At 37.1% G+C, this 72,089-nt stretch overlaps 3 protein-coding genes across 7 annotated transcripts; 1 reads left to right on the forward strand and 2 right to left on the reverse strand.

The window, feature by feature from the left end:
• The first annotated feature begins 344 nt into the window (after positions 1–344).
• On the forward strand, positions 345–5,491 carry LOC107832682 (protein PHOX1-like). Its single transcript, XM_016660543.2, has 3 exons — positions 345–3,507; positions 3,601–3,838; positions 5,093–5,491. Exons 1-2 carry the CDS (start codon positions 1,254–1,256, stop codon positions 3,747–3,749), a joined length of 2,403 nt encoding a protein of 800 aa, XP_016516029.1. The 5' UTR covers positions 345–1,253; the 3' UTR covers positions 3,750–3,838; positions 5,093–5,491.
• An 8,545-nt stretch (positions 5,492–14,036) lies between these two features.
• LOC107832683 (uncharacterized) lies at positions 14,037–24,734 on the reverse strand. 5 transcript variants are annotated; one of them, XM_016660546.2, is made up of 16 exons: positions 24,551–24,732; positions 22,801–23,113; positions 22,576–22,704; positions 22,264–22,471; positions 21,810–21,956; positions 20,796–20,870; positions 20,620–20,691; positions 19,758–19,829; positions 18,398–18,469; positions 18,237–18,308; positions 17,504–17,575; positions 17,283–17,354; positions 16,942–17,085; positions 15,950–16,024; positions 15,278–15,424; positions 14,037–14,500 (listed from the first exon to the last, which is right to left on the reverse strand). In XM_016660546.2, exons 2-16 carry the CDS (start codon positions 23,035–23,037, stop codon positions 14,316–14,318), a joined length of 1,779 nt encoding a protein of 592 aa, XP_016516032.1. In that variant the 5' UTR covers positions 23,038–23,113; positions 24,551–24,732; the 3' UTR covers positions 14,037–14,315. The 5 variants fall into 5 exon arrangements, 4 of the variants coding, with proteins under 4 accessions (XP_016516032.1, XP_016516030.1, XP_016516033.1 ...); XM_016660544.2 differs by having other exon boundaries at positions 22,801–23,331; XM_016660547.2 differs by having other exon boundaries at positions 15,950–16,021; positions 22,801–23,331; positions 24,551–24,731.
• A 2,325-nt stretch (positions 24,735–27,059) lies between these two features.
• LOC107832685 (protein S-acyltransferase 24) lies at positions 27,060–37,784 on the reverse strand. The gene is made up of 13 exons (XM_016660550.2): positions 37,187–37,784; positions 35,660–35,800; positions 31,171–31,283; positions 30,355–30,434; positions 30,107–30,270; positions 29,789–29,927; positions 29,594–29,693; positions 29,331–29,388; positions 29,038–29,115; positions 28,851–28,949; positions 28,522–28,600; positions 28,272–28,420; positions 27,060–27,649 (listed from the first exon to the last, which is right to left on the reverse strand). The coding sequence occupies exons 1-13, from the start codon at positions 37,460–37,462 to the stop codon at positions 27,230–27,232; spliced, it is 1,896 nt and encodes a 631-aa protein (XP_016516036.2). The 5' UTR covers positions 37,463–37,784; the 3' UTR covers positions 27,060–27,229.
• Positions 37,785–72,089: the final 34,305 nt, after the last annotated feature.

A 72,089-nucleotide genomic window follows, 5' to 3' on the forward strand; every position in this document is an offset into this window, starting at 1 on the left:
CAGTTGCCTTCAATTTTACTCTTTGCAAACGTCCCCCACAATCTAGGAATACACGGTTAGTGGGACCTACGTTGTAGTTGTCGGAATATAGAATATAATAATTGTAAATCTCTGTTTACAGAAAAGAAAAACAAATCAACATAATCTTTCTTTTTTCCTTTTATTTTTTGCAAAACACAAATCAACTCAAATCTAAATAACAAAATATTTAACTGTTGAATATTTTGACACACTTTTTTGTGGCGTTTGCGTAAAGGTACAAGACACCCTTTTTTACTTACTATTTTTGTTTTCTAAATTTAATTTTTTTTTCCAACTTAAATAACAGGTGGAGGCATTGGTGGTATTTTTTTTTTTCATTTCTGCATAAACATATATTCCTTGTGAAAAAACCAAAGAAAAACATTAGTCTCAACGCATTTTCCTCTTGAAATCTGCAAGAAAATTTTGAAGGGTGTTCAAAAGCAAGCTGAAAATATGCAGATAAGTTTTCTTTAATTATTTCCTCAATTCACAAAATTAAAGAAAAAAGAAAAAAATACAAAAAAAGAAGAAGCAAGAATCTTGGTTGAGGAGAAGAATTATTTGCAGCTGAATAAAGGGGTGTTTATCTTCATATTTTTCTTAAATTGGGGTTTGTTGTGAATAAATTCAGTATTCTGGATTTATACTGTTTTATTGTGTTTTTTTAATTCTGAAGAAGACCCTTTTGGATTTAGGGGCTAAAGCTCAGTTCTATAAGTTATTTCTTGGAATTTTGAGAAAAGTTTGGATTTTTTTGCTTTACTGGTGCTAAACACAAATTCTAAAGAAGACCCTTTTGGATTTAGGAGCTAAAGCTCAGTTCTTTAAGCTATTTCTTGGTATATTAAGAAAAAAGATTGGATATTTTTTTTTGATTTATTGGTGTTTGGGTTGTGGTGGATTGTTCTGGTTTTAACCTTTGTTTTGGTTGGTGAATTTCCTTATCTGGGGGTTTTCTTGATTGTTTTTTATTGTGTTGGATTCTGGTACAAAGACTCAACTTTTTTACCAGTTAAGTCCTGTTTCTACTATTTCTTTCCTTCATTCTTGAGCCGAGGGTGAATTTCCTTATCTGGGGGGTCTGTTGTTGTTGTTGTTAAGTCCTGTTACTTTTGTGTGTGTGTGTGTGTGTTTATTGATTGGATTGAGAGGGTTTAATTTTAGAAATTAGTTTAAGTTGTTGTTTTTGAGCTACATAGTTTGAAAGAGTTGGAATTGTTAAGCTCAGTATGGGAAAGGATTGGAAGAAGTCAAAAAAATTAGGAGGTAAATCTGGTGATACTAGTATGAAGCAAAACAAAGTTGGTGAAAATAATAGCCCGAGGCGATTTGATAAGGACACAGCAGTTTTCATTGCTATGTCTCATGAACTTAAGGATGAGGGGAATAAGCTATTTCAAAAGAGGGATTATGAAGGAGCTATGCTGAAGTATGACAAAGCTATAAAATTGCTTCCGCGGAACCACATAGACGTATCCTACCTTCGTAGTAATATAGCCGCTTGTTATATGCAGATGGGACTTAGTGAATATCCTAGGGCGATCCACGAGTGTAATTTGGCTCTTGAAGTTACACCGAAATATAGCAAGGCACTTATGAAAAGAACTAGGTGTTATGAGGCGCTAAATAGGTTGGATTTGGCACAGAGAGATGTTAATAGAGTGCTGGAGATGGAACCGAATAATCTCATGGCTATTGAGATTGCAGAGAGGGTGAAAACAACCATTGAGCAAAAAGGCATTGGAGCGAATGACGTTCCTATAGATTTGATTCCGGTACCTGAATATGTTGAACTACCTTTTGCTTCAAGTCAGTCGAAATCATCTAAAGAGAAGGCACAAAAAAAGAAAAGCAAGAAAGTAGAGGAGAAGATGGTTAATGGCAAGGCTGAAGAAAAGGGATTAGACAACCAAATCGATTTAAAGCAAGCCGATAACAGGAACGAGAAAGAGAATGCTGAGAATAAGGACGGGAAAGTCGAGGAGATGAAGCTTGAGATTAGGATTGAAGAAAATAAGGATAAAGATCAGACTCAGGAAGAAAAGATTGACGACAAGATGGAGGGGACGAAAGCTGAGAACAAGACCAACAGAAAGAAAGCTAAGGACAAGAGTAAGGAAAAGAAGAGTAAGGACGAGATCGAGGTAAATAAGGCCAAGGATAGGCAGGAGGATAATAAAGATGAGGACAATGAGGAGAGGAAAACTGAAGATAAATTGGTGGTGGAGGAAATTATCAGTCGTACCACAGAAGAAGAGCCAAAAAGAACAGTGAAATTAGTATTTGGGGAAGACATAAGGTGGGCTCAAGTTCCCCTGAACTGCAGCATCTTGACACTGAGGGAGGTCATAGGTGATCGTTTCCCAAACTTAAAAGCAGTCCTAATCAAGTATAGGGACCAAGAAGGTGACCTGGTTACAGTGACGACAAATGAGGAGTTAAGATGGGCCGAAGCTTCTGGTCAACATGGTTCAGTAAGACTCTATATCGTGGAAGTTAATCCGGAGCAGGATCCGTTCTATGAGAAGATCAAAAGGGAGGAAGACGAACATAAATACAGCGCACGACATAATCAGATTGTTGAAAATGGGTATGTTGAAAAAAGCAAGGAAAATGGACCAGTTTGTATTGATGATTGGATCTTCCAGTTCTCTAATTTGTTCAAGAACTATGTTGGATTTGAGTCCGATGCTTATCTGGATCTTCATGAAGTCGGAATGAAGCTATACTCTGAGGCTTTGGAAGAGGCAGTCACAAGTGAAGAAGCTCAATGCCTTTTCAGCACAGCCGGAGAAACATTTCAGGAGATGGCTGCTTTGGCATTGTTCAACTGGGGTAATGTTCATATGTCCAGGGCGCGAAAAAGGGTCTATTTGAAAGAAGATAGTTCCGGAGAATCTTTGCTTGCACAGGTAAAATTTGCTTATGATTGGGCTCAAAAGGAATATTCAAAAGCAGGAGAGAGATATGAAGAGGCACTGAAGATCAAACCAAATTTTTATGAAGGTATTCTTGCTCTGGGGCAGCAACAGTTTGAGCAAGCAAAACTTTCTTGGTATTATGCGATTAGCACTGGTGTCGATTTGGATTCTTGGCCTTCTACAGAAGTTCTGCATCTTTACAACAGTGCTGAGGAAAATATGGAAAGAGGTATGCAGATGTGGGAGGACGCAGAGGAGCAGCGTCTCAACGAATTATCAAGTCCCGACAAAATCCTTTCGCAGCAGATGAAGTCGGAGAATTTTCTCAAAGGAATATCTGCAGCTGAAGCTACTGAGCAAGCTGCAAACATGAGGTCTCAGATAAATTTACTATGGGGTACAATGCTATATGAACGATCACTTATGGAGTTCAAACTCGGGCTTCCGCTCTGGCATGAATCATTGGAAGTTGCTGTTGAAAAATTTGAATTCGCCGGAGCTTCTCCAACAGATATTGCTGTTATGATAAAGAATCATTGTTCCAACAGTACTGCAACAGAAGGTGAAACTGGAAAATATTACCTTAAACTTGTTTACTCTTCATTGGCTTTTTTCAAAATCATTTCAAATGTCTCTGACATTCGTTGTGTTGTAGGGCTGGGATTCAATATTGATGAAATTGTACAGGCATGGAATGAGATGTATGAAGCAAGAAGGTGGGAAAGAGGAGTACCTTCTTTCAGGTTGGAACCATTGCTTCGTCGACGAGTTTCCAAGCTGTATCATGCCCTTGAATTAGCATGAGGTCTTGTTATGGTGTCAGAGGAATCAAGAAAGAAACTCGCTATTACCGCTGCTGTTGCACCTAGTCTGTGCTTATACTCACTGGGAAGGTAAATATCCTTTCATTAACAGAGGCATTCATTTGTACCAATTCTGTTTAATCAGATTAGTTTCTTCTGTTTATTCCCTAGGTAGGTGGGGAAAGATTAGTTTTCCCCTAGCGGGTTTATTTTTTGATCTCAACATCTCCAAGTTCTAGACCCCTTTCAGACCCTTTTTCAGCTCATTTAGTTCTTCAGATTGTACTTTAAAGTCTATTACTCTAGTCTTGGAGTTGTCAGGCTGCAGTAATACTTGATTCTATGAATTAGCACTTTACACATCCGTGCAAAATATATGGTCCAATACCTGCAAAAGTTCCTTCATGTGGCAAAGAAATTGAATAACGATTTTCCGACATAGATTCCTATAGCCAGAAAGACGTTTTGTTACTTTTATGGTTTTCCTTTCCATTGAGTTCACATATTTGTGGAAGTAGCCTGGTGTTTACAAGTTCAGCTTTTTCCGTATTTTGTGACCTGTTAAACACTTCAATCTAGAGCTAAAAGATTTTCTCAGGAAATAACACTTCACTCTGCTAGTTTGTAAGGGAGAATTGGATGGCGTTCCTCGAGGATTAGATGACTACCTATTTATAGATGGATAAGAAGCATCATTAACCAATGACTGACGTTAGCTTATAATTGTTTTCTTCGTGTGTAAGTGTATGATTGTCCTACACAGTCACCAAAATACATCTCTCTGATTGCTAGACGTTTATCCCGCACTGCCGTGAATCTATTGAACAGGACTCCAAAACTATGAACCTACTACATCACCCTTGCTAGTGTTCATTGACAGGTACCCTCATAATAAGGGTCATGTACGTCATGAAAAGTCTTGCACCTTCCGTGAAATCTTCACTGAAAAAGCGTTTAACAGTTGTCTGTGCATAATTTCTTGGTAAAAAGCTGATTGTATTGAGAACTTCGCTGAGGTTTCACCGCATTAATACTGACACTTGTAAATGAAATATCAAGTAAGGTTAGCTCATTTATTAGCATGGAATGCTGTGCTGATTCCTTCTTTTTCCCCTTTTCTTGACATAGTAAACTCCAGCCCCTGCCTCCAAAACCACTCTACATAAACAACAGTGTGCGACTTTCCCACTTTGTTCCCTTGATGACTCGAACTTCCAACCTCTTTGTTGGAATTAGAGTGTTCTCGCCACTGGAGCAACCTCAACTGTCTTTAATATGATAACATTGTTACTTTCTTTGTCTTCTTGCTTTATCTGAGAGGTGCTGGATCTATTTTTTCTGCAGGGATTTACGTGCATCAGCTGTTAATACAGGTTTTGGAATTTGGACCTTTGCGACACTTGGATTGTGCATTACCTGTTTTTCATTCACAAAGAGATGAAGAGGCAGAAATCTCTTTTTCTTTATTTTTGCCTACTCCTCGTCGTCTTGCCCAGTGTAGCGGTTCCTCAAAGGCAGTGGTGAATCGCTTCAGTAGTTTTTAGTTATTCTCCTTTGGCTCATGGAAGGGTCCTAAGGCATTCTTTTCTTATGGTAATTCCTTTCTTGGCTTGTACTATTCTGTTTCAGTTGGCCTTTTGTACTTTTTTAGTAGTTGTCACTATTAGTGTCTTAGATTGAGTTACTTGCATCATGTTGATGTAACATATATGCGAGTTATTTAGTGTACTTTTATGATGTCCAGATTGTTGGCTGAAGGTCTTCCGGAAATAGCCTCTACCTTATTAAAGGTAGGGGTAAGGTTTGCATACACACTACCCTCCCCAGACCCCACTTGTGTATGATGTCCAGATTGTTGGTTAGGAGGTAATACCACTCTTGGCAAACACCTCATTTGTATTTAAACTGCACAGTTAATACCATCAAAATGAATATTGAAGGTATACTGTTGCAGTTTTGACTTCTTTACAATTGTCACCTATAGTTTTCTGTTTTCTGTCATCCTTAAGAAATCCCTGAAAGCATTGTTATCCATTAGGTATATGGAAGTGACGAAGTTGCTTTGACTACAAAAATCACGACGGCTTATATTTGAAGGAAGGTCTCAAGAGTAAATTGATCCGCATGAAATTCGTTCTCTCTTTTTCTGCTTCAGATCTATACTCTTCAATATTTTTCATGAGAAAGGAAAAGCTTCAAATTCACTTCTCATATGCATGCATATCTCAATACAAAATCCAGCATTCAATCGAAAAATAATTACGAGTCGAGTTATCAGAGGCAGTTCTCATTTGAAAGGAAAGGCCCGGATTGAATCCACATCCGTCTCTGAAGCTCTTCTATAAGAGGGGACCTTTTTTCCAGTCCCATTCTTTTCTCTCAAGCTCCTTTTGGAACGCCTCTTTTTCACATAAAGAAATAAAAATCCAAAAATCGGGGAATCCGTCGGTCGGATAACAATTTTTTTTAGTAGCACCCACAACAAAATGTCTGGAATATGCATCTTTTTTGGGACACATGCCACAACTTGTCTCAAACGAACTAGTAACTTTAATACCACCAATAATCTTAAGGCAAAACATGAAACATAATAGGATATAACTTCATCAAAGACCATGATGGTGAGACCAATGATGCTCTTTTTTTTAATATATGAGGCTCAAGAACTTTTTTTTTTTAAAAAAATAAAAAATAAAATCCCTTCCAATTTAGGAGAATTGGTAGTGTTTCCACACTTCCCCTTCAGAGTGACTCGAACCCAGGATCTAACGGTCGTGGGTAGAGGTGCTTTACCAACTGAGCAAGTCTCACTTGTCGGCTCAAGAACTTGCGATGACACCCTCTTGGGCTCATGTTTCGAGGCGGCATTGAGGTGGGGTGTTTAGTTTTAGAATATTTGGATGTTTAGTTTTGTTTTTGGATGTTTACCTCAACACTCTCTATTTTGTATTATTGATCCATTCTTGAACAGAAAAAATGAAACTCGACAAATGTTTGTTTTTTTACCAACCTTCATTTGTCTTTTTCTTTTTCCTTTTGCTATAAATGGGTGAATTTTTTTGAATGATGATGGAATTATCATTAATCACTCATCTACTAAAATTAACTTGTTTGTCCAAAGAAATAAACATGAGTAACTATAACATTAATACCACATATATCTGCCGGGGAAAGAAGCCGTTGAATATTTCAAAAAATGAAAACTTTACAGAATAAGCGTAACAAAATGAAACAATTAAGAGGGACTAATTGGGCTATCAATAAGAGCCAAGTACTTTATTGACCAATCTTTCCAAAAAGAACCTTTCAGTAATAAAAAAATGATTATAAAGTATAAAATAATAATATATATTAAAAAATTCAATCAATATAAAATAAAATTATCCCAGTTCCTTAGAAATTGATATTGCTACCGGAGCTATGGTGAAGTCGGAGATTTTTCAATATCATGCTAAGAATAACTAGGATTTTTAAAAATTGGGTTTGTGGTATTACTTATTATGTATATAATTTAAATATATCAAAATATACCAATAAAAAAAATACATCAGTATGAATCAAATATATACTCGCTATGTAAAAGAAGAAATCTATTAGAGAGACTTTTCCAAAGAGGAATAGAAGGAGTAGATTAAAACTACAATAAAAATAAAAAGAGAAGAAATGGATTGTAGAAACAAAAAAGAAAAGGGAAAAGTAAAATTGATGAGAGATACTTTGGGAAATATAAAATTAGAATAAGGATATTTTTATCTTAAAAAATTAATTTTCTACTTCTGTTTTTTTTGAAGAAGCTAGAATTTACTGAAAATTTTAAAAACTGCTTCTTGCTACCGTTCAAAAGTATCTCTCTATCTTGGCCACACAACTCAAATTACTAAAAGAAGTGCTTTTTTAATAAAAAAAGAAAGTTTTAATCTCATAGGTCAGAGAAGCTCTAAACCAATAGGGAAGATTTGAAAGGTTGTTGCTAGTCTCGAACAACAACACATTTTAACAATCGCCAAAGAGAAAAATCAATGACTTGAAATAAGAATACCTTTATTGTTATGAAAATAATTATATTATGAATGTTCACTTATTACTCCGCTATAGATAATTTTCCTGAAGAAAATTATCTGTTTGGTACTCTATTGAAGTTTATCTACAAGCAGCTGATGCAAGCAAGTTGCAAGCAACTCAATGAAATGATTTGCAACAGCTTCTTATTAAACAAGCAGGTTGCAAGCGGCTCATGCATACAACTTACAAACAACTCAAGAAAAGTCTCGCAGTTGCTTCCTGAAAAGTCTCGCGGTTACTTCCTTTCTTCTATAAATAGAGTAGTTTTCAATTCATTATGTACATGAGTTTGAAGTTGAATAATATGTCAATCTCTCTATATACTTGTCTTCGATTTATTTACTTTACAATTTTTATTTTATAACACGTTATCAGCACGAAACTCTGCCATTTGAGCACTTACTTCGAATTTAATTTCTATTTCAGTATTCATCTCCGATGTAAGGAGACACTCTTATGTCCGTGGTTAGATCTTGTTCATTCTAAGCATCATAAGGCAGATTATATCCTTGAGATGTGTTCATCTCCGATGTAAGGAGACACTCTTATGTCCGTGGTTAGATCTTGTTCATTCCGAGTATCATAAGGCAGATTATATCATTAAGGTGGTGAGTTTTTCTTCTTGGCAGTAGTGATGTAGATATCACTTACATCTGGAGTGGACAAATTTGCGTAAATTAATTTGAGCTTTTTGCATATATTTTAATATCTTTATTATCGCTTTCTTAGTTATATGTTACGCACACAGTACCTATTTTGGTATTTGTTTTCATCCTAATTATCTTAATAAAGGATTACAAAGTGGATAACATTGTTAGATCCACTTAAACTCCAGCAGAGTTTGCAAGAAATATACAACCACCAGAAGTGGTTATGTTTCGTATATCTCATTGTAACTAAATTTTGTTAACCACCAAAAGTGGTATATGCCTATGACCACCAGAAGTGATAATTTAGGCTTTCTATGGTTACAATTAAAGATAAGCTAGAGAAATATTCTATACATTGCATGCACGCCTCGATTTGTTCCTGAAGTAGTAAATATTTTAAAAGAGGTTGAAGCATCACAATTTGATGCGATTAATGCGCGTTCAGATAATTATGTTTGATTTCCTAAATGATGAGAATTTTTGATAAATATTAATCCATTCCCTGAAGTGAATGTGATAATATTAATAAAGTCGTAAATATGAACGCGCTCTTGATGTAAATATATTACAATTCACCTCCAAAAGAGTTAATATGATTGAGAGAATATATATTCAATTTTTCGTATTTTAAATTTGCTCCTGAAGAAGTAACACAATTGAAATTTCCTCCTGAAGTAGGAAAATATTACGAAGAGGTGTTTTCTTGTGCTTAAACAATTACTTTATATTGTTCATTTGATTATCATTTTCTCTCATGACACCAGAAGTGTCTGAGCAATATTTGGTAGTACAAAATTTATCAAAAGATCCTGAAGAGCTAACTGTTTGTCTAGAAGACACATGACACAAGTAGTGTCTGAATAATATTTGATTGTGGACAATAAATTGAAGGCTCTCGAAGAGCTTATTTGTCATTATTGTGGTCAAAACATGTGTTATGAAAAATCCGGAGTTTACTAATACAAATGACAATCATACGGAGACTACAAATGATTGAAAGATTGAAAATCTTCATATTTCCACAATCATAGAAGGTAAATATGTATGTGAGAAGTTACCCGGCTTATTCTTCAATTTGTACTACATCACGTAGCAATCATAGTAAGCCAGAAATTTTTACTGAGGCGTAGCTATAGTAAATCAAAAGTTTGTTGATATAAAAATTTATGCCATAGTAAATCAGAAGTTTACTAAAAGATAGCACATGCCATAATAAAGTGAAAGTTTTTATTTGCCATCTGGTTTAAATATGATGAGCTAATTGAGAATTTTGACAAGCATATATTGAAGAACTAGAAGATTCTTCAAGAATTCTCTTGTGTTGCTTGTTCTCATAATAATATGATTATACTAGCTAAAGTTGAGACTAAAATCCCTAATTCTGAAATATATAAAAGGTGGATAAAAGATAGCACATACCATGATAAAGTGAAAGTTTTTATTTGCCATCTGGTTTAAATATGATGAGCTAATTGAGAATTTTGACAAGCATATATTGAATAACTAAAAGATTCTTCAAGAATTCTCTTGTGTTGCATGTTCTCATAATAATATGATTATACTAGTTAAAGTTGGGATTGAAACCCCTTATTCTAAAATATATGAAAGGTGAATATGGGCTCATACACCTATCATGTGAACCACTTATAGATGCATATATGAGATGGTTACACGTGCGATTATCGTCAACCTGCAGTTTGGCATTTGAAATTGCCTTTCTCAATTAAGAGCATAATTTTCAGATTATGAAATCAAGAGAGTTCATCTTGATAATGCTGGTTTATATCCAAGCTGGTTTAGCATTGAATACCTCATATTAATGGCTAAACTATTGCTTATGAGAAATAAAGCTTCATGTGTTGGTCTAAGATTTTCTAAATTGCATACAGCAGCACTTGTATGCATCACACCAACAAAATATGATAAGTCCCCCCCTCACAATTGGTTTAAGATCAGAAACCAAATATTTTTACTATCTAATAACTTTTGATGTGTGGTATATGATTAATTTCTCTACCACAATACACAAAGATAGGTTTCCCAAAGAAAATTGGGGATATGTGTTAGTTTTTCTAACATTTGGGGGATGGAATAAACAACTGAAAAATATGCTATATGAATCGAATTATCATTAATATGACCCTCACTTAGAGGATAATTCAAGTCAAAATGCCAGAAGCATTTGGTGATCCAAAATTAAATATCATATTTCAGATACAAATGCTCCTATTAAAATTAAAGTCCCTGAAGGATAAAGTTTATTGCACGCATGAAGCGTAGTAAATCGATCGGTTCCAAAGGTAACAATCCTTGAAAAATGATAGGAGAAAATGATCAAAATGATCATAATGGGGAGGAAATGAGCTCTAGAAGAACCCACGACATAACATTTCATGAAACTCCAGAAGAAGTTCAGGTAACTGAAAATGAAGAAAGTGATGAGATCTCAACAAGTTATGTCGCTTAAGAACCGATACAAAATGATCGTCGACAATATATCAATATAATTCACAATATTGTATAAGATTGTGAGGATCAGATCTGTAGTCCAAACACCTGAAGATGTCATGCCATCTAAATGCAAGTCATAACCTATATGACTCATTTGATTAAGTCTATATGAAGATCCCTGAAGGATTTAAAATGCCTAAAGCATATATTTCAAAGTATCGTGAAATGTACTCAATCAGATTACAAAGATTTTTGTACGGTTTAAATCAATCTGGGTGCATGCGATATAATCACCTCAATGCATATTTGCTGAAAGAAGGTTACATAAATGATGTTATTTGTCCATATATTTTTATAAAGAAAATGGCATCATAATTTGTTATACTTGTTGTTTATGTTGATGACATAAATCTTGTTAGAACTCCATAAGAGCTCCAAAAGGCAATTGAATATCTTAAGAAAGAATTTGAGATGAAAGATCTTGGAATTTTTTTTTTGTCTTGGTCTGCAAATTGAATATTTAGTAGACGAGATCTTTATCCATCAATATGCTTATATAGAAAGGGTCTTTAAACGCTTTTACATGGACAAAGCGCACCCATTAAGTACACCAATGGGTGTTCGATCACTTGAAGTGAATAAGAATCCGTTCCGACCTCCAGAAGAGGATGATGAATTACTTGGTCCTGAAATACTCTATCTCAGTGCAATTGGCGCACTTATGTATCTTGCTAATACTAACAAAGCTGGTGCAGATCGTATTGGTTATGCAGATGCAAGTTATTTATCCGATCCCCATAAAGCTCGATCTCAAATCGGGTATGTATTTATATGTGGAGGTACTGTCATATCATGGCGATTCACAAAGCAATCTATTACTGCTACTTCTTCAATTCATGCTGAGATAATAGCTATTCATGAAGCAAGTATGGAATGCGTATGGTTGAGATCAGTGATTCATTTTATTCAAGAAAAATATGGTTTGGACAGTGATAAAAGATCCATAATTTTATACGAAGACAATGCTGCATGCATAACCCAATTAAAGGGAGATAAAACGAAGCACATTTCACCAAAATTATTGTACACACATGATTTTCAGAAGAATGGTGACATCGATGTGCAACAAATCCGTTCAAGTGACAATCCAACAGATTTGTTCACAAAATCTTTGCCAACTTCAACTCTTGAGAAGATGGTATATAAGATTGGAATGCGGAGACTCAAATATTTGAAACAAGGTTTTTATTAGGGGGAGTGAAATACACGCTGTACTCTTTTTTCCTTACTAAGATTTTTTCCATGGGGTTTTTCTTGTAAGGTTTTTAATAAGGTAGCTAGAAATGCGTATTATTAAATATGTGTACTCTTTTTCCTTCACTAGGATTTTTTCCGCTGGGTTTTTCCTAGTAAGGTTTTAACGAGACACAATATCTTTTAATGAATATCTAAGTGGGAGTGTTATGAAAATAATTATATTATGGATGTCCACTTATTACTCCGCTATAGATAATCTTCTTCAAGAAGATTATCCGTTTGGTACTCTATTGAAGTTTTTCTACAAGCAACTGATGCAGGCAGGTTGCAAGCAACTTAATGAAATAATTTGCAGCAGCTTCTTATTAAACAGGCAGGTCGCAAGCAACACATGCAGACAGCTTACAAGCAGTTCAAGAAAAGCCTCGCATCTGCTTCCTGAAAAGCCTCGCAATTGCTTTATTTCTTCTATAAATAAAGGAGTTTTCAGTTCATTATGTACATGAGTTTGAAATTGAATAATATATCAATCTCTCTCTATACTTGTTTTCGATTTATTTACTTTACAGTTTTTATTTTATAACAATTGGTGTATTCTATACTTCTTTTTGACACCAACACTTTTGTAACTAAACTTGAGTTGAACATCTCAATCAATTGCCTAAGTACATTAATCTATCTATTATTTTAAAAAAAAGTGAGATTTTGCCAAGTTTTGCGTGAATAAAATGCCATGTAACAGCTTTAGGACAAATTAGTTAGTTTAGGTCAAATTAGTTTCTCTTTTTAAATTTTATTGAAAACAATTAAATAGGTATACATTTTTAAGGAAACAGTAGTTTCTACTGCAATAGTTTTTCTAAAGAAACAGTAATTGGAAAGCTAATATAACGTCATTCCTTCGCTTTTGCCCTAAAAATATCAATCCTACAAATTCGACGCTTCAATCCCATGATTTTTTACCACGATTTCAACTCCTCACCCATAAATTCTTCTATGTTGGATTCTCAGTAACATGATTTCACAGTTTTGTCAAATTAGTTTTCTACTTGTACAGTATATAGTTCTATTCTTTCTCCCTTGTTATGTAAAGATGGAAGAAAAAAAAACTTAACCATTTTTTCTATAGTTACTCTTATCACTGTATTATTAACTTCTCTCTAGTTCCATGCTCCTTCCAATTGTATCTCATGCACTTTGTCCAAACTTTTTCCAATTGTTTCTCATGCACTTTGTCCAACAGGCAAATCAATATATACTGTCAGACCTCTTTGTAACAGTATTCCTATATAACAGTCATTCACTATAAAAGTCAAGTTTCACTCGGTAACGATTTTTATGTTATGTTATAATATATGTCTTCTATAACATCACTTCACTATAGCAACAAAGAAATATCGGAGAAGTTTGACAAAACGCATGATTTTCCCAAGTTTTATTTGAGAACTATAGAGTGTTTGCACATGCGTTTGCACATGAGAATCAAGCTTTTCTCCTTCGGACAAGTGGGACCTTTCTCATTTAAAAGTTAGAAAAATTTATTGTTTTCCTATACTAAAAGGTTAAGTGAAACTTACTCTTTATTTTACGATCCTGAGTTAATTTAAGCACTTTAGTTTCATCACAAAAATTTTGAGCAAGTGAAGTCATTATAAAACATATGTGATCCCATGTAAGCTTGATTAACGACACCTTAACATTAAACCGTAATAAAGGATGTGATCTTGCTCAGAAATGCAAAGACATTATTCATGCCTAGCAAATGTATCTTCAATCAAACTGCCATCGCCTATATTTTCATCTTCTTCTTCTTTTTTCTGAATATTTTCATCTTCTAAAATTTTGAAAAATAAAAGAGGACAAGCATAAACTAAATTAATATCGAGAATAATTAGCTTTTTTACTCTACGATTATGGAATTGTTTTTGCTTAGAAGAAGCTAGAATCTATAGCTTCTTCTGAAAAGAAGAAAATTATTTCCGCTCAAAAGCACTTCTCTCTGAGAGAATAAAAGTCATCGCCGACATAGCAAAAACAAGTATTTTTTCCCTACCAATATATAGCCTATAGGAATAATAACTACTACTACATGTTATTTTGTTTATTTACACACCAAAGCGGTTGTCCATCTATATACGTGATAACCATTACTGAGGGCGGTATCGCGCAAGATTCCGGAGGGCTTTGGCTTGAAGCTTCTTGATTTCACATACTGTAACCCCACAAAATTCCAGGTACAGGGAGCGTAAATTCTTAAGAGGCTTTAGGTACTGCAAGCCGTCGTTCGTGATACTAGAGTTTGAGACGTTTAACGAGACCAACGACGTCAATCCTGCATTTCCAAGCGAGATGTTAGCCAACGAAGTAGGAAGTAGGAAAAACGATGATAAACTACGTTAAATCCAGCAGAAAAGAAAAACATGTTGTCTCTTGCTCTCTAGCTCAGTGTTTGCTGATAAAGCTATCTAATACACGTATATACCAGTGGACTAGTCGAAATGCACAAAAACCAATCCAGACGCTACCAACAACAACAACAAGTGAGTGGGGTCTGAGGAGGATAGTGTGTACGCAGCCTTACCCCTGCCTTGTGCAGGCAGAGATGCCGTTTCCGATAGACCCTCGGCTCCAAGCAAGCATGCAAATCACAACAATATAGAGAAGAAATGTAGTAGTGTAAAAGTCAGTCTAAGAAGCAGTAACAACAAGAAGGAAATAGAGCAACCAAAACACAAGTAACATCAGGTTGCGTTTTAAGAAACCAACCACGCACTTCCATGTTTCCCCTCTAGCGTACCGTACACCCAGAGTACTCTATTCCTTTCTTACGCCCTCCAATAGAGAGGGCACGTGTGGAGGCACGGACCACCGCTACATTCACTATTAATCTAATTTTTTAGCACACATTCATCATCGTGGTAGCATGGTACAACAGTATGTCAAGAGAAAGTTCGCATATTAAGAATTCTATCTTCTTTATTAATTACATATGAAGTGTTCAATTGCCATTGTTAGCTCCGAATAAATAATCCATAGCAGCAATTTTGACGAACATTTGAACTGATGGAAGTGTTCATGGACCGAACGAAATAGATATTCAAAAAATTACCTGATAGATATTCCAAGGCTGTATTTGTTAGCTTCGGGTTTTGTGACAAGTTTAGGAACATCAGAGAAGAAAGATCTTTTATGTTCTTGACGCCGGCATCCGTCAATCGCCCGCCACAAAGGTCAAGAGATTGGAGATTTTTCAAATCTGATGAGACATGCACACACTTGAGAATTTGGAAACGAAAGAAAATTTGCTGCGCCCGAATACAAATGCAGTAGAGCTATCAAGATTGGTTTGCTTCACGCGTTAATAATATGAGTATGCTCATCTTATATAAACAGTACTCCCTCCGGTTCAATTAAGATGAGGTAGTTTGACTTGGAACAAAGTTTAAGAAATAAAAGAAGACTTTTGAAACATGTGGTCCTAAAAGCTTGCTATAAAAGCTTTTCATTAAAGGTAAAGTAGATAAAATGAAAAGTTTAAAATTAAATTATTCCCAAATATAGAAATGTGTCATTTTTTTTAGACAGACTAATAAAGAAAGTGTGTCATTTAAATTGAAACAGAGGGACTACGTTTTTTCATCATATCAACCAAAAGAAGAATTTAGCACCAATGAAGAAATTATATGAATATTCCTACTCTGTATTCAATACCTTTAACATACGCGTAAAAGAGAAGAATTTTTTTTACAGTACTTGGAATAAGTAGATGATTTTAACTTACATGACAGATATTTTGCCCCGGAATCCGTGATCTGGGCACCAAAAAGATCCAGGTGAGTCAATCCAGTTAAACCTACTTCCATATGTCAGAAAAAGCTATATGTTAAAGCTTATAGCACACACCTGAAAAGAATGAGGCAAATTGCTTCTACATAGTATAGAACGATCGATACTTCGATAGGGCGAGAGAAAACTCAAAAGCAAACTAATAAATGCACTAGAAGAAGAGACAAAATTAAACAATCAAACAAAAACAACATAATCAGTATTATCTCACACCGTATAAACAATCAAACAAAAGAAAATATAACAATGAATCGAAGGAATAACACAAAAACGAATATGAATGATAAATGTAAGGCTTTATATTTTTGTCATTACTACGAAGCGTCACCATAACTAATCACAGCACTAGATGTTGACTCTGTTTATGAGGAAGATGTTTACAATTGGTAAGCCTACAAAGGATAGTCTATTGTGATAATTCGTAAGGCAGCTGCATACTTGTCGGTCTGATGGCTTCTTAACATGCACATCTAAAAACGTCTCTTAAAACAACAGAACAAATAAAAACTGTTCTTTATGTCAAAGAAGTCGTTGTCGGAGCACATTCTGGTGCTTCAGTGCTCTACATACCAACGCCAATTATTATTCTCCTTCGCAGTTTCCAAAATATACATTAATCTTGGTATGACCTTCTATACTAGCAAATATATCTAATAAGTTCATCAAACACACACACACACGCACACACACGTCTCTAATAAGTAAGAACATAACGTCATAAATATTATAATATTAAAAAAGCAAGGAAGGACAAAGTAACACAAACAGATAGACATGCACAAAGTCTATGCCGAACAGGAAGAGGAAAAACCACCGGTTCAAAGATATATTAATGAAGATGGACCAAACACCTTACGATAATATCAGCGTGAGTAGATTTCTGGAAACTGCAGTTCAGATAAAGCAACTAGAAATTTTAAGGCTTACCGGTGAGAACTGCAAGGCCCGAGTCAGTAATCTGACGAGTATCAAGGTTAAGCGACCTAAGAGATGTCAATCCAGATAACGTTTTCAAACTGTTGTCAGTTACTGATGTGAATGAGAGATTGAGATCTTCCAACTTTGTCAACCCTAAAACATATGAATCAAAAAATCAGTGTATCATAATTTGTAGTAATATTAAATCAGTGGCATCAAATTAAAGGCTTCATTGTTTTTCCAAGTCAAAAAGGTGAAGTGGTGTATATCAAAGCCATTAGCTAATGTGGTTCCAAAAGCTCTATAATATAGTAGAAAAGTTGTTTCTAAGTAGAGATAAACAGTCCGACCAGAGAGTTGTAGAATTCCATCGCTTCCAACTTCAGTATCAGACAGCTCCAAAGCTTTCAAGTTTGCGAGTCCTGAAAAAGGCAGAGGCTTACACCTATAAGATAAAGAGAATTCTCTTCTCTCCGGGTCGAGGAACGTAACAGAAAAGGAAATGGGCGACACTACAGCATAATGCTGCAAAGACAAGACGGGAGGGGAAATAAACTATGGTTACATATACCAGCTAAATGAGCAAGACCGTCATTGCTAATCCTACAAGAATCCAAGTAGAGGCCTTCCAATTTTGTCAGCCCTGCAATGTAGGTAAACACTAAATAAAATAAATAACCAGAAATTATTCAAGAAAGATTAAACGGATAGAAGTAACCGAACCGCCTGAACCAAAAACTCAAAATTTTCACTCTGAGGGGTCAGGTAAAAAAACATCAATTCTCCCTATTCTGAAAGCATCTCAAAACTCCAAACAATGCAAGCATTCCATGAGGCAAATATACACTCTAAATATACCAGCAGTTCGTTTAAGCCGAAAACAATAAAATTCCAGCATGAGAACATTAAGTAGAGAGGATGGTCATATTATTCCCACGTAAATTAAGCTTTGATGCTATACGGAAGAGTCAACACTCAACATGATCAGGTTGATAACAGCAAAACTTTCCGCGACATAGATATTCACTAAATGGTAGGCATATAACTGTTGCATGCTTACATCTAGCCGAAGCAGATTAGGGACTATCTTTTCCATTTTGCTGACTGTCAAGAAGGTGATGCTTTATATTTCAAAGGAAAAAAAGACTTTTGGTGAGAAAACTTATTCAGTAAACTGAAAGCTTTCAGAGTTTAATGTACACTAGAGCATGAAAGCAAAGAGGGAGAGACTAAAACAATTAGAAAGCAAAAGCTGAAATGCCATGTACCGTCAAAAGAAGGGAACCAAAGAAGAGATTACTGACCTTTTAAATGTTCCAAACATGTATCTGTGATATTGTTAAATCCCAGATTCAACTCTTTCAAATTGCTGAGCGCTGCAGATGTAAAACAATTGGCTAAAGGATGTGGAATGGTTTTGCTTTCGTTAGTTCTATATGGCAAATAACAAATTTCTTCCACTCACCGGAAAACTTCTCGCATCCAACATCTGTTAGATGGCATCTATTGAGATTTAGCGATTGCAGTGAAGTGAGAGCTGCATTATGATAGAAGGAACTATCAGAAACTAAAATAACATGAAGGAAAAGATTCCAAAAATGAAAACTATAATTATCACCCTGACAAAGTATTTATAGACCATACTTAATGATATAGCAGAAACTTCTATGAATGCAATCAATGACCAATCTACACACAGGAAAATTCTCTTGAATTAAACAATCTTACAACCAAATATCACCGTCGTTCATCACAGGGAATTGGTATTTACCAAAAAAATTGGACCAAGGGATTTGACCAAAACCTAAAATAAAAGGTCTAAATGGAGAGATAAAGAATGTTATCTTATAAAATCATTGGCTGGGGAATTCTTTGACTTGAAGTTCGATTAGGCGTTAAATATACAAAGTTAATCCATCGTTTCTGATAAAGTTGCTGCCATGTGACAAGGAGGTCACGGGTTCGAGCTGGGGAACAACCTCTTGCAAAAATACAGGGTAAGGCTGCATACAATAAACCCTTATGGTCCAGCCCTTCCCCGGACCCTGCGCATAGCGGGAGCTTAGTACACCGGGTTGCCCTTTTTTTTAGTCCATCTTTTCTGAGATTTTCCACCTTTGGCAGAAAATTGCTGTTCCGTGCCTATATGTCTACAGGTACCTAGGGTCATCAAATTACTGTGTGTAAGGTAATAGACTAAGCTCTCCACTTTTTTATTGGATAAGCAACAAATTTCTCTATTTGTTCTGCCGATGATATCCAAGAGCTTAGTTTCAGCTGAGTGTGGTACTGAGTGACCAATAACTGTAGCAATCCCTTGGACGAAGTAAAACAACTACCTGTTTAGGAGTCAATTCCAGGCACACATTAAGTATTCTGGTCAGGTTCTGTTTTGTCCTAACCAAAGACTTTCACAATGTTCTCCTATAAGAAGGAATACAGCTGCAGATCCGGATCATACATTTTAATAAACGGCTTTTAAATAATATATAAGCACTAGGAAAAACCCCTTCTTTTTTCTCTTCCATCTCAATTAAGTATCTTAATGCAATTATGACTCTTCTATATAGGCAACTTTGTATCTGTCTTAATAGAAGATGAACACTAGTATATGTTTTGCTCATTAAACAAGTACAAAAAAATAAGTTTATTTGAGAAATCACTTGAATTTAAGCTTGTTTTTCCACTATCCGACTTGTTAACTTTATCTTCAATAAGTTTTCTGAGAAAATCTCCAATTCGCTCAATTCACTATCCTGCCTATTTATTCACCACTAAACTAGGCCTAATAAGTGAACACGGGAACAAGGACAATGAAAACAGACCTGTGAGGTAATCCAAACATAGAGCAGTAACATCAGACCCTTCCAAATTTAGCACGACGAGTTTGTTCAAATCTGTAAAACCAGTAGGAATGTAATAATATCAAAACCAGATTAGATCTTAATCACAGAAAAAAAAAAGACTACGAAAAGCAGCCAAAGAACTAGGTGGAAAATCCATGAAAGGGATTGCAAAGCCAGATTCCTTTCACAGTTCCAGTATTCATTACCTAAAAGAAGACCACAAAAATGGTACAACCAGATCTATTATTTATCCAAACCAATTATGATTATGTGGTGATGAGGAATAAACGCCCTATATCGAGGTGCCTAGATCTCCTTTAGGTTGCCGTTTATGCTTATAACACTCAACCATCCCTTCTTTACTAACCTTAAAAAAAAAAAGACAGATTTACTTCTATAAACATGCAAAGGGATCCGGTCAAATTAGAATAAAATTAGTACATCAATTTTAAAGAATCAAATTGTGATCGAATGTCTATGGTTGTGCCAATACTGCTACAGATCTCTAACTGCAACTGCTAATATAACATAGATAGCCACAAAATAAGGTGCAGTACTAGTTGGTCTTTACATACTTAGGCATTTGCAGTTTATCAGAGTCCAAAAGGCTAAAACTGCGCAATAAAAGAATTGATAAATAAAGATATCATCTAACAAATGAAAACACATCTTCACATGTTTTAACACAAATATCCGGTGTAGTAAAACCGGCGCAACTAGAAATGTGGAATAAGCTTGAGACTGTGGTTTTCATTGAAAACACAAGACAAGCATCATATGACCAACAAATACTATCATAGGACATTGCGAAAGCTTATAACAATACAAATGCAAGTGATACCTCTCAAATAAGACACTCCAACATTTGTTATGTTGTCACATGAAATCTGAAGTTCCTTCAAACTCCCAAGTCCTGAAGTACATTTGTGCGACAATAGGCAAAGAGTTAACTAGCAACTTTACGAAACAAACTCGGTAACATTTATGAAGATTCAAAAGCACATTCATCAAGAATACCTGCAAGAGACTTCAAGTCTGAATCTGTGATACACTTGCATCCTCTTATAGTGAGAGATTCAAGAATTGTTAAACCTGAAAGTTAAAGAAGACAACTGTTTTTGACATGATAAATACCAATATAAAAGCATAATAATTCAAAGAAGATGAGTACAGACACAAGTCATAAATTTTGGGGAAAATAAATATCTTGACGTGGTGAAGACAATTTAAAAGCTTAAATGGTACCAAAAAAAAAGTAGGAACTTATAAATAATATGTCCTTTAAATAGGTTCACTAACCCTCTTACATGACCAATGACAGACTCTGTGTTCCACCAACTCCTCCTTTTAACAAGAAAAATCTACTACCTCCAGTTTTAAACAATTTACTCCAACTCACAATTATTCTCGCTACATTAATTTGAATTAATTGTTACCTCTCAGCATGTTTGAACTACATTTTAAGGACATAGTAAATTTTGTGATATATCCAAGTTTCTGATGGTACGTTCGAAACGATAATTGCATCAATACATTCATTGCCCATATCTTCGAGGTGCGAAATTAAAGCTGATTCAAGAAGAAAAGAGGACATAAGAGTAGATGATGCAACAAACAATTAACTACTCAAAGAGAGAGGACAATAAATGTGTTACAAAGCTTGATAAAGAAAAGGTAACTTTGCCCGCATTCTTGCTCAACTTGCAATTCCAATAAGCAGGAGATCAATGTTCTCCTATGCAATTCTTTCACACTTACCCCACCCATCTTTTTGTCTTTTCTTTTACGTTGCTAATTCTAATTCTTTAGAAGAGCACGGAATAATTGGTGGTATTCTCCTGATAAACGCCTCTCCTTCCACTCCAGAATTTCTGCATTGTAGACTCGGACCTTCGCATCGCAGGTACAATTCAATAATTGCGTCAACAAGTTGGAGTTAGATGCAGAAGGGGCAGCACACAACCAAGACGACGTGAACATTAAAGACGACATAATGTTTCCTCTACACAGAAATTATGGCAAACAACAAACCTTCAAGATGAATAAAACCTCCGTGAATAAGAGGACATCGCTCAAAATCCAACTTGACCAGTTTCGCTAAGCCGGATAAACTTTTCATTGCTTCAGCAGTAAGCCCAAAGCATTTTCTAAAACCCAAATATTTCAAATTTGAAAAACCTGAAAGCAAAAACATAATGGATCGTGATCACCAAAAATTCTAGCACACAGAATGGCGGAGGACAGAGATATAGACCCACTTAGGCAGACAAATAACACTTGAAAGAAAATACAGAATTCCATTATAAATCTTTCCACATTCATGCTGACTTCGGCAAGCTATAACAGACACAAACACAACAATACTAGATACAGAAGGAACAAAATCATTTTTATTCCCTTCATAAGAGACAATACTTCTATGTCAAATTAGCTGCAATATATAGATTAATATGTGATATATCATCAGAGATCAAGCAATAAATACCAGTGATGTGCTTTATGTCACCGTCGGAAATTTTGTCACAGCAATCCAAACCTAAAGCTTGGAGGTTTGAGCAATTCCTTAGGAGGCTTAAACCAATATCTGTAACCTCAGTACCAGCGATATATGCGGACAGTAACGATGATCCTTGTGAAGATATGACATCCATCCAATTATCTTTTACTTGTGTACATTCTCCCATGCACATATCCTGTCAACAAAAAGAAAACCATCGAACGAAAATAAGCATTAAACGATCCTAGACTAAAACAACAATTTAACATTTCAAGCTTTCAGTACAAGCCAGGACTTTACATGCAGAGCGCAATCTCTGAAAGCCTCAATACAGTTGTCGGAAAGACTACATGAGTCCACCAGATGATTAAAAATCAACTGGCTTACGTCACTCGGGAGCATTGAAAATGAATGGTATTTGTCAATGTCCTGTTAGTACAAACAACATAAGATTTCCTCAACAAACACAAGTACTCAACCATAAAATCCCTCAAAGGGAGAAGTAACAGAGAACGAATAAATCACCTCACATATTTTATGAATACACAATTCCATGAGGGACGGACAACTGCGTCGTCGAAATTGACAACATCCTGAAGGAAGAAAAGGGGAGGACTCTAGCCATTTTGAGCTCCCAAATTTGAAGTATCTACTAGAGAAACCTCTTCTAGTTGTGTTCTCATCAGCGTAATGGTCACTTTTACATGAACAAACACTCCCCATAATCAAGGAATTCCCTTGAGAAGTGACACTCACTATCATTAAGTTTTTCCTAAAGATGGTACTATGACCAGAGGCGGATGCAGCCTCACAGCACTGACACCGGGTTCATCTGAATCTGGTATTTTCAATGCAGTGTATAAATTTATGCGTAAAATTCACTACAAATAGTAAGTATGAACCCACAATTATAAAAATATAATAGGTTCAATGTTAAAAATCTTAAAGTTTAAATCGGTAAAGTTTTAAATTTTGGATCCGCCTGTGTGACTCAGTTAAGCAAAGAGTAATCCCATATGTCTAGTAGCAATTTTGCATAAGCATTCAAGAGCAGTCCTGGAAAACATATGGACATAAAACATCAAAATTCCACATATTGATACTTTAATATAGGGATAAAATTAACATTGTGTGGAATGCTATTGAAAAAACAAAACTATTAATATAAATTGGCATGCCAATAAGGCAGAAAGAGTTCTATCATTTCAAGACAATGAAAAATGAAACAGGTGCAACAGAAAATCTAGGGAGAAAACCAAAGAGAAAATGAATAATAACTCAAGAGAAGAGTGCGTGTACATCAATATTTATAGGTAACTAAAGGCAATAAAATAAGTAAAATATATCATTAATATAGATCCTAAACTTAGAAAGAAAGTAAATATCTTATAAATATTCCTAGACTAAAATGAAAATAGATATTCCTACCATTAATATTGATTCCAAAATTCTAAATTAGAAGGAATATGCAATTATTATGAAATATCTCTATTTTAACAGTTATCAACTTAAAAGAGAACTTCAAAAACACAACCAAAACTAATGCACTAACCATATATAAAAAGAAGAGGTACAAATTAATCATTCCCTTTAGATTAATTAATAGTACTATGCAACAAGAACATGTAAAAAATATTCTTCCCTTTCTTCTCCTCAATTATTTGCACAAGTTTTCAAGATTTTATGGACTTTCTCCGTGACACTTTTCCTAAAAAATACACTATGTAGATACTAACAAGAAAACAACCTTAAAACTCCACAAAATATGTTTTTCCTTTGTTTTTAATACTAAAAGGGCAGCATGATGCACAAAAGCATCTTGCACGCGCAGGGTCCGGGAAGAATTGCACCTCTAGCTAGGGTGTGATCCGAGGCGGAAGCAAAATTTGAAAAGTCGGGTGCACTTTTGGATTCAACCAAAATCAGTTTTGTATATATATAGGGTGCCCACTATTAATATATCACTATTTTCTAAAGACATATACACGTATACATGAAATTTTTTATCGAACTTAACAGGTGCATGTAACCCTCTCTGTCTTTTGCTTCCAAATCAGTGATTTGTTTGTTTCTACTACTCAAGAACACAAAATACATGTAAAGTTTGAATCATGAGCACAATAAATGAAGGGGAGGAAAAAGAAACTTAAAGAAACATCATAATATCAAAAATGAAAGACAAAAACATAAATGCATGCAAAGAGAAACAAAATACACACTAAAAACAGTTACATTAGCAAATTTTCAGTGTGTATTTTCAACTAAATTTTCATACCTCAGAACAAAATTTAAGTACTCCAAAAATAAGATAGAGCAAATTTCATATGATTCTGAGAGAGGATAAATACAAAGATGAGAATTTTATGGGAACAATGAGAGTAAAAAAGAGGCAGAAAGGAGCAAAAGAAGGTGGCAAGAATAGGGGAACTGTGTGAGTATGTGCCACTTGTCCATATTTTTGTTTGGAAGTGTGGCATTTTGATGAGTCATTTATATGACTTTGATTGATTTTTTAATACTAAAAAGATAAGAAACAACCTTTTTTTATTTTGTGTGATCAAAGAGTGATGTCATGTCGTTATTCCTAGTACTGTGTTGTTTTTGCCTTTTTCATTTTCATATAAAATTGTTATCGTGGTATCGTATGATTTGTCATCCTATCATTGTACATATCGTTCTTTTTTATATATAAACACTTTAAAGTACTTTTATACATTGGTAATATTTAAGATATTGTATCTGGTAAGCAGGTTTATTTTGTAGTTTACTAACTTCGGTTTCCTACCTAGAAATCGATTGTTTTTACCAATAGCTTTTTCGATAAGAGTTTGTCCCATCGAATTTGTTTAGTGGTTTATATCTTATGTGTGGTTGTCAGTTATTACAAGTAACCAGGTTATTTAGTACGTACCAAAGCGTAACGGCTTCAGAATTTTCTGAATTTTTTTTCCAAAAAAAGTACTAATATATCGTAAGTAAGTTAAATTAAAATAAGAATATGTATTAATTAAATTATGATTTAATGGCAAGAGCACGCATACGATGCATAAATGTAAACATCAAATGTGAATAAGGTTTTAGTTACATGTAATATTGTGTGAATAAAGTTAAACTTCTATGTTCAAAGAAATTGTTTTTAAAAGGGGAAAAGAGTAGATAATACATTTTAAATTAAATTTTACAGAAAAGATTACAACTCTACTTGACATCACTTAGATGCAAGAATTAAATTTAATCAAAAGTTATCATCTTTGTTGGAGTATATCTTTTTGGCTTATAGCTTTGTGGACCCACCTTATCTCAAAGAATTTTTGAAAAAGATTGAAACTATTTTATTATTCAGTAGAAAAAGGAGGGCGCCATAGGATTTGTAACAGGGCTAAATAAAAGTTGATGATTGAGATCAGTAACAGAATAAAGATTATTATCATTAAGTAACTTAATTAGTAATGGATTTGGATTCTACTTCATCATCTCTTTTGAATAAGGTTCTTGACTTTGGATATAAGTAATTGTACAACGTAAGAATTTAAGCGCACCGGATATTTATATAAATGATAATTATTTATTATGATTAAGTAATAAATTGAGATAAGAATGTGCATTAATAATTCTTTATGTTTTAGTAATGATAATGTATGTGAATTATATATCATGTATTTATTGAATTGGTGTAAACATTCGGTACGAATAAAAAGAGATTTTTTATTTTCCATATCTAAATATTGACTACTGTGAATAACGAATTATGCTTATGCATCTTTTTGGCATATATGATGCTTATAAAAAAAATGATGCTTATAAAAAAAAGTCATTAATTGACAATTAAGATTAAGTTCACACTCAGATACGGTTATTTGGGTGGTGTTTAAATGGATTCACCCCTAACTAAAGTTTTATTCTTCTTTTATTATTTTTCCAATTTGGTATAGTATAAAAAATAGAGAGTAAGAATAGCTTGATCCCGTTTTAGCATTTAATATCGCTTTGAAAATAATTTCTATTGGTTGTTGTATGGATTATGAACTAAGCATTAGTTGTGGAACTTATTCTTCGAATAATCCATGTCTTGTCCTCCTTTTTGGTATAGAAATTTCCTTGTTATTTCATATTTGTATATAGTAATATAATATAATATAATATGCTGTATCAAACCTGTGGGCAAATTCTCCTTTTTTATTACTGGGGGAACAAATTCCTCGTGGAATATCCATTTTACTTTGTGTTAACAAATGTCATGATCAAAACATCTTATATTCAGAAAATAATGACATTATTACCATTTGAAAGTCAAAATATTTTTCTTAAGACAATGATTATTGCAACGGTACAGTGGCAATATTATAAATTTTTCCACAATGTTTAGATTGAAGTACAAGGAGAAGCATTGGTCAATCACGACGTGGTGAATTAGATGAATCCCTTCATCCTTAACAAGAGGTTTAGGCTTCAAGCCGCGGAAATAGACAAAACCCATGGTAGGTCGCGCTTCCCTTTCAATTAGTCCTAAGCAACGGAAATCTAAATTAGTCAGCCTATGATTTCCAAATACCGAACGATTAAAGCAAACCAAAAAAAGGAAGCACTCATCAGATATTGCACATTAAGAGGAAAAAGAAAAAGAAAAAGAAAAACAAGAAAGATGAAGTGGGTTTTTATTTTAGGCAAGGATTTTTTTTCGCAAACCAATTTCTCAAAATCAATTACTAACAGCTGCAAATTCAGTAGCATTTGTAAAAAGAATTACAACTTTGTACAAAGTACTATGAACTGAAGAGGTTGCATAGCATAATGGATGATTTTTTTTACTAGAGAGAAGTGAATTACCTGCACCAAGATGAAAGAGGAGAAAATAGTAAACCAAATGAATAACTCAAGCTCTAAATCACTGCTTATAAACAACAGAAAAAAGGTAAAAAAGGAGGGATTCTAAACCCATGAGCTGTGGCACTAGTTATGAAGATAGTGCAGTGCGCGCAGCATTTCTTCCTAAGCCAACACCCAAACCAACCGGTACAGAATCAGTTTTGCTCTTCACATTATGAGAACAATGAGCAGAATGAACATGACCCTGGTGTGAGTTCTGGTTATTGTTCATATTGATAACATGATGGCCATTTCCATTGATCTGATTAGAATGGCTGGCACCATTTTGAAGACTTGAACTGCGAGGAATTTGCATCATTCCAATCCCCTCGGACTCAACCGATTCCTCAATGTACTCGACATCTTCGTTGTAACCATTTATCAAGAAATCTGAACAGTTCTTCTTACAACCATGATCATATGGATTCCGGAATCGACCACCTGGTCCTCTAAGGTAACTGTAACGCATCATATTGGCCATTTCATTTGTTGTAATGTTGTGTGAAATCTGTTGCATAAGGAAAAAAGAAAGGTCAAGATACATTTAACATGTTTTTACCTTAGCAGGAGAGCAAGAAAAAGTCGTCAACGGACAAACAGGTTTAACAGTATACATTCGTGCTGTCACGTGTTGCTGACACTCAAATGAGCAGACAGACAAACTTATCATGATTTCCGGAGACATGACTCTAAATGACATGATGGAAACATCAACAGTCAGATTGAGGAAATAAGAATCAGAAAGGTTGAAAATAAGATGCCAATGGGCATCCCTGGTGAAACTATAAGCATGTTCACGACGTCCGCAGTAAGATATTCAAATGAACTTTTTGATCATGCAATGATCATTCATATACATAAATTCCGTCTCTTCCAGAAAACATATCTGGAAAGACATCAAATTGAAGATAACAGTATGTGTGATAGTGGCCCTATTATCCAGAACAGCTGACAGTGTGTAAATCTGTGGCAGCACCCAGGAAATGAATGTGTGTTTCGTGTTGTATGTTCCCACAATAATGATTATATCTTTGCCGGCATATGATACATGTTTGAAACATATAATTTCACGAAGTAGGGTAGTAGGCTGAGGAGCTTATGATAACTAACAGGAAAACAAAGAAGCATACCTGAGAAGCTTGTACCCCAGTTAAGACTGCCACACCAACGAAGAGGAAAAAGTCCGCGAACAAGAATGCTAAAGCACCAATATGGTGAGTACCAGCATGATTTAACCAAGCCCCAAAAGAAGACGGAGCTGCTGGATCAGTCAAGACTCCTGATATCTCAAAAGGCATTTATTTAGCGGACTACAAACTGAAGAAAGGAACAAATATTTCCTGATGAACAAATATTGTAAGGTACAGGAAAGAGTCTTACTTGTAAGAGTAACAGCACCAGTCAATACCATTGCCAATACTTCGAGAACAAGAAAGGTGAAAAAGTCCCACTTGTTTTTCTGGAAAAAAATGTGGAAAGTAATTCTTCAGAAGACAAAAATAAGAGCAAGTGGGCAAACATAAAAGTCAAAGACATACTGAAGTATCAGAGAAACTGTGAATCAAGGCATATATCATACTATAACCATCACCCAATGAGGTAACCGCTATATTATACATATACCCTAAGCATCACAATTCAGTTGTGATTTATCTCAAATGTGCAAGTTGACCAGAGAAAAGGACACAAAAAAATCCGGAATCTATTACCTTGCCTATGCAATTAGACACCCAAGGACAATGATGGTCAAACTGCTCCACACAGCGATCACAGGTTGAACAGTGCTTTGCACGAAGAGGACGAACAATCTAGCAAAAGGAAAACAATAATGTACATAAACCCCCAAATAGATGAGTCTCTAAAAATAAAAGTATGAACAATAAGATACAGACATACCTTGCACGTGGAACAAAGCTGAGACCAATTCCCAGCAAGCAAAGCAGGATGATTTATCTCCATTTTCAGCAGAGGTTCCTGAGATGTGAGAAGGAAATGATACACATCTTGTGAATTATAGTGTCTGAAAAAGAGGGAAATTGCAATAAAAAGAATAATAGGTAGGCCTTGGAACAAGATTATGTAAACCTCCAAACAAAAACAATGAGTATTATTTTGGAAGGCCTCTTTTCCCTATTAATCTGATTTTCTTCCAATTTTTTGGGGGGTAGGACCGCAGGGTTGGAACTTACATCATCTTTGATATTTTGTGAATCATGTTGACTCCTGCTGATGTAACCTGGATCTTTTCTGTGACCAAAAAATCAAGACGGATTCAAATTTAACAAGTACAAGTTAAACACATTGCAAATTTTGACAACAGCAATGATAGCAAGGGCTAAGGTAAGTGATTCTAAGAAATTCACCTAAAGAAGGCAAAACGAAAGAAAAGCATATTTTGAAAACCTCGTGTACATTCTTATCTTCATATATAACGAAAGAGCATGAATATTACCTGCTGCACCGATAAAACATAACTAGTCCAATTGTAGCAAGGAGGACTCCCGACCATGCAAATAGTGCGCCAGCAGCAGTTAATCTTGGCAGCGTTGAAGCTGAATCAAAGAGAGAATTACAGGACATTCAATATTTACCATAGTAAAACCAATGAGACAAAGTTGATTGCAAACAAGAGGATCAGATGAAGTACCCGTGATTACTGCATGAATGTAAGTGGTAAGTAGAAGAAATATTGTACAACAAAGAACAGGAGCAAGTCCAAGCTTAGAAAGTTTGCCAAGTCGGGTACTTCCATCACAGCGTTTGTCATACAACCGCCTCGCGTTTCCCTGCAAAAACCATTTATTATTCTATAAGAATGGAATAATACACAAAATGCTGCATTTCAGAGAAGATAAAGACAAACTGTGATGTAACAAACGCTGATTTCACTGGACTTTGAAGTTGGATACCAACTCATAAACAACCTACTATCAAGTTAAAGACACCGAAATTAAGCAGCACCTACAAGGAAAAAAGCAACTTGTCTATGATTCTTATCAGAAGCAAGCTGAGCAGGTGTAAGGCCTGTGTTATCTATCACTGTCAGATCTTCCTTCTTCCCAGCCTGCACCAACACTGTACATGCTTCTAGGTTACCCCTAATAGCAGCCCAATGAAGTGGCGTACAACCTATAGTAGAATGAAATGTAAGAAAACCTCTGAGCTCAAGCAATAGATAAAAACAAAAGAGTAGGAGGAAAAGATTTGGTTTACCCTCTTTATCCTGCCGTCCGCGATATGCATCAAGAAAGAGTAAAAGACGTATACAGTCGGCAAAACCCTTGTATGCAGCCCTAAATTTTCCCGGAAAAGAATTCACAAGTAGATAAGTAAATTATCAAATAAGCCAAAATAAAATAAAAGAGTGCAAGGATAAATCCACTACTCAGTTCACGAATAAAGTAACCAAAAAGATGTCCAGCTAAGTAACAGACAATATTTACCAACAGGAACAGAGGAGGCTGGTGGGAAAGAAGCATCAAAAGAAAGTATCATAAAAAATATTTCCATCTCTCGATGAATAAGTGACTAAACCCAAAAAAACTTTTAAAATCTAATGGTAATGTGTATATCATCAATATACAGCAAAAACAGACAGGAAAGTGAACTTCCAATCCATGTATACCATAAAAAACATGTAGCATGAAAGGATATAGATTGTTAAAGAAAGCAATAAGAGCGAATCTCTGTCCAAATTCAATTGCTAACTATTTTATGCTCGTATGTTTAGCTACTCTCCGCTCTGTATTCAGCTTCTCACAAAAAAAAAATTGATTATGAAATCCATAAATATTCCTTCGTATATTCCAATGCCAGATCAAGGGTTGAGATTTCTTACTTTTTCTACATTAGAGTTTCTCCTTATTCTTTAACTAAGCATCACATTGTCAGATTTTATACGAATTTCTCCTGAAAGTTATCTCTAAAAACAAAATGACATCAAGAACCAAAGAAAGGCCATTGCATGCTTCTAACACCTCAAGATTGTTATTCAGGAAAAAAGTATACAAATGTTGTTCGCAGAACTACCAGTGTAAAGGGCTTCTTCCATCACTATCAGGTACATCAGGATCAGCATTCCACTTTGTAACAATGTAATATAAAAAAGCTGTCTGGCCATATTGTGCGGCAACATGCGTCGCCTGCAGTCGAATTCATTGCATGAGTAATAGGCAAGTCTTCACAAATTTGGATACTAAGATCTTAATCAATTTGTATCAAAAAAGTGCAAGAGCTGTGTGAGGACAACGAGGAAGTACAGTGGAAAAAGAATATCAAGAAAAACAGGATGCACTTTTAAACACTTCGACAGTCAGATTATTTACTGATGAAATGCTTATCAGGAAAAAAGAGAAAGAAAAAAAGGCAACATTTATTGCTGAGGTAAAATGGTGTAAAAATGTTTCAGCTGATATAACTTGTAAGATGGTAGTCCATTTATTCATCTTTGAAGTCTGCACCTGTCCATGTAAGAAGTGATAGAAGTCCTTAATGAGATTACAAAAAGATCATTAATATTTCCTATGTTCCAGAACTTTGTCCTACTTTCTTTTAGGCTGTTCCTAATCGTTGTTAACTCTCCATAAACGGAAAGCTCAAATACATTACTCCCAGGACTTTGGTTCAGCAGTGACAATGCAGCACATGATGTGATGGTTAGGCACACTTCACGGGTTCGAACCCTGTCGTGGACAAAACCTGTTATTTAAGTTGGAAAATGGTGGAAGACGGGGCAATCTCCCTGAAGTTTCGAACCTGTGCACCAACTGGAGTCTTGCCAGAAGCCCAATGGGAATTTCTTCGAGAAAAAATCCCACAAGAAGTCTCAAGGCCCCAATTCTGCTCGTCTCTGTTCAGCTTTTATCATTTTTTACTCTTTCCCGAGACGACTCCATATATGTCCCAGTATGTTCCAAAACAATATTAAACAACTCACAATTGTAACTCCTCTTAATAATCATGTCAAATCAAAGTGGACCGGCATTTTGTGCATATGTAGTAGAAAAGTTAAGGTTCACATGTATGTCTTACAAAGCCATTGAACTAATATATCCATTGATAGAAATTTTCCATAAGGACCTTTTGGCCACTGTCTCATTTTTATAACCATACAACTTCTATTACAAAGATCTAAAAATTGCAAAAGTTACGGGCTAAGTGTTTGCAATGTACTTTGAGCTACAGCTCGTAATGGCGGCTCAAGGACATGGAACAAAAATCTAAAGCAAAGTATTGCAGTAGGGATAATATTGTTAAAGGCGCGCTTGAGGCACACTTAATCCTTGAAGTAGGTAAAACAGAAGGGTGTTTCCCCTAACTTGGGAATGCTTTACCAAGGTACTAAGTTGAATGTCTCAATAAAAACAACCATCGAAGCTTTCTTGACTAACCAAAAACAACAACCTAAACCTTTTTTGTAAAAAAAAAAAAAGATGAATCTCAAGGTCCATGAGCTCAATAAGGTGGCACTAAACAGCAAAGCAATAAATTAATTGTTAAGAAACCTTGGGGACAAATATGTTGGCGATTAAAAACGTAAATAAAATCTTAATGTAAGAAAACTAGCTTTTTCTAATAAGTAATACAAGAAAGTAGATCTCAATAGAAACTAGTTACTTATATCTTTACAACTAAATTTGAAATTTAGAATGCCTTCTTATCTTGATTAAAAAAGATTTTGCTTCATTATCTTTCACTTAATTGCAGGTTTTTCAATATTTTTGCGCATATAAATGTTGATTTTGTTGTAACCAGTGTTATCAAAGGCACGCTTAAGCCCTGAAGCGAGGCTCAAAACATGATGAGCGCTTCGCCTCGCTTAATGGGCGCTTCAGTGTTGTCATCAAGGCTCTAAGGCATACTTTTCCTTCTAACGAGCGTAATCCGGAAGAGGCAACATTAAACAATTGATATTTTCACTTTATTGTAAACTTTCTTCAATTTCTTTGTCCATATATTTGGTATTCATGGTTATGGATATTAGTCTTGGACTACACATACATATTTGTAGTTTTTCTCCATTTGCGCCTTTCTTCATTAAAGCCCATGCTTTATTTGCGCTTAAAGCCCCAACAGACCTTAGAGCTTTTTTGCGCTTTTCGCCTTTGATAACACTGGTTGTAACGTTTCTTATATTAGATTCTATGTAATCTCTCGTCAACTGTATTTTTCTTCAATAAAAAGCACTTCAATTGTGCTTTCCGATTAACTCACTGACCATTATGCTTTTCAGCTTCCTTTGGGCCTATCTGTCTTGGATAGTAAGATCCTTCTCTTACATGAGAGGCAGCCTTCACAGGAAGAGAGCTCAAGTTATCAGCTGCCTTACTTTGGTGTCAGAGCCTCAAACAATGTGGAATAGCCTCTGGACAGTTTAGTGACAATAGTCCAGTTTTATGCAAAACTTTGCCATGGTTCAAAAACTTGAGCTTGCAAGCACTCTAGTTCTAATATCTATAACTTGCCTATCATGGGAGATTGAGTACCCTTAATGAGATTCAGAATGAGAGATAGTATAAAGATGTTAGAGTAAAAATGCAGTGTAGTATTTACGAAAACTTGATCTTTGGGTATTTTTTAATTCCATCTGGAGAATGATTAGTGCTCAAATCACAGAAGGCATAGCTCCTGGGAAGCTAATGTGTTTGCTGGATAATTAATAAGCTTGCTGCAGTAGCCACGGTCTACTTATTTTGAATGACGGCAACAACACAAAAATTAGCCAACAGCTTCAATATATATATATATATATATATGTGCCCAAAAAATCATTCTATCACGCCACTGGATCTACAAATAGAAAGAACTGGGAGTACTATACTTCTTGCAGCAGGACTTTTCCTGACTTATCAGGACTCTGTTTCTGCTGCAGAATAACCTTTATGTTTGATAGTGGTTTGTGTGGCTATTATCTGATTCTTTCTACTGTGAAACTTGTAAGATATCTTTGATGAATAGAACTTCCTCTATTCGTCAAGATTCCAGCAAAATTAATGCGACTCTGACCTTTTTTTTGACAAGTAAACGTGTTCTGATGTTATCAAACCATGTTTCTTCAAGCTTGCACAATCCCTAAATATTGCAAACTGTTTACGTTGGAGCTTCCGAGCAGTGATGTCAAAGGCGCGCTTTAAGCCCTAAAGCGAGGCTCAAAACATGTTGAGCGCTTCGCCTCGCTTTGTGGGCGCTTCAGTGTCACATCAAGGCTCTAAGGCATATTTTTCCTTGCCAATGAGTGTAATCCTGAAAAAGCGACACTAAACAATTGATATTTTATTTTTATCGTAATTCTTTTCAATTTCTCTGTCCATATATTTGTTATTCATGCTTATAATTATTGGTTTTGGATTACAAATACATAGTTTTACTTTTTCTCCAGTTGCGCCTTTTTCCATTAAAGCCCACACTTTAATTGCGCTTTGCACTTAAAGCCACAATGGACCTTAGAGCTTTTTTGCGCTTTTCGCCTTCGATAACACTGCTTCCACGATACCCATTCTTTACTCTGCTTATCTTCTTCCAACTACCTTGCCAGCTTCCTATTCTTGTTTCCATTGTTATATTTGTCACGTTCTCAACCTTTGATGACTACCCTCATTGCCATGTCAACTTTTTTTGCACTCTGATTTGATACACGAATTGCGCATAGGTCTAAGTCGCCATAACTTATATGTTTAACCTAGTTAACGATCCACATTAAATGCCACTTTATAAGAGCTCGTAAAACACCTTCCCCAATAAAATGCAGGAGAAAAGGGGATCATAGTCAACCCTGTTCACTTAGAGAGACGGTCGTTACACCAAAACCACTGCCAGGAAAGCTCTAGTACATATCATGGATTGGGTGGTCTCACTGTGTCCAAGGCTTGATCCAACGCCATAATATCAGGTGCACAGGTCTAAACGGCTTTATAAGTAGTTAGCCGGTTAGACTGTACACCTGATATTATGCCATTGGATCAAGCATTGGTCTAACCGGCTAACTACTAAAGTCTCAAGTCCAGGGAGAACAATATAGTTGATCCAAAGTTCACACACTGCCCTCTTTTTCTAAGAGATAAAACACCTCCTTCAAAACCAATGTGCAAAAGTAGGGTGTCCGTATATCCTGTCTTCCAGCAGGTACATTTAGATTTACCGGAAAGAATTATGCAACTGGCCCTAGCAATTTTACGCAGAGTGGAGTCCACTTTGGAGTTTAGGGACAATTTCTATATGTATTCTCCGTGATCCATATAGGGCATGGGCCCAAATAGTTATCATTTTTTATTCAGGCAAGATTCCACTTTCCTTGCATCCTTGTCACCACGTCTAAATCCTAAATTTATGCTGTCTAGCAAACCCCAGATTACATACGCAGCAACATGAGGATGAGCTCTGCTCATGAGGCCCTAGATGGAGTATCAAGAATTAAATGGAGATTTGATGGATTCGACCTCAGAGATTTCAGCAGCAAAAGAAACATAAAACTGGTACAAGTAAAGCAATGATTACTGAGAACATACAAGCAAAAGCATACCTGATAGCCATACATATCAGCTGCATTTACACGAGCACCCTCTTGGAGTAAGAGCTCGGCAACCTGCACAGCACCTCGAACAGAACTCCAGTGCAATGCTGTTTGCCCCGTATGATCTGCCGCATTTACATCTCCTCCATGCTGCCAATTGCACCACCACCACTAGCCATCAGTTCCCAACCAACCAAAACACACACACAATACAGCATAGCAATCATCATAAAGTCGACAGTTCCTTATTATAGCACAACAAATAGACACTAACTAGTCAATACTCCTGCTCACCACCTCTTTCAAGAAAATTGGAGGAAAATTAAAATCCACGAAATTGCTAGACAACATAACATGGTCGGACAAGTGCATGCAAAGACCCCCTATGGATTATGAATTTTTTTTCAAACTACTTAGGAAAAGTTACTAATATTACCAAATTCCTGTGTTAGAATTACATAGACCTGATAGAGCGAAATAGATTCATATAGCTGATCCAAATAGTTTGGAATTGAGGGCAGTTGAATGATTGATTAATACTTGATCAAAATAACAAGTTCTACTGTGTAATAGCTTAATAGGGTAGTTAGTTATCAATGCTAAATTTCTTTCTTTTCTTTTTTTGTCCTTTTGTTTTCTTGTTTAAATTCAACTCTTTGCTTACCCACAACACTCAACTTTCATAAACTAAAGACGCAATCTTTTTTCTTAAACGTGATGTTCAGGCAAGCTTGCGCTTCTAAACTAATCTATCAAATACCTAAAACTTCCCTACCAGCAAACGAATTGGGTAACTTTGCCAATCAAGACTTGGATAGATGGAACAGTTCACCTAGTAACGTTGACTCGCGGTCGTCATTCCATCTATCGACCACTAAGCCAGCCCCTCAGTGGCAACTAAAGACACAATATTTATGGCATACTTTTTAAATAAATCTCAAATTTCAAGAATCAAAATAATAAGTTTTATAGTGTAATAGAGTACTCCTCTGTTCCAATTTATGCAATACTCTTTCCTTTTTTGTTTGTTCCAAAAAGAACTATACTTTTCTAAATTTAGAAATAATTTTAACTTTAAAGTTCTCATTCTCTCCCCTTAATGAGATGATCTATAGCCAAACAAGTATCTTTGTCTTGTTTTAGATCAAAATTTCAAAAATATTTCTTTCTTTCTAAACTCTATGCTCATTAAAACAAATTGGGACGGAAGGAGCAGTGGCGGAGTCACCTTATAGGAAGGGACGTGGGAAAAATACACTGCGTAGCTAGGTAAAAAAATAAATTATAGGTAAATATACTATGTATTGACTCCCCTTAATTTCCTGGTATGTTTACTTTTATATATTTTGACACTGCTTAACGAAAATTCTGGCTCGGAAGGAGTATTAACTAATAAGTGCTAATTTTTTTCTTTTTAAACCAATTCAACTTTTTGGTTACCCACAAACTAAAGACACAATCTTTATATCTTAATTTAAACAAAACCTCTGATTCAATCTAACACTTCAAGAATTACAAATGGGCCAAATTTCAAACCTCAATGATATATTGAGCAGCTGCAGTCCGATTATTAAGAGCGGCCCATTGAAGGGCATAGTAACCTAGCCCATCTGGCTCAGATACAGAACAACCCTCACTTTCCACCAATCTCTGAAGCTTCTCCATATCCCCATACGCCGCCGCCGTATACACATCGTTCCTCAAACTCTCATCCTCAACGCCTCCACCTCCGCCGCCGTTAACCGCCGCCGTGGATGTTGATTCAACGTTAATTGATTCCGCCTCCTCCACTACCTCGATCTCCGATGCCATTTTTCAATATTACCCAGAAAATGAGAAATTCTTTAAATTGTTTAATTTTTTTTGAATCTAGGAAAGATTCAAATTCAAAAAGGAATGAATCAATGAAGAGTTGTATGAATTTGACTATGAAAATTGAATATTATATGGATATATCGTTGTACGTGGGAATGAATGGGGTGGAATTCTAGGGTTTTTCTGGGAAGGAGAGAGGGTTGGGTTGACTCGGTATTGAGGAAACAGCGAATCACCAGAAGCCAAAAACTCTACACACACTGGCGATGGAAAATGGATATCTAATTTTCTTTAACTTTTCACTCTTTTATTTGTACTCCAGTTTTAAGGTATTTATATCTATTTGACTTTTTCTTCTAAATTTCTAGGATTTTCAGTAAAAAGTAAAAGAACTGATCGTTTCATGAGATCAAAATATATTTCCACTTATTTCTATTTGACTTATTTCAAATTATATGTAGAATCAGTTTTATTTTCATCGTCGTTTAATTGAAATATTTAAGGTGATTGATACTTTGATTACTTTTTATTGCAAAAAATATATTTATATTTTTCTATAGTTTGATTATTAAAGCACAAAAGTTTTTGAATATGAACCTACTTCTATTATTTTGATTTCTTCTTACGAATATAAACTCAAGAAGATGTTTTGATTAAAATAGATATGTATTCAATTATTCCATGCTAAAATTAACATTGGGTAGCCCGGTGCACAAAGTATATCGTATTTACGCATGGTTCAGAAAATGACCGCATCCTTAGCGGTGTGATATAGACAATCTACTTTAATACTAGTATTAGTGACTACTTTCACGGCTCGAACCTGCAACTTATATGTCACACAGAAACAATTTTATAGGAATAGAGTGAAAGAAAACTATTCCATTTAATTATATAAATTATGGCGTTTAAAATTAAAGTATAGCAAAGAGTCTTTGGTGAATATATTTTGAGACCTACGAGATAATTTTTCTCATTATTTCTCTTTATTCATTCTATTTTCTTGCTGTCACTTAATGCGATAGAGCTTGCCAAGTTGCTTATCCTTAAATTCAGGATTATTCAATAATATGTTAGTTGAATACTTGGATATCTATAGTTACCAAAGCTAATCAAACTTAAAAACGTCCTGTATTTTTTAATAAATAAATTAGGTCAATTAGCTTCCCTTTTTTATCTCATTAAGTCATTTACTTATTTTTCTCTTTCTCATTCTCACATTATTAAGACAAGCAACATTTGATTACCTAATAATTTTAAAAGTTGGGCACATTGACGTCTACTTGTCTAAAAATGCTAACACCTTGTTTGGATGGTTGTTATGTATTGTTTCATAATGTACCGTATAATATATGTATTATACTGTATCGTTTTGATATATACAATGCTTGGATAGATAATATTATTTTTTATCGTTTCATGTTGTCATGCACCAAATTTTCTGTCTTTTCATGATGTTATGCATCAAATTTTCTGTCGTTTCATGATGTCATGCACCAACAAAATGAAAAAAATTTACAATATTATAAAAAAAAAAAGTAAGGTACAAGGTAAAATTATTATATAAAAAAGGTAGGGTAGATAGGAGGGGACGACACGACCATACCAAATGGATCGTTCCATAAAGCGGCACTTTTAATTGTTACGTAACGACAGATTTAACAATATGATACAATAAAATTTAGATAACAATCAAAACAAACATTATATTTAAAGCAACAATACAATGCACGTGTAACAACCATTCAAACAAGTTGATTGAACAATGAATTTTCTCTAGATTTTCTGCCTTTTAACTTATAAAAATAACTTTTGCTTTTATTTATGTCACTAATAATCTGCCACAGTATTTATAACATATAGAGATGAAGCAAAAGCTAATTTCCTTTTTATAAAACCTTCTAAGTAATAGTTATCGGCCAAACAAACTCTCTAATTGGTTTAACAAGTTTGTCTTTTCTTTTTCAATTGTTTGACTGAAAATGAAGCAATTGCTTGATCAATTTGCAAAAATTATAAAAAAATGTTTGACGAAGACAATCCTATATTTGTTTGTAACAAGGATTAGGCCGTCACAAAATAAGACAACTTGCGTGAAATCATTAATTGCTTAAATAAACTACTACTTGCATGAAATCATTAATTCACATTATTTCCATCCCTGGGAGGCATCCAAATAAATAGTTACTGCCAAACAGCTCTGCTGACCGATCTCTCCAAAAATATGTGCTTTGGAATAAGTAGTTTTGAGATTAAATTTGAGATGAGTATATTTTATGTTTGATTAAGATAAAATCACGATATAATTAATCTCGTAATTAGTTATCCCGAGATTGTAATGTTATTTTTATCTCTATGGAATAGTGGGATAACAATTTCGGGATAACTTATTTCCCAACCAAACGACTCCTAATGTGGATCTTCGGCCGGTTATTTTATAAAATTTGTACTATATTAATTTTTCGGTTATTCTATTTTGTAAAATCAAAATTCGACTTTTCGAAACTGTCTCAGTCATCTCAATTTCTCTTCGTTATCGGTGCGGCTCTGTTAATTTTTGGTATCTTAAAATGTCATGTAAGAGTCACTAATAGAAGTTAGTAGGTGAGAAAATACGAACTTACTTAGGATTTCGGCAAAACTCTCTAGATATTTTTATAATTTAAAAGACGATGAATCAAAAAAATATGATAGATAGCTAAAATAGAGATTTATCCCACTGTTCAACTACAATGTAAGAAAATTGAGCACATACAAAAGAAAATATGAATCATACGAGTTGGAATATAATCAAGATTGTACTCAAGAATATAGTTTATTAGAAGATTAAGTATATAATAAGAAAAATCTAAATCATACGAGAGGAAATATATTCAATACCTTATGGTTTGCTACTCAAGATCGCCGGAATACTTGTGGCTTGCTACTCAAGATGATAACTAGAACTAATTTAGCTCCCATAAGAGTAGCATAATATGTTGGAGAGTTGACACTTTGGGCTTTAATTATTTGTTGATTAATATTTTATTATTTTTAAACTTAATATGTAAAATATACTTTTCTTATATAAAATTATTCGGGACGGTTCTGTATTTTTTCGATTTATTTTTATAAAATTAAAACCATACCCTAATTATCGGCACAATTATAATTTTATATAAAAACATACGATTTTATTAAAAGAATGCTCATAATCGAATCGCTTAGGTCCGGTTAGTTTATTCGGTTTTTAAAGATCCTTCGTCACCCCTATCTTTTATTATTCATAATAATAGTATAGCGCATATTAGATAGAAGATTACAGATAATGTGGATCCACGGCTCATTAAAACCCATGCATCACAAAAATTTCTATTTTATTCATATCCAACTTTATAACCATATTGGGCCCCTTTATTATTGTCTCTTAATATCGATCAATAATTTTCTGGGCCAGAAGGACATTTTCTCGGATATATCTATCATTCATAAAAATTTTAAATGTCACTTAAAATTAAATTTTGGAATTTTTTGAAAATTTGAAAAACGCCAAAAAGCTATTTTCAAAATTTTCACTTCAAATCACTCAGAAAAATTCAAAAACAGCTCCAAATTGTATTCATGTCTAAACACAACTCTAATTTTCAAATACCATTTTCACTTGGATTTTATTTTTTTACTGTTTTCCGAAATTTCAGAATTCTTACTTTCAAACGCCCACTTAGTCATTTGTGCACTATTAAATAGTATTTCTGACCATCTCTATAATATCCTCTTTAATTATGTCCTAGGCTATGTGAAAAGAAAAATCCATTAAACCATCCCGGGCCAAAGGTACTATTAGGATCAATACTAAAGACTGCAACTTTAATCTCTTCTTGAGTAGGCCTTGCCAGAAGTGCTTTATTATCCTCCTCCAAAAATCATTTTAGGTGTATACTGTGATTATTTTGTAGGTAGTAAAATGTAAAGAAAACATGGTTGGGCTAAATCAAATCACATTAAAGTTCAGACAAAGTGCTAAGACTTTCCCTTTTTTTAAATTTATTTTATACAGTCAGACCTCTTTATAACAATATCCTTATATAACAGTCATTCACTATATAACGGCCATATATAATCTTTAAGATTACTATTAATAATTCTAAAAATATGCATACAATCATTTTCATTAAATAAAGTTTCGATCTTGCATAAGATATAAGATTTGAAGATTTGCAAATGATATCTTTTCAATTGAACAAATTTCACAAAATATTTAGATAGAAAATTTAACTGTTAAGCTCTTAGATTGTCTTCAAGGAAAAATTATTGGATGCCTTTTTGCTGAAAATTTGGACACAAATTTTTACCAATTCAAGCATTATATCGTTAATAAGTGAATGAAATCTACAAAACAAGCTACAATTACAAAATTCTTCCATCATTCTTGAAAGAATTTATTTTTCTAGGTAGCTTAAAATATCAGTCTTAGAGTTTAAATCTTTATACGTTTAGTTATGAATTTATTACTATTTTATTAGTTTTCTTCAATATTTAACTAGTGGAATATACATATCTTTTGAGATTTTAAATTTGAATAATTTTCTTATCTTTTATATGTAACCAAAAAAAAAGAAAAAATAATCGATTTTTGGATAATTTTTATCTAACAGCCAAAAAATATTTAAACAACAAATGTTGTTATAGGTATATAACATCCATTCATTATAAAAGTTAAAAAATCTCGGAACAAACGAGTCTGTTATAGAAAGGGTTGACTTACATGAAGCTAGTTATACTCTCTCTTTGTCCGAGCAGTCACTAGTCACTACACTTGAATCGGGGCATATATACCGTAGATATTTTGGCTACAAAAACGTAGCCTTAAATTGAATTTATCAGTTAGTTAGTATTATTCACAATCTAGTAGAACCGAACTGCTCGTCAAAAAGTAAGTGTATTATACAATATTTCCAACGCATATTATATTATACTATATTATAAATGAGAACAATTTAAGTTAAAGTTAATTTACTAATTTACCCCTTAAAAAATGAATAATGATTTTACCCTCTAAATATACACTCTCTCTTCAAATTTAATGTATATAAATATAAAAACACTAAATTATAATATGTATTGCATTTGGAACTCTTTAGCATGGGGTACGTTTAGTTTTAGGGCAACTACGTAATCCCACCCAATGCTACGAAAATGTTAGGTGAGTTTACATTTTTTCTTTTTATTAATACATAACCTTGCATGTTTTTAATCTGCTAAGTATTTTGAATCACTTTAATTATTATTTATCTATCTTACTTAAGTAATTATTCTGTTGTAATATTAAATTATTAATAACGATGCTCTTTGCTTTAATTTATGAAGTTGATATGATCTTTCTCTTATAAATTACGGAACACAAAATCTTTTTTTATATATATATATAATTAGGTACTTTTGATCTTTGTATATCTATTAGTTTCTGGACACGTGTGTTGTACGTGTATCCCATGTCAAGTAGTATAAATTTTTTTAAATGACATAAATATTACTATTAAAATTAGTGTGTGAAGTACATATCACACAAAATTTGAAGAAAAAAATGCAAATTGTAAATGATGAATGATGTAACCGATATCACTTGAATTCCAAATGATTGGATAGAATCTAACATGTGAAGGTAAACAATTCTATTTAGTTGGGCAGGTATGCTTTATAATTACACTAATTTTGATATTGTGAGGTACCAAATAGGATATGATCGTATATCTCAGCTAATATTTTTAAGGGACGATGTTCTTGGAGTATGCTTTATGCCGAGGCAAATTGCCCCCTCATAACCAAACTCTTTTTGTGTGTTGTCCTGATATGAATATTCTTGTTTTAAGTATAATATACAATTGTCAATGCATCAAATACAAATAAAAATTAAAACTCCTTCGTATGTACTCTATTTTTTTTGAAAGATTATAAGAATCAGACGTTAATAAAAAAAACTTATACATTAAGTACGGAAAAACTAACAAGGATAAAAATAGAACAAAAAGAACATAAAAGAATTTTCAACAAATGTTCAAGAATTACTTAAAATTTGGGTTGTAACTTGGGCAACCATACTTCAACCCCAAAATATCGAAAAGAAAAACCAACATGGTTAGTAAAATCAATGAACTTTTGTCATGGAGCAGCATATCTGTTCTATTTCTAATAAGAATGAGAATTAAGTGAAATAGAGTGCTAAAAAGTAGATGAATTGACTTGATCTGATTGTTACTTATTGGCTCTTCTGTTCGAGCTTCTCTATCCTTCTTCGTTTCAACACTGGTGTGCTTCTCCTTTGCTGGCTTCTTATCGATTGACTTCTTTGCCTTTGTAATCATGAATACTCTTATAACGATCTGGCCGGTCGCTTTAAGTATTACATCCCTGTTCTCCTATTTACTGTTCAATTTATGCTTTACAGTTGTTACGTGACTTGTCAGGGTAATTGGTTCGGGTATGATGAGGTTTTGGAATGAATTGGAACACTTAGTTCTAAAGTTTAAAGCTTAAGTTTGAAATAGTTGACCGAATGTTGACTTATGTGCAAACGACCCCGGAATAGAGTTTTGATGATTCCAATAACTCCGTATGGTGATTTTGGATTTAGGAGCGTATCCGAAAAGTTATTCGAAAGCCCGTAGCTAAATTAGACTTGAAATGGAGAAAATAGGAAGTTTAAGTTTGGAAGCTTGACCGGAGAGCTGACTTTTTGATATCGGGGTCAGAATCTAGTTCTAAAATATTTTCTAGGTCTGTTATGTCATTTATGACTTGTGTGCAAAATTTGAGGTCAATCAAACTTGATTTGATAAGTTTCGGCATCAAATGTACAAGTTAAAAATTCTTAGTTTCATTAAGCTTGAATTGGTGTATGATTTGTGGTTTTAGCGTTGTTTGATGTGATTTGAGATTTCGATTAAGTTCGTATGATATTTTAGGACTTGTTGGTATGTTTGGTTGAAGTCCTGGGGGCCTTAGGTGAGTTCCGGGATGGTTTAGGATCATTACTTCATGTTTTGCTACTGTTGTTGGTGGTTCTGGTGTTGTTCTTCGCAAACGCGAAGGGACTCACGCGTTCGCGAAGAAGGAATTTTGGACTGGGCCATTTTGTGCTTCGCTCTCGCGACTGAGGGCACGTGTTCGCAAGCAGAGCCTCGCGTTCGCGAAAGGGAAAGCCGGCCTGGGGAGTTTGGTCTTCACGTTCATAGTAGAGAGGACTCATTCGCGATTTAGCAGCCTGGTGAAGCATCGCATTCGCGAAGAAGAGTTTGGGTCCCGAGTTTGTTAAGCTTCGCGAGCGCGAGGGAAGAGTCGCGTTCGCTAAGAAGAAAATCCTGGGTAGAGAGTTTAAGTTCTAAAAATGGGACTTCCTCCCATTTTCTATTTTTACCGATTTGGAGCTCGTGGAGAGGCGAGTTTTGGGAGATTTTCAAGAAAAACAGCGGGGTAGGTGTTCTTGTAACGATCCGGCCGGTAGTTTTGACTATTACAACCCCGTTTCCCCATTTACTGCTCAATTTATGCTTTACAGTTGTTATGTGACTTGCCGGGTGATTAGTTCGGGTCCGGTGAGGTTTTGGAATGAATTGTACACTTAGTTCCAAGGTTTAAAGTTTAAGTTGAAATAGTGATCGGATGACGACTTATGTGTAAACGACCCCGAAATAGAGTTTTGATGATTCCAATAGCTCCGTATGGTGATTGTGGACTTAGGAGCATATTCGAAAAATTATTTGGAAGTACGTAGTTAAATTAGGCTTGAAATGGCTAAAAATAGAAATTTAAGTTTGGAAGTTTGACCGGGGAGTTGTCTTTTTGATATCAGGATCGGAATCCGATTTTGGAAATTAGAATAGCTCCGTTATATCATTTATGACTTGTGTGCCAAATTTGAAGTCATTCCGGATTCATTTAGTGTGTTTCGGCACGAGTTTTGTAAATTAAAAAGTTTGAAACTCATAAGTCTGAATCGAGGTGTGAATTGTACTTTCGATGTTGCTTGACGTGATTTGAAACCCCGAGTAAGCCCGTATTATATTACAGGGCTTGTTGGTATATTTGAACGGGATCCCGAGTGGCTCGAATGAGTTCCAGGGTAAGTTTTGAGCGGGTCCGGGCATTTCGGTACTCTGATGATGTTATGGAAAAGTTGAAGTGCGGAGGGCACATTTTAGAGTGTAGAAGTGCGGCCGCAAACTCCCAAAAATGCTGGGGCAGTCGGAATTGTGTGGACCGCACTTGAAGATGTGCAGACCGCAGTTGAAATTGTGCGATCCGCAAAATTCTTCTCGCGGCCGCAGAAAGGTGATTTCTCAGGTTCGCTAGTCTGACTTCGGAAGGTTATATCTTTTAATCTACAAGGAATTTGAAAATGATTCAAACACAAAGATTGTAGTCCTTTAAATCTAGTTTCCATAAAGGTATAGCATTAAACATTTGGATATTTGTACAGAAAGGTATGGGCATGTTACTGAAGCCTGGTAGTGTAGTCACTATGAAGTGCGGCCGCACAATTTGGATTGCGGCCGCAGAACTTGGAAATGTACGGACCGCACATTGGGAGATCAGACGTGGTACTATATAACCGAGGGTTAAGGTATTATTTCACATTTGGACGTTGGGAGCTCGGTTTGTAACGATTATTCGTGGGTTTTTCAAGAAATTTATCGCGGTAAGTGATTCTAACTCGGATTTGGTTAATATACATGAATATATCATTGTTTTCATCATTCAATTACTCCTTCCGTTCCAATTTATGTGAACCTGTTTGACTTGGCACGGAGTTTAAGAAAAAATGAAGACTTTTAGAATTTGTGGTCCTAAACAATTCCAAAAGGGGCCCAGAGTATTTGAGTGGTTATAAAATCTTCTCATTAAGGGTAGAATTGAAAGTTTAAACAAAAATGTTTCCAAATTTAGAAAGAGGACATTTTTTTTGGAACAGACCAAAAAGAAAATAGGTTCACATAAACTCGAACGGAGGTAGTAGTATTTTGAGATGGAAATTTGGGGAAAATTGTAGAAATTTCATAAAATGAATTTTGCGGGTCAGATTTGAGTAAAAGTAGTATGATTGGACTCATAATTGAATGGGTTATGAGATTTTATGAGTTTCGTCGGATTACGAGATGTGGACCCCACGTGCGATTTTTGAGTTAAATTTCGGATTTTTGTGGAAAATTTTGTATTTTCATTTGGAATTGATTCCTATAATTTATATTGACAGAGACGAATTAATTGTGGCTAGATACGAGACTTTCAGAGACCAATTCTCGAGGCAAGGGCATAGCGGAGTAAGAAATTACACGGTTTGAGGTAAGTAACACTTATAAACTTGGTTCTAAGGGTATGAATCCCCGAATTGATGTTATATAAATTATTTGGAGGTGACGCATACGATAGTTGACGAGCGTGTGGACGTGCACCATTGAAATTGTGACTTGAATAAATTCTGTGAAGTTGTAAAAATTAAAGAATCATGTTATTATCTGAACATTTCCCACATGTTAGAGAAATTTAGTTGAGGCTCTTATTAAAGATCATGTTTAGGCTACATGCTGATATTTTGGGACCCAAGGGGTCATGTTGCTGTTAAATTAATTGTTTTTAAAAACGTACATTTCACACTCAGTCATATTCATCCATTGTGAGGATATTTATGGGATCGAGCTGCACGCCGCAGCAGACCATATTGGTTTTATATATATTATTATTATATGGATCGGGGCTGCCCGCCTGCAACAAGACTTATGGGCTTTATTATTATTATTATTATGGGATCGTACTGCACACCGCAGTATGCCATATCGGCTTTATATAGCGCTTGGGTTGAAGGAGTCCCTTCGGAGTTTGTACACACATCCAGTGAGCGTAGATGATTATATATTCGGGATGAACTTCCCAGGGCATGGACTTGCCTTACTTATTTGTATTGTGATGAATTTTTCCCTGGACATGGATCTTGTCCGTATCATTTACATTTGGGGAATAAATTACCCTAGGGCTGGATTGGCCTTATACGGTACTGAGTGACTGACTGTCAGTCGATGTGTATATATATACGAGATGGAATATCCCTGGGCTGGATTGGCCATAAACAGTACCGAGTGACCGAATGATTTGTGACCAGTATTACATGAGGTCTTTCCACTGAGATGACATATTCCTCATATCATGCAGTATTGATCCATTTCACTTGTACTGAGTTTAACTGTTGAACTTGAAAGCATACCTACATTTCTGTACCATTATTTATACTGGACTGTACCTGCGGAGCTCGTCACTACTTTCAGCCCATAGGTTAGTCTTGTTACTTATTGAGTTGGTTGTACTCATACTACACTCTGCACCTCATGTGCAGATCCAGGTGCTTACGGACACGGCGACTGTTAGATATCAGAGTGCTATCAGTTGGAGACTATCAAGGTAGATGCTTGGAGTCCGCTGACCTTGACTTTCTATCCTTCAGTTATTGTACTGTTCTATACTTTCACACAATGTTTGATCAGTCAGACTTTGTATTCATATTAGATGCTTACGTACTCAGTGACACCGAGTTTTGGGAGTGATTATATCTGTATTTGTGAGTTTTCTTCCGTTAAATTTAAATATTATGTTTTCAAACTTAAAAGATATGGTGGTTTATTCAGATTGTCGGCTTGCCTAGTATTGAGATATGCGTCATCACGACATGTGAGATTTTGGGTCGTGACAAGTTGGTATCGGAGCCTAGGTTACATGGGTCTCACGAGTCATGAGCAGATTTAGTAGAGTCTTGCGGATTGGTACGGAGACGTCTGTACTTATCTTCGGGAGGCTGCCGAACCCTTAGAAAAATTTCACTTTCTTGTATTCTGTCATGCGAATTTGTTGATTCTGGGAACTAAATTTCTGTTATTCTATTCTCTCACATATGGTGAGGACACGTACTACCGGATCGAACAGTCAACTACCAGTTAGGGCCGCAAGAGACTGGTGCCGTGGTAGAGGCTGGGACCGAGGTAGAGGTCTAGGTGTAGCTCGTACAGCAGTTTGAGCAGCACCTGTAGCACCACCAATTGCTCCAGCTCAGGAGAAGATTCCAAATATAGCTGAGCCGACAGGACCAACTCATGCACCAGTTGCACCTATTGTGATTTCAGGTCTTCAGGAGACACTAGCACATATATTGACAGTTTGCATTGGTCTTGTTCAGGTGGTTTCGGCTCAGGCCGCACCTGCCACTTCTCAGGCTGGGGGAGGTACTCATACCCCTGTTGCCCGTACTTCAGATCAGGTAGTGCAAGGATTTCAGATACCGGGGGCACTACCAGCCCAGCCATTTGTAGCTGCTCAGGCCCGGTAGTCCCCGTTATGGAAGATAATGAGCAGAGGAGACTTGAGAGAATTGGGAGGCTTCAACCTCCATCATTTAGTGGTGTTGAGTCAGAGGATGCTCACGGTTTTCTGGATAAGTGCCAGCGGATGCTTCGGACAACGGGTATTATGGAGACCAGTGGGGTCTCGTTCACTACTTTTCAGTTTTCTGGAGCTGCCTTCAGTTTGTGGGAGGCTTATGAGAGGCGCAGGCCGGTCGGTGCAGTACCACTTACACGGCAGGAGTTCTATGTTCTCTTTTTGGAGAAGTTTGTGCCACAGTCTCGCAGAGAGGAGCTGCACAGGCAGTTTGAGTAGTTACGTCACGATGGAATGTCTGTGATGCAGTACGAGATGAGATTTTCTAAGTTGGCTCTTCACGTAGTTTGGTTGGTTCCCAATGATAGGGAGAGGATTAGGAGGTTCATTGATGGCCTCACATATCAGCTGCAGTTATTTATGGCTAGGGAGAGGGTATTTGACGCTACTTTTGATGAGGTAGTTGACATTGCTCGGCAGATAGAGAAGGTCCATAGTAGGGATGGGCATTCGTTATTTCGGTTCGGTATTTCAGTATTCGGTTTATCAATTGTGTATACCAAATACCGTACCAAATTAATTCGGTACGGTTCGATATTTCTTATTTTGGTTCGGTACTATTTTGGTACGATTTCAGTTTAAACCAAATCTTCACTGTCTTCCCCACTCCATTAACTAATGTAATCCATTTTGTTTGAGATTCCACCAGGAAATTCATTAATACCAGGCAATTCATTAATGGTATGGAACGCAGCTGCCTTTTGTGTAAGCTGAGAAGTCTCTGATATGAATGAATGACCCATCGATTTCACCTTTGCACTTGTAACTGTATTTACTTGTTGTAGTTGATCTCCTCTTGAGTTCTTACCATAAAAATTTTGCTGGAAGATATACTTTTTCCACAATGGTTATGGAAACTGCAAAGGGCCCCTTTAACGAGGTTAATATTTGGTCTTAAGGGTAAGGGATTAGAGAATTAGGGATTTTGGACTTTTGGCGTGTGTGCTTAAGGTTATTGGGCTAAAAAATAAAAATAAAGTGGGGCTTGGACTAAACATTTCGGTATTTCGGTATATCGAAATAGCGAAATATCCAAAAACCAATACCGTATACCGTACCGAATTACCAAAATACCGAAATTGCTGTACTGAAATAAGCCAAAATACCGAAAAAACCAAAATCGAAATACCAAATTAATTCGGTTCGGTTCGAAATTCGGTTTCTCAGATTTTATGCCCACCCCTAGTCCATAGCCAGGAACGTGGAGAGAGGGAGGCCAAGAGGCCTCGTGGACCATGTGGTTTCAGTGGTGTTCCTTCAGGGAGTCAGTTTTACCGAGGTAGGGGTCGTTCTTACAGACACGCCCAGACGGGTCGTCCAGTTCACCATAGTGCATCATCCAGCCATGATTCATACAGTTCTCATCAGGGTCAGCCATCTCTCGGTGCCCTTCCAGCCCATAGTATGCCCCATCCTCTTTCAGTTCAGGGATCATTTGTATCAGGTTCTTTTAGTAGTTATTCTGGTTCTCGAGGTCCGCCTTAGAACTCGCCACCATTCTTCGAGAGAGAGTGCTATGAGTGTGGAGAGCTGGGTCATGTGAGGAAATTTTGTCCCCGCCTTACTCGAGGTCCAGTTCAGCAGATGAGTCAGGATACTACTTCTACACTAGTTGCTCCACCACTCGCCCAGCCAGCTCGGGGTGGGGCTCAGTCAGCTAGGGGTTGCCCAAGAGGGGGAGGACGATCAATTGGCGGTCAGGCCTGATTCTATGCTTTTCCTGCCAGGCCAGATGTTGTTGCTTCAGATGTAGCGATCACATGTATTGTCTCAGTGTGCCGCATGGAGGCTTCTATATTATTTGACCCTGGTTCCACTTATTCATATATATCATTGTACTTTACTCATTTTCTGGATATGCCCCGTGAGTCCTTAGTTTCATATGTCCGTGTATCTACGCCGGTGGGCGATACTATTATTGTGGACCGTGTGTATCAGTCGTGTGTGGTAACTATTGGGGGACTGGAGACTAGAATTGATCTTTTATTGCTCAATATGGTTGATTTCGGTGTAATTTTGGGTATGGATTGATTGTCTCCATGTCAGGCTATTCTGGACTGTCACGCAAAAACCGTGACTTTGACGATGCCAGGGTTGCCAAAGGTTGAATGGAGAGGTTATCTAGATTATGTTCCTAGCAGGGTAATTTCTTATTTGAATGCCCAACATATGGTTGGGAAGGGATGTTTATCATATTTGGCTTTTGTGAGAGATGTTGATGTAGGTACTCCTCCTATTGATTCAGTACCAGTTGTGCGAAACTTTCCAGATGTATGCTTGCAGACCTGCCGGGTGTGCCACCCGACAGGGATATTGATTTCGGTATTGACTTGGTGCCGGGCACTCAACCCATTTCTATTCCTTCGTATCGTATGGCACCAGCTGAGTTGAAAGAATTGAAAGAGCAACTTCAGGAACTCCTTGAAAAGGGTTTTATTAGGCCTAGTGTGTCACCTTGGGGAGCACCGGTTCTGTTTGTGAAAAATAAAAATGGTACTTTGCAAACGTGCATCGATTACAGGCAGTTGAACAAAGTTACAATTGAGAATAAATATCCCTTGCCGTGTATTGATGACTTATTTGACCAGCTTCAGTGAGCGAGGGTGTTCTCCAAAATTGATTTGAGATCTGGGTATCACCAGTTAAAAATTCAGGTTTCAGATATTCTAAAAACGGCATTCAGGACTCGTTATGGCCACTATGAATTTCTCGTGATGTCTTTTGGGCTGACCAACGCCCCAACAACATTTAAACTTGATGAATAGTATATTTCAGCCATATCTCGATTCATTTGTCATAGTATTTATTAATGATATCCTGGTGTACTCACGTATCCAGGAGGAGCATTCAAAATACTTGGGTATTGTATTACAGAGGTTGAGAGAGGAAAGGATTTATGCCAAATTCTCTAAGTGTGAGTTCTGGCTTAGTACGGTGGCATTCTTGCAGCACATAGTGTATAGTGAAGGAATTAAGGTGGATCCGAAGAAAATAGAGGCAGTTTAGAGTTGGCCTAGGCCATCTTCAACTACTGAGATTCGGAGTTTTCTCGACTTGGCCAGCTATTATCATCGCTTTGTGAAGGGTTTCTCGTCTATTGCATCGCCTTTGACTAAATTGACCCAGAAAGGTGCTCCCTTCAGGTGGTTAGAAGAGTGTGAAGAGAGCTTTCAGAAGCTTAAGACAGCTATGACTACAGCCCCAGTATTGGTGTTGCCTACAGGTTCAGAATCTTATATTGTGTATTATGATGCATCATGTATTGGTCTCGGCGCAGTGCTGATGCAAGACGGTAGGGTGATTGGCTATGCGTCCAGACAGTTAAATGTGCATAAGAAGAATTATCATGTCCATGACCTTGAGTTAGCAGCTATTGTTCATGCCTTGAAAATTTAGCAGCATTATTTGTACGGTGTCCATTGTGAGGTTTATACCGATTATCGGAGTTTACAATATCTGTTTAAACAGAAGGATCTTAATTTGCGGCAATGGAGGTGGTTGGAGTTGATTAAGGATTATGATATCACCATTCTCTATCATCCCGGAAAGGCCAATATGGTGGCCGATGCCTTGAGTCGTAAGGTAGAGAGTTTGGGAAGCTTAGCATACTTACTGGAAGCAGAGAGGCCTTTAGCCTTGGGTGTTCACGCCTTGGCCAACCAGTTTGTCAGATTGGATATTTCCGAGCAGAGTCGAGTTTTAGCTTGTGTGGTTTCTCAGTCCTCTCTTTATGATCGTACCAGAGAATGTCAGTATGATCATCCCCATCTGCTTGTCCTTAAGGACACAGTTCAGCACGGTGATGCCAAGGAAGTCACTATTGGAGATGACGGTGTGTTACGGATGCAGGGCAGGCTATGTGTGCCTAATGTAGATGGTTTACGTGAGTTGATTCTCCAGGAAACTCACAGTTCGCGGTACTCTATTCATCCAGGTGCCGCGAAGATGTATCAGGATTTGAGGCAGCACTATTGGTGGAGGTGAATGAAGAAAGATATAGTTGGATTTGTGGCTTGGTGTTTAAATTGTCAGTAGGTGAAGTACGAGCATCAGAGACCGGGTGGATTGCTTCAGAGACTTGAAATTCTGGAGTGGAAATGGGAGCGTATTACCATGGATTTCGTAGTTGGGCTCCCACAGACTTTGGGGAAGTTTGATGTTGTTTGTGTGATTGTAGATTGGTTGATCAAGTCCGCCCATTTTATTCCAGTTGGTACTAATTATTCTTTGGAGTGGTTGGCTGAGATTTATATCCGCGAAATTGTTCGCCTACACGGTGTGCCAGTGTCCAGCATTTCAGATCGGGGCACGCATTTTACATCACAGTTTTGAAGACCAGTGCAACATGAATTGGGCACACAGGTTCAGTTGAGTACAACATTTCACCCTCAGACGGACGGACAATCCGAGTGCACTATTCAGATATTGGAGGATATGCTACGTACTTGTGTCATTGATTTTGGGGGTTCTTGGGAGCAATTTCTGCCACTTGCGGAGTTTGCTTACAATAACAGCTACCAATCGAGCATTCAGATGGCTCCGTATGAGGCTTTGTATGGGAGACGGTACCGGTCTCTGATAGGTTGGATTGAGCCGGTTGAGGCTATGCTATTGGGTACTAGCTTAGTTCAGGAGGCTTTGGAGAAGGTCAAAGTGATTCAGGAATGGCTTCGCATGGCGCAGTCTAGATAGAAGAGTTATGCCGACAGGAAGATTCGTGATGTTGTTTATATGGTTGGGGAGAAGGTTCTGCTCAAACTTTCACCCATGAAGGGTGTGTTGAGGTTCGGGAAGAAGTTGAGCCCTCGGTATATTGGGCCTTTTGAGATACTTAAGAAGATTGGAGAGGTGACTTATGAACTTGCTTTGCCACCTAGTCTATCAGGTGTTCATCCAGTGTTCATGTATCTATGCTCCGAAAGTATGTCGGGGATGCGTCTCATATTTTAGATTTCAGTACAGTGCAACTGGACGGTAATTTGACTTATGATGTGGAGCCGGTGGCTATTTTAGACCGGCATGTTCGAAAACTGAGGTCAAAGAACATAGCGTCAGTGAAGGTATAGTGAAGGGGCCAGCTAGTCGGAGAAGCTACTTGGGAGACTGAGCGGGAGATGCGGAGCAAATATCCACACCTATTTGAGACTCCAGGTATAATTCTAAACCCGTTCGAGGATGAACGTTTGTTTAAGAGGGGGAGAATATCATGACCCGGCCGGTTATTTTGAGTATTACAACCTCGTTCCCCCGTTTACTGCTCAATTTATGCTTTACAGTTGTTATGTGACTTGCCGGGGTGATTAGTTCGGGTCCAGTGAGGTTTTGGAATGAATTGGAACACTTAGTTCCAAGGCTTAAAGTTTAAGTTGAAATAGTGGCCAGATGCCGACTTATGTGTACACGACCCCATAATAGAGTTTTGATGATTCAAGTAGCTCCGATATGGTGATTGTGGACTTAGGAGCGTGTCCGAAAAATTATTTGAAAGTCCGTAGTTAAATTAGGCTTGAAATGGCTAAAATAAAAATTTAAGTTTTGCAGTTTGACTGGGGAGTTAGACTTTTTGATATCTAGATCGGAATCCGATTCTGGAAATTGGAATAGCTCCGTTATGTCATTTTATGACTTGTGTGCCAAATTTGAAGTCATTCCGGATTCATTTAGTATGTTTCGGCACGAGTTTTGTAAATTGAAAAGTTTGAAACTCATAAGTCTGAATCGAGGTGTGAATTGTAATTTCGATGTTGCTTGACATGATTTGAAACCCCGTGTAAGTCCGTATTATGTTACAGGGCTTGTTGGTATATTTGAACGGGATCCCGAGTGGCTCGAATGAGTTTCGGGGTGAGTTTTGAGCGAGTCCGGGCATTTCGGCACTCTGACAATGTTATGGAACAGTTGAAGTGCGGAGGGCACATTTTAGAGTGCAGAAGTGCGGCCGCAAACTCCCAAAATGCTGGGGCAGTAGGAATTGTGCGGTCCGCAGAATCCTTCTCGCGGCCGTAGAAAGGTGATTTCGCAGGTTTGCTAGTCCGACTTCGGAAACGTATGTCTTTTAATCTATAAGGAATTTGGAGATCATTCAAAAACAAAAGTTGTAGTCCTTTGAATCTAGTTTCCATAAAGTTATAGCATTAATCATTTGGATATTTGCACAGAACTTTATGTGCATTTTACTGAAGCTTAGTAGTGTAGTCACTGTGAAGTGCGGTCGCAGAACTTGGAAATGTGCGGACGACACTTGAAAATGTGCGGACCGCACATTGGGAGATCAGACGTGGTATTATATAACCGAGGGTTAGGGTATTATTTCACATTTGGACGTTGGGAGCTCGGTTTATGATGATTTTTCATGGGTTTTGCAGGAAATTCATCGGGGTAAGTGATTCGAACTCAGATTTGGTTAATATACATGAATATATCATTGTTTTCATCATTCAATTAGTATTTTGAGATGGAAATTTGGGAAAAATTATAGAAATTTCATAAAATGAATTTTGGGGATTTGAATGTCGATTCGAAGTCGGATTTGAGTGAAACTAGTATGGTTGGAATCGTAATTGAATGATTTGTGGGATTTTGTGAGTTTCGTGGGATTCCAAGACGTGGGCCTCACGGGCGATTTTTGAGTTAAATTTCGGATTTTTGTGAAAAACGTTTGTATTTTCATATGGAATTGATTTCTATAATTTGTATTGACTGAAACGAATTAATTGTGGCTAGATACGATGCTTTCAGAGACCAATTCTTGAGGCAAGTGCATAGTGGAGTAAGAAATTACACGGTTTGAGGTAAGTAATACTTCTAAACTTGGTTCTGAGGGTATGAATCCCCGAGTTGGTGTTATATAAATTGTTTGGAGGTGACACACACGATAGTTGACGAGCGTGTGGACGTGCACCATTGAAATTGTAACTTCAATAGATTTTGTGAAGTTGTAAAAATTAAAAAATCATGTTATTATCTGAACATTTCCCACGTGTTAGAGAAATTGAGTTGAGGCTCTTATTAAAGATCATGTTTAGGCTACATGCTGATATTTTGGGACCCAAGGGGTCATGTTGCTGTTAAATTAATTATTTTAAAAATGTATATTTCATACTCAGTCATATTCATCCATCGTGAGCATATTTATGGGATCGAGCTTCGCGCCGTAGCAGGCCATATTGGTTATATATATATATATATATATATATATATTGGCTATATATATATTATTATTATATGGATCGGGGCTGCCCGTCTGCAGCAGGCCTTATAGGCTTTACTATTATATGGATCGGGGATGCCCGCCTGCAACAGGATTTATGGGCTTTATTATTATTATTATGGGATCGTACTGCACACCGCAGTATGCCATATCGGCTTTATATAGCGCTTGGGCTGAAGGAGCCCCTCCGGAGTTTGTACACATATCTAGTAAGCGTAGATGATTATATATTCGGGATGAACTTCCCAGGGCATGGACTTGCCTTACTTATTTGTATTGTGATGAATTTTTCTATGGACATGGATCTTGTTCGTATCATTTACATTTGGGGAATAAATTACCCTAGGGCTGGATTGGCCTTATACGGTACTGAGTGACTGACTGTCAGTCGATGTGTATATATATACTGGATGGAATATCCCTAGGCTGGATTGGCCATAAACAGTACCGAGTGACCGAATTATTTATGACCAGTATTATATGAGGTCTTTCCACTGAGATGACATATTCCTCATATCATGCAGTATTGATCTATTTCACTTGTAGTGAGTTTAACTGTTGAACTTGGAAAGCATGCCTACATTTCTGTACCATTATTTATACTGGACTGTACCTGCGGAGCTCGTCACTACTTTCAGCCCAGAGGTTAGTCTTGTTACTTATTGAGTTGGTTGTACTCATACTACACTCTGCACCTCGTGTGCAAATCCAAGTGCTTACGGACACGTCGACTGCTAGATCTTAGAGTGCTATCAGTTGGAGACTATCAAGGTAGCTGCCTGGAGTCCACTGACCTTGACTTTCTTTCCTTCGATTATTGTACTTTTCAATACTTTCAGACAATGTTTTTTCAGTCAGACTTTGTATTCATATTAAATGCTCATGTACTCAGTGACACCGGATTTTGGGAGTGATTATATCTGTATTTGTGAGATTTCTTCCGTTAAATTTAAATATTATATTTTCAAACTTAAACGATATGGTGGTTTATTAAGTTTGTCGGCTTGTCTAGTATTGAGATATGCGCCATCACGACATGTGAGATTTTGGGTTGTGACAGTTCTTAACTCATTTTTGGTCAAATTACCCGAATCTATTGCTATTTTTAGCATTTAATTGGTGATTTAAGTTGAAATATTTTGAAAATCCTCTTGGTTAGATTTGAAGATTTGAGAGCTGAATTATTATCGAAATTTAATAATATTGGTATGGTTGGACTCGTGGTTGAATGAGCGTTCATATTTTGTAACTTTTTTCGGGTTCCGAGACGTGGGCTCCATGGGTAATTTTTGAGTGTAATTTTGGATTTTGGTGGAAAATTAGTATTTTCATATGGAATTAATTCCTATAATTTATGTTGACTGAATCGAATTAATTGTGACTAGATTCAAGGCGTTCGGAGGCTTATTTGCAAGGCAAAGGCATAACGGAATAAAGAATTACACGGTTTGAGGTAAGTAACATTTTTAAACTTGGTTTTGAAAGTATGAATCCCTGATTTTTGTGTTATATCAATTATTTGGAAGTGACACACATGCTAGGTGATGGCGTGTGGGCGTGCACCATAGAAGTTGTGACTAATTGATTCCGTGGAGTTGCACAATTAAATAAATATCATTATCCACATATCCTCCACGTGTTAGAGAAATTGAGATGAGACACATATTAAAGATCATGTTCAGGCTACGTGCCGATATTTTTGGGACTCACATGGGTCGTGTTAATGTGGAATTACTTGTTTAAATTATAATTGTGTACTCAGTCACATCCATAATTTGCATATCATATCTCAGTCTATGTTTTCATTCATTGATAAATCATATCATCATGTCGGGTTGATTTTCGTGTCATTGAGAGCCCGAGATATTGGAGATTTTGAAGTGATATTTATGGGATCAGGCTGCACGCCGCAACATATTTTATTTATTTATGCCTGGATATGGCTTACTATAGCGCTTGAGCTTAAGGAGCCCCTCCGGAGTCTGCACCCCCCACAGTGAGCGTAATTTATTTATATTAGGGATGCAGTTCCCTAGGCATGGAGTTGCCTTATTTATTTATATTAGGGATGGAGTTCCCTAGGCATGGAGTTGCCTTATTTATTTATATTTGGGATGGAGTTCCCCAGGCATGGAGTTGTCTTATTTTACTTATACTTGGGATGGAGTTCCCTGAGCTAGATTGGCCTTATACAGTACTGAGTGACTGATTGTCAGTTGATATATATATATCTGGGATGGAGTTCCTTGGTCTGGATTGGCCATATACAGTATTGAGTGATTGAGTATTCTGAGAGTGTGAGTACACGGGGTTTCCATCGTGGTACATCACATACATCATATATTTTGGCATGTAGATATAGAGATGTCATATTCCTCATATCATACAGAATTTATCTATTTTACCTGTACTGAGTTTAACTGTTTAACTGGAAAGTATGCCTACATTTCTGTTCTATTATTTACGTACTCGACTATACTTGTTGAGCTCGTCACTACTTTCAGCCCAAAGGTTATTCTTGTTACTTATTGAGTATGTTATACTCATACTACACCCTGCACCTCGTGTGCAGATCCAGGTACTTGCGGATACGGCGGTTGCCAGATTTAAGGATTTATCTGTTGGAGACTATCAAGGTAGTTGTTTGGCGTCCGCAGACCTTGACTCTTTTTCCTTTTAGTATTGTATTGTTCTATATTTTCACATAGTGTTCCTATCAATTAGACTTTTTTACTATTTAGATGCTTATGTACTCAGTGCCACCGGGTTTTGAGTGTGTATTTTATATTAGTATGTGTGAGATTTTTTAATTAAATTTATATATTATATTTTCAAACTTAAAATTGTCGAGTTGCCTAGTATTGAGATAGGCGTCATCACGACATGCGAATTTTGAGTCGTGATAAGTTGGTATCAGAGCCTAGGTTACATAGGTTTCACGAGTGATGAGCAGGTTTAGTAGAGTTTTGCGGATCGGTACAGAGACGTCTGCACTACCAGTCTAGGCGGTTGCAGCTGCTCATGCCCAGGTGGGTCCTATTATGAATGATGAGGAGCAGAAGAGATTATAGAGGTTTGGGAGACTCCATCCTCCAACTTTCAGTGGAATTGAGTCGGAGGATGCTCAAGATTTCTTGGACAGATCCCATCGGATGCTTCGTACAGGGGGTATTCTGGAGACAAATGGGGGTCCCATTTACTACTTTTTAGCTGACCGGAGCAGCCTTCAGATGGTGGGAGACTTATGAGAGGAGCAGACCAGTTGGTGCAGCACCACTATCATGGAATGAGTTCTGCGTATTATTTCTGGAGAAGTTTGTGCCACAGACTCGCAGACAGGAATTGCGCAGGCAGTTCGAGTATTTACGTCAGGAGGACTTGTCCGTGACTCAGTATGAGATGCGGTTTTCAGAATTGGCTTGCCATGCAGTTTGGTTGGTTCCCCCTAAGAGGGAGAAGATCATTAGGTTCATTAATGGCCTCGACCATCAGTTTTGTTTTGTTATTTGTGTGCCAAATGTAGATGGGTTGCGTGAATTGATTCTTGAAGAAGCCCATAGTTCACGGTATTCCATTCATCCGGGTGCCGCTAAGATGTACCAGGACTAGAGACAACACTATTGGTGGATAAGAATGAAGACAGATATAGTGGGGTTTGTAGATCGGTGTTTAAATTGTCAGCAGGTGAAGTACGAGCATCAGAGACTGGGCATGTTACTTCAGAGACTTGAAATTCCGGAATGGAAGTGGGAGTGTATTACCATGGACTTCTTAGTTGGACTCCCACGGACTTTGAGGAAGTTTTGATGTTGTTTAGGTAATTGTTGATCGGTTGACCAAGTCCGCGCATTTTATTCTAGTTGGTACTACTTATTCTTTGGAGCGGTTGGCTGAGATTTATATCCGCGAGATTGTTCGCCTATACGGTGTGCCAGCATCCATCATTTCAGAGCGGGGCAAGTAGTTTACATCATAGTTTTGGAAAGCAGTGCAACGAGAATTAGGTACACAGGTTTAGTTGAGTACAAAATTTCACCCTCAGTCGGACGGACAGTCTGAGCGCACTATTCAGATATTGGAAGATATGTTACGCGTTTGTGTTATAGATTTTGGGGGTTCTTGGGATCAGTTTCTGCCACTTACAAAGTTTGCTTACAATAACAGCTACCAATCGACCATTCAAATGGCTCCGTATGAGGTTTTATATGGGAGACGATGTCGGTCTCCGCTGGGTTGGTTTAAGCCGGGTGAGGCTAGGCGAATGGGTACATATCTTGTTCACGATGCTTTGGAAAAGGTTAAATTGATTCAGGAACGACTTCTCATGGTGCAGTCTAGATAGAAGAGTTATGCTGACCGGAAGGTTCGGATGTTTCTTACATGGTAGGAGAGATAGTACTACTTTGAGTTTCGCCTATGAAGGGGTGTTATGAGATTCAGGAAGAAGGGCAAGTGGAGTCCTAGGTATATTGGGCCTTTTGAAGTACTTAAAAAGATTGGAGAGTTGGCTTATGAACTTGCATTGCCGACTAGTTTATCGGGTGTTCATCAGTATTTCATGTATCTATGCTCCGGAAGTATGTTGGAGATCCGTCTCACGTTTTGGATTTCAGTACATTGCATTTGGATGGTAATTTGACTTATGATGTGGAGCCGGTGGCCATTTTGGACAGGCAGGTTCGAAAGTTGAGGTCAAAGAACATAGCTTCAGTGAAAGTACAATGGAGAGGACATCCAGTCGGAGAAGCTACTTGGGAAACTGAGCAGGAAATGAGGAGAAAATATCCACACCAATTTGAGGCTCCAGGTATAATTTTAAACCCGTTCGAGAACGAACGTTTGTTTAAGAGGAGGGGAATGTAACGACTCGGTCGGTCGTTTTGAGTATTACAGCCTCATTCCCTCATTTACTACTCAATTTATACTTTACAATTGTTATGTGACTTGTCGTGGTAATTGGTTCGGGTCTGGTGAGGTTTTGGAATGAATTGAAATACTTAGTTCCAAAGTTTAAAGCTTAAGTTGAAATAGTTGACCGCATGATGACTTATGTGAAAACAACCTCAAAATAGAGTTTTGATGATTCCAATAGCTCCGTATGGTGATTTTGGACTTAGAAGCGTGTCCAGAAAACTATTTGGAAGCCCATAGTTAAATTCGGCTTTAAATGACGAAAATATGAATTTTGAGTTTGGAAGTTTGATCGGGTAGTTGACTTTTTGATTTCAGGGTCGGAATCCAGTTCTGAAAATTTTCCTAGGTCCGTTATGTCATTTTTGTCTTGTGTGCAAAATTTGAGGTCAATCAGACTTGATTTGATAGGTTTCGGCATCGAATGTAGAAGTTGAAATTTCTTAGTTTCATTAAGCTTGAATTGGGGTATGATTCGTGGTTTTAGCGTTGTTTGATATGATTTGAGGTTTCGACTAAGTTCGTATGATGTTTTAGGACTTGTTGGTATGTTTGGTTGAGGTCCCGGGGGCCTCGGGTGAGTTCTGGGATGGTTTTGGATCTTTACTTCATGTTTTGCTACTGCTGTTAGTGGTTTTGGTATTGTTCTTCGTGAACACAAAGGGACTTACGCCTTCGCAAAGAAGGGATTTTGGACTGGGCCATTTTGTGCTTCGTGTTTCCGACTGAGGGCACGCGTTCGCGAAGGTTCGAGGGGCAAGGCTACGCGTTCGCGAGGGGAGCCTCGCGTTCGCGAAAGGGAAAGACGGTCTGGGGGAGTTTGGTTTCGCGTTCGCGATTGAGTAGCCTGGTGAAGTATCGCGTTTGAGAGGCCAGGCTCGCGTTCGCGAAGAAGATTTTGGGTCCCGAGTTTGTTAAGCTTCGCGAACGCGAGGGAAGTGTCGCGTTCGCGAAGAAGAAAAAGCCCGGGTAGAGAGTTTACAGGAGATTTTTAAGAAAAATAATGGGGTAAGTGTTCTTAACTCAATTTTGGTCAAATTACCCGAATCTATTGTTATTTTTAGCATTTAATTGGTGATTTGAGTTGGAAAATTTTGAAAACCCTCTTGGTTAAATTCGAGGATTTGAGGGCCGAATTGAATAATTTTGGTATGGTTGGACTCGTGGTTGAATGAGCGTTCATATTTTGTAACTTTTATCGGGTTCCGAGACGTTTTTGAGTGCAATTTCGGATTTTGTTGGAAAATTAGTATTTTCATATGGAATTAATTCCTATAATTTATGTTGACTGAATCGAATTAATTGTGACTAGATTCGAGGCGTTCGGGATTCGCGAGGCAAAGGAATAACATAATAAAGAATTACATGGTTTGAGGTAAGTAACTTTTCTAAACTTGGTTCTAAAGGTATGAATCCCTGAATTTTGTGTTATGTCAATTATTTGGAGGTGGCGCACACGCTAGGTGACGGGCGTGTAGGCGTGTACCGTAGAAATTGTGACTAAATTGATCCGTAGAATTGCACAATTAAATAAATGTCATTATCCACATATTCTCCACGTGTTAGAGAAATTGAGTTGAGACTCATATTGAAGATCATGTTCAGGCTATGTGCCGATATTTTTGGGACCCACATTGGTCGTGTTACTGTGGAATAACTTGTTAAATTATAATTGCGTACTCAGTCATATCTATTATTTATATATCATATCTCAATCTCTGTTGTCATTCATTGATACATCATATCATCATGTCGGGTTGATTTTCATATCATTGAGAGATCGAGAGACCGGAGATTTTGAGTAATATTTATGGGATCAGGCTGCACGCCGCACCATATTTTATTTATTTATGCCTGGATCTGACTTACTATAGTGCTTGGGCTGAAGGAGCCCCTCCGGAGTCTGCATCCCCTGCAGTAAGCGTAATTTATTTATATTAGGGATGAAGTTCCCTAGGCATGGAGTTGCCTTATTTATTTATATTAGGGATAAAGTTCCCTAGGCATGAAGTTGCCTTATTTATTTATATTTGGGATGGAGTTCCCTAGGCATAGAGTTATCTTATTTTACTTATACTTGGGATGGAGTTCCCTGGGCTAGATTGGCCTTATACAGTACTGAGTGACTGATTATCAGTTGATACATATATATCTGGGATGGAGTTCCCTCGGCTGGATTGGCCATATACAGTACTGAGTGATTGAGTATTCTGAGAGTGTGAGTACACGAGGTTTCCATTGTGGTACACCACATACAACATATATTTTGGAATGTATATATAGAGATGTCATATTCCTCATATCATGGAGAGTTTAACTATTTTACTTGTACTGAGTTTAACTGTTGAACTGGAAAGCATGCCTACATTTCTGTATTGTTATTTCTGTACTAGACTGTACCTATTGAGCTTGTCACTACTTTCAACCCATAGGTTAGTCTTGTTACTTATTGAGTTGGTTGTACTCATACTACACCTTGTACATCGTGTGCAGATCCAGGTACTTCCGGATACGGTGATTGTCAAATTTGAGGATTTATCTGTTGGAGACTATCAAGGTAGTTGCTTGGTGTCCGCAGACCTTGACTCTCTTTCCTTTCAGTATTGTACTGTTCTATATTTTTAGATAGTGTTCTTATCAGTCAGACTTTCTTACTATTTAGAAGCTCATGTACTCAGTGACACTGGATTTTGGATGTGTATTTTATATCAGTATGTGTGGGATTTTTCTATTAAATTTATAAAAAAAATTCAAACTTAAAAGAAATTGTGGCTTGTTGAGGTTGTCGGCTTGCCTATTATTGATATAGGCGCCATCACGACATGCAAATTTTTTGTCGTGAGAAGTTGGTATCATAGCGTAGGTTACATAGGTCTCACGAGTCATGAGCAGGTTTAATAGAGTCTTGCGGATCGGTATGGAGACGTCTGCACTACCAGTCTAGCCGGTTGCAGCTGCTCAGGCCTAAGTGGGTCTTATTATGAATGACGAGGAGCAGAAGAGATTAGAGAGGTTTGGGAGACTCCATCCTCCAACTTTCAGTGGAACTGAGTCAGAGGATGCTCAGGATTTCTTGGACAGATACCAGCGGATGCTTCGTACAGGGGGTATTCTGGAGACTAATGGGGTCTCATTTACTACTTTTTAGCTAACCGGAGCAGCCTTTAGAAAATAAGAGACTTATGAGAGGAGCAGACCAGTGGGTGCAGTGCCACTATCATGGCATGAGTTCTCTATATTTTTTCTGGAGAAGTTTGTGCCACAGACTCGCAGAGAGGAATTACGCAGGCAGTTCGAGTATTTACATCAGGAGGACTTGTCCGTGACTCAATATGAGATGCGGTTTTCAGAATTGGTTCTCCATGTAGTTTGGTTGGTTCCCCCTGAGAGGGAGAAGATCATGAGGTTCATTAATGGCATCAACCATCAGTTTCGTTTTGTTATGACTCTGGGGAATGTAACAGGTGCTAAATTCGATGAGGTGTTTGATAGTGCTTGACGGCTAGAGATCGTCCGTACTCCGTAGCGTGAGGAGAGAGAGGCCAAGAGGTCTCATGGTTCGGGTAATTCCAGCAGTGTTATTTCTGGAGGACAGTCCTATCACAGTAGGGGTCGACCTTATAAGCCCGCTTAGATGGCTCGTTCAGCTCATCGTGGCGCATCAGCTAGCCATGGTTCATGCAGTGCTCGACAGAGTCAGTCTTCTCTTAGTGCCCTACCAACTCAGAGTTCATCTTGTGCACCATCAGTTTAGGGTTCATTTGTACCAGGTTCTTCTGGTAGTTATTCTGGTTCTTGAGGTCCACCTCAGTACGTGCCGCCATTGTTCGAGAAGAGGTGTTTCGAGTGTGGAGATTTGGGTCATTTGAAGTGGAATTGTCCACGCCTTTCGGGAGGTCCAGCTTGGTAGAGGAGTTAGGCTGCGTCTCCCGCACCAGTTAATTCACCACCCACCCAGCTAGCATAGGGTGGGGCACAGACAGCTAGAGGTCGCCCTAGAGGGGGAGGTCGATCAGGTGGAGGTCAGGCCCAATTCTATGCTATTCCTGCCAGGCTAGATGTTGTTGCTTCAGATGTAGTGATCACAGGTATTATCTCAGTGTGCCATATGGAAGCTTCTATATTATTTGACCTTGGTTCCACATATTCATATCTTTCATCATATTTTGTATGTTATCTGGATATGCCCCGTGAGTCCTTAGTTTCACCTGTTCGTGTATCTACGCCGGTGGGCGATACTATTATTGGGAATGTGTGTATCGGTCGTGTGTGGTAATTATTGGGGGACTGGAGACTAGAGTGGATCTCTTATTGCTTAGTATGGTTGATTTCGATGTAATCTTGGGTATGGATTGGTTGTCTCCATGTCATGCTATTCTGTACTGTCACGCAAAAATAGTGATGTTGGCGATACTGGGATTGCCAAAGGTCGAGTGGAAAGGTTCTCTAAATTATGTTCCCAGCTGGGTAATTTCTTATTTGAAGGCCCAATGGATGGTTGTGAAGAGGTGTTTTTCATATTTGGCCTTTGCGAGAGATGTTGATGCAGACACTCCTACTATTGATTTTGTACCGATAGTGCGGGATTTTTCGGATGTATTTCCTGCAGACTTGCCGGGTATGCCACCCGACAGGGATATTAATTTCGGTATTGACTTGGTACCGGGCACTCAGCCCTTTTCTATTCCTCCGTATCGTATGTCACCAGCTGAATTGAAAGAGCAACTTCAGGAACTTCTTGATAAGGGGTTTATTAGGCCTGGTATGTCGCCTTGGGGTGCACCAGTTCTATTTGTGAAAAGGAAAAATGATACTATGAGAATATGCATCGACTACAGGCAGTTGAACAACGTTACAATCAAGAACAAGTATCCTTTACCACGTATTGATGATTTATTTGACCAGTTTCATGCAGCGAGGCTATTCTCCAAAATTGATTTGAGATCTGGGTATCACCAGTTGAAAATTCGAGATTCTGATATTCTAAAGACGATATTCAGGAACCGTTATGGTCACTATGAATTTCTCGTGATGTCTTTTGAGCTGACCAACGCCCAGCAACAGTTATGCACTTGATGAATATTGTAGTCCAACCATATCTTGATTCATTTATCGTAGTATTTATTGATGATATTCTGGTGTACTCACGTAGCCATGAGGAGCATGCACGACACTTGGGTATTGTATTATAGAGGCTGAGAGAGGAGAGACTTTATGCCAAATTCTCTAAGTGTGAGTTCTGGCTTAGTTCGGTGGCATTCTTGGGATACATAGTGTCCAGTGAAGGAATTAAGGTGGATCTGAAGAAAATAGAGGCAGTTCAGAGTTGTCCCAAGCCATTTTCAGCTACTGAGATTTGGAGTTTTCTCGGCTTAGACGGTTATTATCGTCGCTTTGTAGAGGGCTCCTCGTCTATTGCGACGTCTATGACTAAATTGACCCAGAAAGGTGCTCCATTCAGGTGGTTTGATGAGTTTTAAGAGAGCTTCCAGAAGCTCAAAACCGCCTTAACCACATCTCCAGTTCTAGTTTTGCCTTCAGTTTCAGGCTTTTAAACAGTGTATTGTGATGCTTCTCGGATTGGTATTGGGTTTGCCTTCATGCAGGAGGGTAGAGTGATTGGTTATGCCTCGCGTCAGTTGAAGCCACATGAAAAGAACTACCTTGTTCATGATTTAGAATTGGCAGTCATTGTTCATGCATTAAAGATTTGGAGGCACTATCTCTACGGTGTGTTTTGTAAGGTACTTACAAATCATCGGAGTCCTCAACACTTATTCAAACAAAAAGATCTAAATTTGAGGCAGCGGGGATGGTTGGAGTTGTTAAAGGACTATGATATTACTATTCTGTATCATCCCGGGAAGGCCAATATGGTGGTCGTCGCCTTGAGTAGAAAGGCAGTGAGTACGGGTAGCCTGGCATTCATTCCTGTTGGTGAGAGGCCTTATGCAGTTGATGTTCAAGCCTTGGCCAACCAGTTTGTGAGATTATATATTTCGGAGCCAAGTCGAGTTCTAGCTTGTGTGGTTTCATGGTCTTCCTTATATGACCACATCAGAGAGCGCCAGTATGAGGATCCCCATTTGCTTGTCCTGAAGGACATAGTTAAGCATGGTGATGCCAAAGATGTTACTATTGGAGATGATGGGATGTTGAGGATGCAGGTTCGTATTTGTCTGCCAAATATAGATGGGCTGCGTGAATTGATTCTTGAAGAAGCCCACAGTTTGTGGTATTCCATTCATCTGGGTGCCGCTAAGATGTACCAAGACTTGAGGCAACACTATTGGTGGATAAGAATAAAGAAAGATATAGTGGGGGTTTGTATCTTGGTGTTTATATTGTCAGTAGGTGAAGTACGAGCATCAGAGACCGGGCGTGTTACTTCAGAGGCTTGAAATTCCGGAATGAAAGTGGGAGCGTATTACTATGGACTTCGTAGTTGGACTCCCACGGACTTTAAGGAAGTTTTGATGCTGTTTAGGTAATTGTTAATAGGTTGACCAAGTCCGTGCATTTTATTCCAGTTGGTACTACTTATTCTTTGGAGCGGTTGGCTGAGATTTATATCCGCGAGATTGTTCGCCTACACGGTATGCCAGCGTCCATCATTTCAAATCGGGGCAAGTAGTTTACATCACAGTTTTGAAAAGCAGTGGAGCGAGAATTAGGTACACAAGTTTAGTTGAGTACAACATTTCACCCTCACATGGACGGACAGTCCGAGCGCACTATTCAGATATTGGAAGATATGATACGTGTTTGTGTTATAGATTTTGGTGCCACTTGCATATTTTTCTTACAATAACAGCTACCAATCGAGCATTCAGATGGCTCCGTATGAGACTTTATATGGGAGACGGTGTCGGTCTCCGATGGGTTAGTTTGAGCCAGGTGAGGCTAGGCTATTGGGTACTGGTCTAGTTCAGGATGATTTGGAAAAGGTTAAATTGATTCAGGAACGACTTCGCATAGCGCAGTCTAGACAGAAGAGTTATGCCGACCGGAAGGTTCGCGATATTTCTTACATGGTAGGAGAGAAGGTACTACTCTGAGTTTCGCCTATGAAGGGTGTTTTGAGATTCAGGAAGAAGGCAAGTTGAGTCCTAGGTATATTGGGCCTTTTGAAGTACTTAAAAAGATTGGAGAGGTGGCTTATGAACTTGCATTGCCGCCTAGTTTATCGGGTGTTCATCCAGTATTTCACGTATCTATGCTCCGGAAGTATGTTGGAGATCCGTCTCATGTTTTGGATTTCAGTACAGTGTAGTTGGATGGTAATTTGACTTATGATGTGGAGCCGGTGGCCATTTTGGACCGGCAGGTTCAAAAGTTGAGGTCAAAGAATATAGCTTCAGTGAAAGTATAGTGGAGAGGCCAGCCAGTCAGAGAAGCTACTTTGGAGACTGAGCGGGAGATGCAGAGCAAATATCCACACCAATTTGAGGCTCCAGGTATAATTTTAAACCCGTTCGAGGACGAATGTTTGTTTAAGAGGGGAGAATGTAACAACCTGATCGGTCATTTTGAGTATTACAGCCCTGTTCCCCCATTTACTGCTAATTTATGCTTTACAATTGTTACGTGACTTGCCAGGGTAATTAGTTCGGGTCCGGTGAGGTTGTGGAATGAATTGGAACACTTAGTTTCAAAGTTTAAAGCTTAAGTTAAAATAGTTGACCGCATATTGACTTATGTGAAAACAACACTGGAATAGAGTTTTGATGATTCCAATAGCTCCGTATGGTGATTTTGGACTTAGGAGCGTGTCCAAAAAAATTATTCGGAAGCATGTAGCTAAATTAGGCTTGAAATGACGAAAATATGAAGTTTAAGTTTAGAAGTTTTACCGGGGAGTTAACTTTTTGATATCGAGGTCGGAATCCAGTTATGAAAATTTTTTTAGGTCCGTTATGTCATTTATAACTTGTGTACAAAATTTGAGGTCAATCAGACTTGATTTGATAGGTTTCGGCATCGAATGTAGAAGTTGAAAATTCTTCGTTTCATTAAGCTTGAATTGGGGTATGATTCGTTATTTTAGCGTTGTTTGATGTGATTTGAGATTTCGACTAAGTTCGTATGATATTTTAGGACTTGTTGGTATGTTTGGTTGAGGACCCGGGGGCTTCGGGTGAGTTCCGGGATGGTTTTGGATCATTACATCATGTTTTGCTACTGCTGTTGCTGGTTTTGTTATTGTTCTTCGCAAACGTGAAGGGACTCACGCGTTCGCGAAGAACGAATTTTGGACTGGGCCATTTTGTGCTTCGCGTTCCCGACTGAGAGCACGCGTTCGTGAAGGTTCGAGGGGAAAGGCTACGCGTTCGCGAGAAGAGCCCCGCGTTCGCGAAAGGGAAAGCCAGTCTGGGGGAGTTTGGTCTTCGCGTTTGCGGTGGAGAGGACGCGTTTGCGATTGAGCAGCCTGGTGAAGCATCGCGTTCGAGAGGCCAGGCTCGTGTTCGCAAAGAAGAGTTTGGGTCCCGAGTTTGTTAAGCTTCGCGAACGTGAGGGAAGTGCCGCGTTCGCGAAGAAGAAAAGCCTGGGCAGAGAGTTTAAGTTCTGAAAATGGAACTTCGTCTCATTTTCCATTTTTACCAATTTGAAGCTCGGGGAGAGGCGATTTTCGAGAGATTTTTAAGAAAAAAAGCTGGATAAGTGTTCTTAACTCAATTTTGGTCAAATTACCCGAATCTATTGCTATTTTTAGCATTTAATTTATGAGTTACGTTGAAAAAGTTTGAAAACCCTCTTGGTTAAATTTGAAGATTTGAGGGCTGAATTGTTATCGGAATTTAATAATTTTAGTATGGTTGGACTCGTGGTTGAATGGGCGTTTATATTTTATAACTTTTGTCGGGTTCCGAGATATTTTTGAATGTAATTTTGGATTTTGTTTAAAAATTTATATTTTCATATGGAATTAATTCCTATAATTTATGTTGACTGAACCGAATTAATTGTGACTAGATTCGAGGCGTTCGGGATTCGCGAGGCAAGGGCATAATGGAATAAAGAATTACACGGTTTGAGGTAAGTAACATTTCTAAACTTGGTTCTCAAAGTATGAATTCCTGAATTTTGTGTTATATCAATTGTTTGGGGGTGACACACACGTTAGGTGACGGGTATATGGGCGTGCACTATAGAAGTTGTGACTAAATTAATTTCGTGGAGTTGCACAATTAAATAAATATCATTATCCACATATCCTCCACGTGTTAGAGAAATTGAGATGAAACTCATATTGAAGATCATGTTCAGGCTACGTGCTAATGTTTTTGGGATCCACATGGGCCGTGTTATTGTGGAATTACTTGTTTAAATTGTAATTGTGTACTCAGTCATATCCATCATTTGCATATCATATTTCAGTCTCTGTTGTCATTCATTGATACATCATATCATCATGTCGGGTTGATTTTCATATCATTGAGAGATCGAGAGACCGGAGATTTTGAGTAATATTTATGGGATCAGGCTGCACGCCGCACCATATTTTATTTATTTATGCCTGGATCTGACTTACTATAGTGCTTGGGCTGAAGGAGCCCCTCCGGAGTCTGCATCCCCCGCAGTAAGCGTAATTTATTTATATTAGGGATGAAGTTCCCTAGGCATGGAGTTGCCTTATTTATTTATATTAGGGATAAAGTTTCCTAGGCATGAAGTTGCCTTATTTATTTATATTTGGGATGGAGTTCCCTAGGCATAGAGTTATCTTATTTTACTTATACTTGGGATGGAGTTCCCTGGGCTAGATTGGCCTTATACAGTACTGAGTGACTGATTATCAGTTGATACATATATATCTGGGATGGAGTTCCCTCGGCTGGATTGGCCATATACAGTACTGAGTGATTGAGTATTCTGAGAGTGTGAGTACACGAGGTTTCCATTGTGGTACATCACATACAACATATATTTTGGCATGTAGATATAAAGATGTCATATTCCTCATATCATGGAAAATTTATCTATTTTACCTGTACTGAGTTTAATTGTTGAGCTGGAAAGCATGCCTACATTTTCTGTACTGTTATTTTTGTACTAGACTGTATCTGTTGAGCTCGTCACTACTTTCAGCCCAAAGGTTAGTCTTGTTACTTATTGAGTTGGTTGTACTCATACTACACCCTGCACATCGTATGCAGATCCAGGTACTTCCGGATATGGCGATTGCCAGATTTGAGGATTTATCTGTTGGAGACTATCAAGGCAGCTGCTTGGCGTCCGCAGACCCTGACTCTCTTTCCTTTCAGTATTGTACTGTTCTATATTTTCAGACAGTGTTCTTATCAGTCAAACTTTGTTACTATTTAGATGCTCATGTAGTGAGTGACACCGAATTTTGGGTGTGTATTTTATATCAGTATGTGTGAGATTTTTCTATTAAATTTATATATTATGTTTTCAAACTTAAAAGAAATTATGGCTTATTTAGGTTGTCGGCTTGCCTAGTATTGAGATATGCGCCAGCACGATATGCGAATTTTGGGTCGTGGCAACTCTAAAGCGGGAAAGAAAGTCAGTTAACTACATATTGATTAAAAAAAATCATTATAGATTTTAATGATATTTAATATCTGATACAATAAAATTAATATTCAAATGAATGAAGTACTATACTTCCATGGACAAATGTATTTCCTTTCTCTTTTATGTTACCTCTTCTTCTATTTCCTTATTAAAAGGTAGGTACCGTTTACATTTGTAAGCACATGATCAGGAACAATAATTATTGAACTTATAACTATTATATATTAAGAACAAAAGAAAATTATTTGATTTTTTCACCTAAATGAATGAACAATACTTCTGCAAATCCTATGGTGAGGATTACACGGAATGAATAGTATGAGCTTGTAAAATTATTTGCATCTAATTTCTCATTTCTCTAGGAAATCAAAAGGTTTTAGCTTCGTTGGTCAACTTTATATGTATGGTAAAATTATGTTTAGACTCTTCATAACTTCTTCTCATTCAACTAACCAAAATTATGTTGGTTATATGAAGCAACATAAATGATAATATTGTAACGCC

The sequence above is a fragment of the Nicotiana tabacum genome, chromosome 18 (assembly GCF_000715075.1).
Source record: "Nicotiana tabacum cultivar K326 chromosome 18, ASM71507v2, whole genome shotgun sequence".
In the NCBI taxonomy this organism is placed as follows: Eukaryota; Viridiplantae; Streptophyta; class Magnoliopsida; order Solanales; family Solanaceae; genus Nicotiana; species Nicotiana tabacum.

Excerpts from the sequence above, each read along its gene's own strand:
- LOC107832682 (XM_016660543.2), top strand. The coding sequence starts at position 1,254 with ATGGGAAAGGATTGGAAGAAGTCAAAAAAATTAGGAGGTAAATCTGGT. Across the intron at positions 3,508-3,600 it reads CAACAGTACTGCAACAGAAG|GGCTGGGATTCAATATTGAT; the intron begins GTGAAACTGGAA and ends GTTGTGTTGTAG.
- LOC107832683 (XM_016660546.2), bottom strand. The coding sequence starts at position 23,037 with ATGATAGTGAGTGTCACTTCTCAAGGGAATTCCTTGATTATGGGGAGT. Across the intron at positions 20,871-21,809 it reads AGGTTTTATTCATCTTGAAG|GTTTAACAATTCTTGAATCT; the intron begins GTTTGTTGTTTG and ends TTTAACTTTCAG. Across the intron at positions 17,086-17,282 it reads TGGAATTCTACAACTCTCTG|GGTTGACAAAGTTGGAAGAT; the intron begins GTCGGACTGTTT and ends CATATGTTTTAG.
- LOC107832685 (XM_016660550.2), bottom strand. The coding sequence starts at position 37,462 with ATGGCATCGGAGATCGAGGTAGTGGAGGAGGCGGAATCAATTAACGTT. Across the intron at positions 30,271-30,354 it reads CGGACGGCAGGATAAAGAGG|GTTGTACGCCACTTCATTGG; the intron begins GTAAACCAAATC and ends ATTCTACTATAG. Across the intron at positions 29,928-30,106 it reads GACAAGTTGCTTTTTTCCTT|GGAAACGCGAGGCGGTTGTA; the intron begins GTAGGTGCTGCT and ends TGGTTTTTGCAG.